Here is a 72089-nt window from a genome sequence, read left to right as displayed (position 1 = left end):
GGCCAATAAAAATGTTTTTGTATTTTACCTTGAGTTTTCCTTACTCTGAAATGATCTCCCACTGGTACCTCATGTGCAACTCACAACACCTCCTTTCTACACTCTACCGGCAATCCTATTTGATGAACTTCTGCCCATTTTTCATCCGTCTGCATATGTAAAGGTCTCCATTTTCTCATTAAGACATAATTTTTACGGTAATAACACTCCGGTATACACTCAGATTCCTCTTCCCTGTAAGCTTTCTGATACATCCGTTTTAATTCTAGATCTTTATGTTGTAACTGCACCAATTCTCCCAAACTAAAACTATCCGCCTCAATCTCCACCTGTTCTTGTTCTTTTTCAACCATCTGATCAAAAATTGTTTCTGATAATTACACTTCAATTTTATCTTCACTCTTTGATTTCTCTTCTTGTCTTAAGCTGTGGCTTTGCGACCTGTTACTACACAATCCAGAAAATTCCCAGGATATTCATCCTTCAACACTTCAGTTGTCTGATTTTCAAACTGGCTTATCAACCATAGTAGGCATCACTCCCACCTGTGATCCAGCTATATCATTACCCTATCATTACTACAACAGGGGCAGCACGGTAGCATGGTGGTTAGCATAAATGCTTCACAGCTCCAGGGTCCCAGGTTCGATTCCTGGCTGGGTCACTGTCTGTGCGGAGTCTGCACGTCCTCCCTGTGTGTGCGTGGGTTTCCTCCGGGTGCTCCGGTTTACGGGTATAGGGTGAATACATGGGTTTGAGCAGGGTGATCATGGCTCGGCACAACATCGAGGGCTGAAGGGCCTGTTCTGTGCTGTACTGTTCTATGTTCTATGTTCTACCCAAGATGAACTGTATTCCTTGCCCAGACAATTTCCCTATTCCTCCTACCACCACTTCACGACTCTTCACTGGACTTTCCACCTTACCTTATATAATGGAACACTACTCTTCACCCTGAATTCCACATATTACTACCTTTTCTGGCAACATTCTTCCCAAACTAAATAACTCCTCATCTCTTACCATTAAAGATTGACTAGCTCCTGTATCTCTTAAAATTGTGACTTCTTTACCTGCTCATTCTGGTACACATGAGTAAACTATACCCACACAAGTAAATTATTTAAAGAGATCTGACATTCCTCATCGATCACCTCTTGATCAGGCTGTACAATGTTTTGCACCTCCTTTTCTTCACTTGGGCTTTCCTTTACCACTTTAACAAATTCCACTGTCTTTTCCTGTTTTACCACATCAGCATTCCCAGATAGGGTGGACAGCGAGAGCCTTCTCCCGCGGATGGAGGTGGCTAGCACGAGGGGACATAGCCTTAAATTGAGGGGTAATAGATATAGGACAGAGGTCAGAGGTGGGTTTTTTACGCAAAGAGTGGTGAGGCCGTGGAATGCCCTACCTGCAACAGTAGTGAACACGCCAACATTGAGGGCATTTAAAAATTTATTGGATAAGCATATGGATGATAAGGGCATAGTGTAGGTTAGATGGCCTTTAGATTTTTTCCATGTCGGTGCAACATTGAGGGCCGAAGGGCCTGTACTGCGCTGTATCGTTCTATGTTCTTCTATGTTCTATGTTTTCTTCAACCGCCAACACTGTGAATTTAAATGGCCTAGTTTATTACAGTGCAAACATTTGAAATTTTTCATGTCACTTCCAACCTCCTGGATTTCCTTTTCAGTATGAGGTACACTCTCCTTATTATCTCCCATCAGATCTCCTTTACCTCTAGCACTTAAGTATTTCTCTTTTCCCAGTTTCTATCCCTCACAAGCAGAAGCTGATGTTGGAAACCAAGCTTTGATTTATGAAATAACTAACATAAGAACATAAGAACTAGGAGCAGGAGTTGGCCATCTGGCCCCTCAAGCCTGCTCCGCCATTCAATAAGATCACAGCTGATTTTTTGTGGACTCAGCTCCACTTTCCGACTCGAACACCACAACCCTTAATCCCTTTACTCTTCAAAAAACTATCTTTTTCTTAAAAACATTTAATGAAGGAGCCTCAACTGCTTCACTGGGCAAGGAATTCCATAGATTCACAACCCTTTGGGTGAAGAAGTTCCTCATAAACTCAGTCCTAAATCTATTTCCCCTTATTTTGAGGCTATGCCCCCTAGTTCTGCTTTCACCCGCCAGTGGAAACAACCTGCCCGCATCTATCCTATCTATTCCCTTCATAATTTTATATACTATAAGTTCCCACCTCATCCTGCTAAATTCCAATGAGTACAGTCCTAGTCTACTCAACCTCTCCTCGTAATCCAACTCCTTCAGCTCTGGGATTAAGCTAGTGAATCTCCTCTGCACACCCTCCAGCACCAATATGTCCTTTCTCAGGTAAGGAGAGCAAAACTGAACACAATACTCCAGGTGTGGCCTCACTAACACCTTATACAATTGCAGTATAACCTCCCTAGTCTTAAACTCCATCCCTCCAGCAATGAAGGACAAAATTCCATTTGCTTTCTTAATCACCTGTTGCACCTGTAAACCAACTTTTTGCAACCCATGCACTAGCACACGCAGGTCTCTCTGCAGAGCAGCATGTTATAATATTTTATCATTTAAATAATAATCCCTTTTACTGTTATTCCTACCAAAATGGATAACTTCACATTTGTCAACATTGTATTCCATCAGCCAGACCCTAGTCCATTCACTTCACCTGTCCAAATCCTTCTGCAGACTTCCAGTATCCTCTGCACTATTTGCTTTACCACTCATCTTAGTGTCGTCTGAAAACTTGGACACATTGCCCTTGGTCCCCAACTCCAAATCATCTATGTACGTTGTGAACAATTGTGGGCCCAACACGGATCCCTGAGGGACACCACTAGCTACTGATTGCCAACCAGAGAAACACCCATTAATCCCAACTCTTTGCTTTCTATTAATTAACCAATCCTCTATCCATGCTACTACTTTACCCTTAAGACCATGCATCTTTATCTCATGTAGCAACCTTTTGTGTGGCACCTTGTCAAAGGCTTTCTGGAAATCCAGATAAACCACATCCATTGGCTACCCGTTATCTACCGCACTGGTAACATCCTCAAAAAATTCCACTAAATTAGTTAAGCACGACCTGCCCTATATGAACCCATGCTGCGTCTGCCCAATGGGACAATTTCCATCCAGATGCCTCGCTATTTCTTCCTTGATGATAGATTCCAGCATTTTCCCTACTACCGAAGTTAAGCTCACTGGCCGATAATTTCCTGCTCTCTGCCTACCTCCTTTTTTAAACAGTGGTGTCACGTTTGCTAATTTCCAATCTGCCGGGACCACCCCAGAGTCTAGTGAATTTTGGTAAATCATCACTAGTGCATTTGCAATTTCCCTAGCCATCTTATTTAGCACTCTGGGATGCATTCCATCAGGGCCAGGAAACCTGTCTACCTTTAGCCCCATTAGCTTGCCCATCACTACCTCCATAGTGATAACAATCATCTCAAGGTCCTCACCTGTCATAGCCTCGTTTCTATCAGTCACTGGCATGTTATTTGTGTCTTCCACTGTGAAGACCGACCCAAAAAACCTGTTCGGTTCCTCAGCCATTTCCTCATCTCCCATTATTAAATCTCCCTTCTCATCATCTAAAGAACCAATATTCACCTCAGCCACGCTTTTTTGTTTTATATATTTGTAAAAGCTTTTACTATCGGTTTTTATGTTCTGAGCAAGTTGACTCTCATAATCTATCTTACTCTTCTTTATAGCTTTTTTAGTAGCTTTCTGTTGCCCCCCTAAAGATTTCCCAGTCCTCTACTGTCCCACTAATCTTTGCCACTTTGTATGCTTTTTCCTTCCATTTGATACTCTCCCTTATTTCCTTGGATATCCACAGTCGATTTTCCCTCTTTCTACCGTCCTTCCTTTTTGTTGGTACACATCTTTGCTGAGCACTGTGAAAAATAGCTTAGAAGGTTCTCCACTGTTTCTCAACTGTTTCACCTGTTCACTTTCGATTCATTTTTTTACTTCCCGTTTTATTCCTTTTGGTATTACTGGGCCTATTCACTGAGCTCCCCACAAGTCACTGTACGTGGTACTGTCGCCCTTTTTGATTTTTGACTATGGCTTCTCTGCCTTACACTATCCCCCTTACTGCCTTTTGTTTCTGTCCCTGTTTTACTACCTTCCGACTTCCTGCATTGGTTCCCAGCCCCCGCCTCATTAGTTTAAATACTCCCCAACCGCTCTAGCAAATAGCCCCCCTCGGACATCAGTTCCAGTCCTGCCTAGGTGTACCCCATCCAGTATGTGCAGGTCCCACCTCCCCCATAACCGGTCCCAATGCCCCAGGAATCTGAAACCCTCACCCTGACACCATCTCTTCAGCCACGTATTCATCCTATATATCCTGCCATTTCTACTCTGACTAGCACGTGGCACCGGTAGTAATCCTGAGATCACTACCTTCGAGGTCCGATTTCTTAACTTCCTTCCTAGTTCCCTGTATTCTGCTTTTAGGACCTCATCCCTTTTTTTACCTATGCCGTTTGTACCGATGTGCACCATGGCCACTGGCTGTTCACCCTCCCCCTCCAGAATGTCCTGTAGCAGCTCCGAGACAACCTTGACCCTAGCTCCAGGGAGGCAACATACCATCCTGGAGTCTCGTTTGCAGCCACAGAAACGCCTGTCTATTCCCCTTCCAATTGAATCCCCGCTAACTATTGCGCTGTCACACTTATCACCCCTCCCCTCTGCAGCAGAACCAACCCTGGTGCCATGACTTTGGCTGTTGCTGTTTTCCCCTGAGAGGCCATTCCCCTCAACAGTATCCAAAGTGGTATATCTGTTCTGCAGGGGAATGGCCACAGGAGATTCCTGCACTGCCTGCCTCACTCTCTTGCTCTGTCTGGTGGTCACCCATTCCCTTCCTGCCTGCGGAGTCTGAGCCTGCGGTGTTACTACCTCTCTATATGTGCTATCCACGATGCTCTCCGACTCGCGGATGTTCCACAGTGTCTCCAGCCGCCGCTCCAGCTCTGAAACTCGAGCTTCCAGGAGCTGCAACTGGAGACACTTCCTGCACACATGCTGACCCTGCGGACTGGAACTGTCCCCAGCCTGCCACATGGAGCAAGAGGAGCAGACCACGCCTTGGAGCTGTCCTGCCATGAATTATTCCTTTAAATTAAACCTTTGAAATTAAACTTTCGAAATATGTTTTTGTGTCAGATTAAATCCAATCCCTGTGTACTATTTAATTAGATTTTTTTTTTAAACTGAGTATTTATCCCTCTTGATCTGACAACAAATTAAAAATAGTTACTTAATTGAAATTAAAAAAGTTATTTAAATCAAATTTAAAATAGTATAATTACCTCTGCCCAACACTAAAACTCTAGTATGGCACTCTGTCCTCTCTCGCTCAATCTGCATTTGAAATTCTTGCATGCTGTGACCACTCCTTCCAGGAGGATCCTTAATGGCAAGACTATTTATCAACCCTTTATCAATCATTACATAATACTAAATCAAAAATAATCTGCTCCCTGGTTGACTCCCTAACATATTGCTCTGAGAAACAATCCCTCACACACTCTATAAAATCTCCCTCGAGGCTACCCTTGCAAATTTGATTAATCCAGTCACTGCACATATCAACATTACCCATGATTACGTTGTGCCTTCTTACAAACGCTCGTTCTGTCTTGGTTTATACTCTGCCCCACTTTGGAAGTGTTTCTCGGAGGCCTGTAGATTACTCCAACCAAGAAGGTTTTCTCGTTTATGATTTGCACCCAGATTGATACCACATCTTGGCCCTTCGTGCCAATATCATTTCTTAATGCAGCCTTTATGTCATCTTTAACCATTAGAGCAACTCCACCTCCTGTTCCATGCTGTCCATCCTTTCAGAATACTGAGTACAGGTGCTTTGAGGTAGTGGTGAGGGAACCATGGAACAGGAACCTTTCAGCCTCTCCCTGGATGTTAGCATTGCTGCTCCCTTATCCATCACTCTACCATTCCCTTGTGACTGTCTGTCAGCTTGGCAGCCCAGGGTCCCATGCTGCGATGGCACAGTCTAAAGCAAGGCCATCATAGCCCACAGCCTCTCGAAAGCATCACAAGAGGTTATTGAAACTGCAGATTGTCAGTAACCATCCAACTCACCAGCTGCTGCTACGGCATTGCATTTCAGTCAAGCAATGGAGTGGACAAGAGGTCTTATAGAATCATTACTATAGTTTCATATTTGTAGATCTGTTGGTTGGAACATTTTTTTGTTTGTTCTTTATCTACATCAAAAATGGGTGGCATGGTAGCACAGTGGTTAGCACTGTTTCTTCACAGCACCAGGGTCCGAGTTTATACTCCCGGCGTGGGTAACTGCCTGTGTGGAGTCTGCACGTTCTTCCTGTGTCTGCGTGGGTTTCCTCCGGGTGCTCCAGTTTCCTCCCACAAGTCCCGAAAGACGTGCTGTTAGGTGAATTGGACATTCTGAATTCTCCCTCAGTGTACCCGAACAGGCGCCGGAATGTGGCGACGAGGGGCTTTTCACAGTGACTTCATTGCAGTGTTAATGTAAGCCTACTTGTGAAAATAATAAAGACTATTATTATTAAAACAATGATAATTGGATTACAGTGGAATCGACTGTATTTTTACTGTAATCTCCATGGGGAACATAGAACATACAGTGCAGAAGAAGGCCATTCAGCCCATCGAGTCTGCACCAACCCACTTAAGCCCTCACTTCAACTTTATCCCATAACCCAAGAACCCCTCCTAACATTTTTGGTCACTCAGGGCAATTTATCATGGCCAATTCACCTAAGCAGCATGTCTTTGGACTGTGGGAGGAAACCGGAGCACCCGGAGGAAACCCACGCAGACATGGGGAGAACGTGCAAACTCAGCACAGTCAGTAATCCAGCAGGCAATCGAACCTGGGACCCTGGTGCTGTGAAGCCACAGTGCTAACCACTATGCTACTATGGTGCCTACAAAGTGGTTGAAGTATCGAGTGTTGGTGATGGGTTGCGTGATGGACCCTCGATCATGGAAGATACATCATGTGACAAGAGTATTTTAGGATCTGGTGCTGGGTCTCTCAAGATGCTCTCTGATTGGATGGTGGCTGGCCACCTTCCAGATACCCAGAGGATTTACAGCAACTTTCAGTTTCACAACTGGGGATTCCAGGATATGCCAGTCGCATATTCAATGGTTACTTGGGTAGCTGGACCTCATTAAACAAATGCCGAAGGATGTTAGAGGCGTCATGATCCATAGCTCTGCCGTTTGGGGTCCAATATCAATGGGACTGTAGACTGTCTTCGAATTGAGGCATTGGAATCGCTTTGGGAAGGGAGATTAATTTTCAGAATGTGATGCTTAAAGTTGAGAGTAGAAACCTTTCTAATTAAATTAGTGAATGTAAGTTGCAAGGTCACAGTGGTACAACCTGTAACTTAGACCTTTCGAAGTCCTGTCATTTGGCAGATTGCTTGGCACTGAATTTGTTGGCAGCTGTTCTTGAAGGAGTTGAAATTGGTTTCTTCAGAAACAAAACATCTGCCATTGGCTTTCGACATCTGGATGATTAGTCTGGCTGTAGTGGTCAATGGCACCCAAAGGTAAATGGGGGATATTTGCCTCAAATTTTCATGGAATACTTCCAACGCGGAATGTCGTTCATCCGGAGATCTGCCGATCGTCTGCTAAAGTCATGCGGGAGATTTGGGAAACTCTGCAGAAATGCTGCACCATAGATGTTAAGCACGGTTCCCTTTCCTGTGGTACTGTGCCCATAGCGAGCAACATGCAGCACAGCGAGCAACATGCAGCACAGCGAGCAACATGCAGCACAGCGAGCAACATGCAGCACAGCGTAACTACTTCCTCCATTGTCATTCTCAGGGTGTGCAAGCTCTGCTCCTCCCACTGTTAGAGATATGCTTGTATTGGCCTGTAATAGTTGGTAACTGCCAAGCACCTCGGAGGCAACCTGACCGACTTAAGCATCTCATCTTCCTGCTCCAGCAAACACAAATACAGGGTGATCCTAATGTATACATTCACTGTGAAGCTATTATTGAGTTTAGCATAACATCACTGTTAGTTCACCAATGGCTGCAAACTTAACGGAACTGCTGAGAGATAACAGGAGGAAAAAGAAAAAAATCGTTATAATTTAGTCATAGGCCGAATCCTTCAAACCATTTCTATCCTGTCTCCAGCTGCAGCAGCCCTGGTTTCAATGTCTCGGTCAAGTCTAATGTTCAATATTCTGTTGCTCAAATAGTTTACCTTCAGCCTTGAAACCTCTTGCTGTGTAATTGGTGGTGATGTCACGGGTGTCTATTGATGTATTCTTCAGAGAGCTTGAAAGTGAATATGAGATAAAGTTGTAGGAGCAACTGCTCATTTCATTTTGTTTTCTGAGTCACTATTAATTCTGCCACTCCTTTAATCACATTCCTCTGAGGGTTTTCTGTCATTTGGTTCAGTTCTTTTCTTTTTGACCATCTTGAATTCGTTTGATAGGCAGCAGGAATTATAACTTTGTTCTGCTTTCTTTGATTTAACCTGGCCGGTTCAAAGGAAGAGGTTTTTCTCACATTTTAAAGGCCCATTCCCTGAGGGTCAAACAAGCTGCATAAATGATGTTTTTCCCCCAAAGAGAATGTGTTATACATGACGCACATGGCTAATTTGTATTAACCGCAATTGACATGGATCCGTGTCATGGGCATCCGTGTGTGTGTGTGGGGGGGGGGGGGGGGGGGACAGGGGAAGGGTGAGGACAGGGACGGGGGGGGGGGGGGGAGGACAGGGGAAGGGGGAGGACAGGGACGGAGGGGGAGGACAGGGGGAAGGGAAAGGGGAGGACAGGGACGGGGGGAGGACAGGGGAAGGGGGAGGACAGGGACGGGGGGGGGGGGGGAGGACAGGGGGAGGGGAAAGGGGAGGACAGGGACGGGGGGGGAGGACAGGGGGAGGGGAAAGGGGAGGACAGGGACGGGGGGGAGGACAGGGGAAGGGGGAGGACAGGGACGGGGGGAGGACAGGGGAAGGGGGAAGATTTTACATTAGATGAGTGTCTGGAGAGGAGGTTAATCATTGAAGTTTTTTTTGGATTATTTCATCGCATATTAGATAAATAGAGGGGAAACTATCTCAGCATTATTGGGTGGAAATCCTTCATTTTATACATGTTAGGACAGGAGTCGGCCACTCAGTCTTCGAGTATTCAGTGAGATTATGGCTGATCTGATAGTAATTTCAAATCTACATCCCTCCGAAAGCTCTTAGTACGCACAACACAGGCATTTCCAACACCCAGAGCTGTGTACATACCTGAGCTATTAGCGAAGGATTCAACAATACAGATATTAGTTTGTGATTGTGACACAACCATCAGAAACAGATAAAGTTTGTCCCATTTTTGTCAGTGCCAGGCACATGCTATGAAGCACCAGACTGTTAATGATACCAGGCCCAAGGCTGAAGAAAAATGCTCACAGTGGTTAGCACTGCTGCTTCACAGCACCAGGGACCCGGGCGGCACAGTGGTTAACACTGCTGCTTCACAGTGCCCCCAGGGACCCGGGTTCAATACCGACATTGGGTGACTGTCTGTGTGGAGTTTGCACTTTCTCCCTGTGTCTGCGTGGGTTTCCTCCGGGTGCTCCGGTTTTCACCCACAGTCCAAAAGGTGTGCAGGTTAGGTGGATTGGCCGTGCTAAATTGTCCCTCAGTGTCCAAAGGCTAGGTGGGGTTTCGGTGTTATGGGGATAGGGCCTGGACCTCGGTGGGGTCCTCTTTGGGATGGGCCGAATTACTTCCTTCTGCACTGTAGGAATTTAAAATTCTTTACAATAGCATTGCTTCAGTGTCTGGGCAGATTGGGGGTTCTTGTGGGACAGTCCCAATGTGAATCACCATGGGGATTGGGGTTTTGTTGTTTATAATGCCTGGTTACTATCAATGCTCTGCACGTTTCTGCATTCACTCTCTTGCTTGTTCTATTGAGATTGGGATACTGAGTGGATGAGTACATTCAGGGCTTTGATCAGTAGATTTCAGGTGCAGGGGGAATCAAGGGATATAGGAAGTGGAATTAATGCAATTCAGCCTGATCTGACTATATTGAGAACTGTTTTGCTGACCTCCATGGCTGAGTCCGCTCCTATTTCTTGTCTGTTAAGCTAACTTTATCATCAGTGTTCATGCTGTGATTTGTTGCTGTCTTATTCTTTGTGATCTCTATTCCAGTCAAGCTAAACTAATATGCAACCAATTTATTTAACTGTAAATGTCCTTTGTTTTTTTTAAATCCAAGTGTTCCTCCCTTGGTGTTAATGTCTGTCTATTGTCTACACACTTTAGTACATTACCTCAAAATATTTCTCACATTTAGCACAGGGCTAAATTGCTGGCATTTAAAGCAGACCAAGGCAGGCCAGCAATTCCTGTACCAGCCTCCCCAAACAGGCACCGGAGTTGGCGACTAGGGGCTTTTCACAGTAACTTCATTGAAGCTTACTTGTGACAATAAGCGATTTTCATTTCTCGCATGGAATAAGTGAGATGGCTGACTGGCTGCTGAGATTCAGTACAACTTCCGAGGTCTCTGCACTGGTGGTTTTGGATCAAGAGATGACTCGGCAACACATGTAACTCGTAGCTGATAACACGGCTGCTTTCTGGTACAGACATTGTCATTTGAGTAAGGTGGGGTAAGGGTTTAAAAAGGGTGTCACCTGTTATTGAAAATATGGAAAGATGTGTCATTTGAAACATGGAAGTCTGGCAATATCTGGTCTGAGAGAGACATGAGAGGATACAGGGAAAGATCCCATGAAGGGTTAATAGCAACTGCAAAGAGCAGGATTATAAAATGCAGATTCCTTCTCCCAAACAAACAGGATTTTTGTATGAAGCTAAAAACTATGGTTCACACCTTCATTGAAATTTACCATCTTAGTAAGCATCTGGAAAAGCATGGATGAGGGTTTCAGGTGATAAATGTAAACCTTTCAATTTATAACCAATTGGATTTTAGCATACAGCTAAAAGCAATGTTTCACACCTTCACTGAAATTAACTATCTTAGTAAGCAGCTGGAAAGGAAAAGATGAGGTTCAGTTGAATTTGGTACCAATTCTAGGTGTGAAGTTCTGCCGATATCAGGTAAATTAAAGAAAATTGGAGACTATCAGTCTACGAGAAACATAATTTAGAGCCAAAATCAAAGTCAAAATTATGAACTGGAGACAGAATTGGAAAATAAAACTACAGAAATGACAGGAACCAAATCAAAATTCCCACCCCTATTGAAATCAAAGCATTTTTGAATAACATAAAGGAACTTTGAACATCACAAAGGAAACAATGTAATCAGAGACCTGAGAGGTGAGGTCATTTCAAAATGAATACTTAGTTGTATTAGAATGTTTAGATCAAAGATACTTTTTACAATCAAAGTGAAATAAAAGTTACTTTACAATAAAGTCATAAAAACTTAATAACTGTTAGAAAGAGAATATAAACCCAGAGACCAGAGCAGGAACTACCAGAGCTCAGAGAGAAGCAGAGAAGGAACAAGAGAAGCAGAGTCAGCTTACAGCCAGCTTGGTCATGGGAAAGATAAGACATAGCAGCCGAGCTAAAACAGCTAATACATCCAAGGAAGACTAGAATTTAAAGAGGAGACAGAGTCAGCTCAGAGATAGCCAACAGAGCCACCTCGGTACATGGGAAAGATAGGACATACCAACCAAGCTCATCTAAAGAAGACCAAATTTTAGAAAGAAGATTGTCAAGTTGGGCCTGAAGGTCCCTTCAACCAACCAGAAGGATCCAGAAGCAAGATCTTTTTACCTTTCTGTAAAGACAGTGATTATAGAAAAATATATATAATAAAATAACTTAAAAGTTTTAACCTGAAACAGTGGTTATTAGCCTACTTTACTTACTTAGCAACGCAGGACCCAGGGTATCAATGCTACTAAGGGGTAAGTAGGTAAAATTCTTCGGGGAAGGTATGGGTTATACCGGGGGATAACGTGAAAATATAGTTTGACCTGAATAGCACCCACCAAAGCCTGCATCGGAGTCAGGGAGTGAGAATCCCTGTTCACCATTTAGAATGTTGGCCCTTTTTGGTATAGGGGAATTCTAAGAATAGTGGTGAGTTTTCAACAACACACCCTGGGATAAAACAGTTTAATTAATTCACACCCCAGCTTTTCTCCAGATTAGGTACTGCAATAGTACTCCCACCAATCTTCGTTGAAGCAAACTTTTGGGTAGCAATGAGGTTGTTATGCAATCAATTCCTCAATACATTGAAGCTAAATAAAGGGGCTTATTGTACATTTCAGCTCACAGCTTCTACAACAGCAATGTAAAGTGCCACCACTGATTTTCCCATTTTTTCGCACTGACAGGCTCCAATATAGATAGATACTTCCTCGACTTTCGAACCCATAGACTACAATTAGTAAGAATAAACAACAACACCTCCTCCACAATAGTCCTCAATACCGGGGACCTGCAAGGCTGTGTACTTAGCCCCCTACTATACTCCCTGTACACGCATGACTGCGTGGCAAAATTTGGTTCCAACTACATCTATAAGTTTGCTGACAACACGACCATAGTGGGCTGGATCTCGAATAACGACGAGTCAGAACACAGGAAGGAGATAGAGACACTACCACCAAGAAAGCACAACAGCACCTATACTTCCTCAGGAAACTAAGGAAATTCAGCATGTCCACACTGACTCTTATCAACTTTTACAGATGCACCATAGACAGCATCCTATCTGGCTGCATCACAGCCTGGTATGACAACTGGCCCAAGACTGCAAGAAACTTCAGAGAGTCGTGAACGCAGCCCAGTCCATCACACAAACTGTCTCCCATCCATTGACTCGATCTACACCTCCCGCTACCTGGGGAAAGTGGGCAGCATAATCAAAGACCCCTCCCACCCGGCTTACTCACTATTCCAACTTCTTCCATCGGGCAGGAGATACAAAAGTCTGAGAACACACATGAACAGACTCAAAATCAGCTTCTTCCCAGCTGTTATCAGATTCCTAAATGACCCTCTTATGGACTGACCTGATTAAGGTTAGGGTTAGAGTTATGCTTCACCCAATACTTGCATCTATGTATTTACATTGTGGACCTTGTGTTGCCATTTTATGTATTTTCTTTTCTTTTCTTTTCATGTACTAAATGATTTGTTTGAGCTGCTCATAGAAAAATACTTTTCACTGTGCCTTGGTACACATGATAATAAACCAATCTATCCAGATGATGAGGAGTTGTAATGTTTCTAAGAGATCTGTCATTCTGCTATGCTCTCCCATGGGACAACATTGAGTTCACTTCTCTGAAGTTATAGTCAGCTTTTCTAGATGCTTTGGAAGCCTCATTAAAGTCAGCACTTGCAGCTAGCAAATTTTATAAGTAGGTTGAATATCCGAGCTCTACAATAGGTGTTAGACCTCTGGACAGCAAATCCCATCTACTTGTTCCTTCTTATTGAATGATATTAAGTGATTCACCTGGTGCTACTGATCAAACCCACTCACTAAAATCGCCCAGAGGTAGATTTACCTGTGCTGCTACTAGGTGGATTATATAATGTAGGATATTTATAATGTATTAGTTCCTTCAGTGCTTTGAGACCATGGGTCAGATACTTGAGGGATGTTGATAGGACATTTTCAAAGCTCAACAGCTTTTTGGGAGACAGGGCTCCAAACTTCCATACTCCTTGTTGCCCGAGACAAGGTATCGTTTCAGATGGATATGTTAGAGTCACTGCATTATACTGGAATGTGAAAATATGTTGCACTGTGATAAACGCGCAGTCAGCTGTGAACTGAAAATAATCCTGCACTTGGGTATTCAGTCTGATTTCTATATCAGCATTTTAAGGTCTCTGCATGTGTAATTAAGCAACACCGAGGACATTGAAATTTGCGCCGTTTGTCTTCCTTTGCTATTTGCCTTTTCAGCTGAGATTTTGAAGTAGGTCACACTACAAAGATGGGCAGAGCCTAAATGGCATTCCCACAGCCACTCCGATTACTCTCAATATGGAAAAGAAATCACCTCCGGCTGTTTTTAGCTCAATTATTGAGCACTTGCTTTGTGTTTCCAGAACTGTAAATGGTGGCCCGGGCAGCTACCATTGCAGATGGATACTACCTCAGGATTATATTTCTTTGCTATTATATTAGCATTGAATCTTGGTGAGTTTTCACTGAAACTGAAAATGCTTTAGAAGAAAACATGCAATTAAAACCATTAAACACAGAGAACATTGTCTTCATTTTTATACTAAAATTAAGTGCAAAGCAAGTAATAAGGAATAATACAAATAATACAGCATAATTTGAATATTTTTGGACACTGGGCCAGCAAATAGTCAATACAGATCCATGTCAACAAATACAATTAGCGTGGGAACAATACATGAAGATAAAGAACAGTTGGGGTTAAATTAATTTTGGCAAGTAGCGCAAAGCATGTGCTAAATTGGCAGAATGTTTTATACTACAGCATTACACCCTGTTGGAGCCCGAGATATATAATTTCAACACACATTTCCATCCAACATATAGCTGAAAAATCTTCATTACTCACTTACCTTCATAAAAGCACCCAATTAAGTGGATGTTAGAGCCACTAATAATAATAATAATACTAATAATAATAATTGCTTATTGTCACAAGTAGGCTTCAATGAAGTTGCTATGAAAAGCCACATTCCGGCGCCTGTTTGTGGGGGCCGGTACGGGAATTGAACCCGCGCTGCTAGCCTTGTTCTGCCTTAAAAGCTAGCTGTTTAGCCCACTGTGCTAAACCAGCCCCTATTATCCATGCTGCTTGACTGAGACTTTAGACGATAGTCACAAATGCACATTTATATAGCACTTTTTATGACCACCAGGTACCTCAAGATGCTTTGCAGACTATAAAATAACAGTGGTAACTCGAGTAATGCAGGAAATATGGCAGCCAATTTGCGCCCAGGAAACTCCGACAGACATCAATTTGACACTGACTAGATCATGTTTTTGTGGTGTCGATTGAGGGATGAATATTTACAAGGACACCACGGATAATGCCCCCTCTTCAAAATAATGCCGTTGGATGTGTTGGGCCAAAAGCAGAGTATTTTGCCATTGTATCTCAACGTTACCTTGTATTTTCTATGCGTTTCAAAAGAATACAATGCAGTCTAGAAACTATCAGAACTCAGGTAAAAATACTGAATGCATCAGTCGTATCAAAATGGATCAACTTTATCATAGTGCATGAAGGAAAGACAAGTTACCATAAACAGACAGTAAAGTCCATAATTAAAAATAGTCTGATTTAAATTTCTGCTACAAGGGAACATTAGCAATGCTGTCTCCTTTAACAAGATCAGAATAATGTAGCAAAACCGCAGGCAAAAATGCATAATGTACAAATCGGAGTATTTTATATAAACCTTCGCAGATTAACCCATTATTGGGGAACAGCCTGGTTCATTAGCAAGAATATTTAGCAAAATGACCAGCAATTCTGAAAGACACTGCTGACACCAACTCAGAAACAAATTAACTAAAATGCAGTAACATCAACGACCAAATGCATCCAGCTGTGATCGGAAGGCCCACATGACACCCAGCTTTAAAAGATGCAAAGGTGAATTGTCCTTCCCAGATCCTCTGAGTTTATGGACAAGACACTGCAATTTCAGGAATTTGAGATATTACCTCATAAGGCCGCGACTTTTAGTGCAACATAATTTCACTAAAACAAAAGCTACTTTAACGTGCAAGCCACAATGATGAGAGTTGAGTGAGTGGCTCGAAAATTGGTGTGGGAGAAATTGGGTTTTGCTTCATGGGGCACTGGTAGAACACTGGGGAAAGAGGGAGTTTTACTGTCTGGACAGCATTCAACTGAAATGTGCTGGTACCAGTATCCTAATGAATCATACAACTCCCTGTAGAGAGGGCTTAAATTAACGAATGGGGAGTGGTTCAGAGAAGTGGAGATTCGGAAATTACAGAGATAGACCAAGACACTAGTGCAGGGTAACGATATGAGTAATGACAACCCGTGTGACAAGAAGTGACAGAACAGATTTATATTCACTGGCATTTTGAAGAATGGGGGGATGGGGGGGGGGGGGAATCGCATAGAATCCTATAATATTCTAACAGGACTGGACAGGGTAGATGTCACAAGGATGTTCTCGATGGTGGGGAGTCCAGAACCAGAGGTCACAATATGAAGATTAGAGGTAGACCATTTAGGACGGAGATGAGGAGGAATTTCCTCACCCAGCGAGTGGTGAGCCTGTGGAATTCTCTACCACAGAAAGCCGTCGAGGCCAAAACATTGTATGTTTTAAAGGAGCTAGATATAGCACTTAAGGCAAAGGGAGGCAAAGGGAATCAAAGGATAAGGGGGGAAAGCGGAAACCAGTTAGAGTTGGATGATCATCCATGATCATAATGATTGGTGGACAATGCTCGAAGGTCCGGAGAGCCTCCTCCTGCTCCTATTTTCTATGTTTCTAGAGTGCCTCAGAAAATAGTCAAAGTAGACTAAAGAAAGTAAAAAGACATATTTAAATACTCTTTCTCCAAATGTTCATAACATTTATAAGAGGATGGGTAAATTGATAACACAAATAGAAATAAATGAGTATATAACAGCCATTACAGGTACGTGGTTGCAAGGTGACCAAGGCTGGGATCTGATTATCCAAGAGTACTTGCTATTTCAGCAGTAGAACAGTAAAGAAAAAAGTGAGATAGTTCGGTTAATACAGGATGTAGCCAGTACAACAGTGAGAAATGACCTTGGCTCAAAAGATAAAGCTGCAGAATCAGTTTGGGAGGGCTTTAGAAATAGCAAAGGAAAGGAGTCATGGTGGGAGTAGTTTATGGACTCTCTAACAGTAGCTATACAGGAGGACAGATTATGCACCAAGAAACGATGGGGCTTGCAGGAAAAGTACTGCAATAATCGTAGCTGTATCTAATCTTCATATAGATTGGACAAATCATATTGACAAAAGGTAGTATGCAGGATGTGTACATAGAGCAATATGTTCTGGAACCTAGCAGGATATTTTGAACCGATTACTGTATAACAAGACATTATTAATAAAGAGCTAATCATGAATAATCCTCTACGCAAATTCAGTTTGAGTGAGAAACGGGGTTCCATAGCGAGTGTCTTAAAGGCAATTACAAGGGTACGGAAACAACATTGGCTAAAGTGGACTGGGATATTTAAAGAAACAATTCATAATCCTCAACAAAGATATATTCCACTGAGGAAGAAATACTCTTCCAGAAGAATGCACCATTCATGGCTAACAAAGGAAGTTAAGAGTAGTATCAAATTAAAAGACAAGATATACAATGCTGCAACGATTAGTGGCAGACCAGAAGATCGGGAAAGTTTTCTGAAGTAGCAAAAAATTATTTAAGGAAGAAAATAGAGTGAGAAAACTAGGAAGAAATATAAAAACTGACTGCAAGCGTTTCTACACACCCACACACATAAAAATAAAGGAAAAGAATAGCTAAGTTGAGCATTGCCTGTCTAGAGGACAAGATTGGGAAATAAATAGTGGAAAGAGAGGAAGTGGCAGAGGCTTTGAGCAAGTGTTTTGCATCCATCTACACAGAAGATAAAAAATCCAAAAGTAGTAGAAAATCATGATGCAAAGTAGGGAAGAACACAGGAAAAAAATATAATAGGAATACGAATTGAACATAAACCAAATTCCCTGGACTTAATAAACTGCTTCCTCGGGTCTTGAAGTGACTGTTCAGATAGTTGCTGCATTGGTTATAATCTTTTAAAGTTCCCTAGATTCTGGAAGTGTCACAGTAGATAAGAAAACAGCAAATATAACACCTCTGTTCAATGAGGAAGACAAGAAACTATAGGGTCACTTAGCCTAACGTCTGTCAGGAAAATGGCAGAATCCATTAATAAGCTGGTAACAAAACATTTAGAAAATCATAATACAATCACAGTCAACATGGTTTTGTTAGAATTCTTTGAAGAATCAACAAGCCAGATGGACAAAGGAAACCGAGAAGACCTTGATTTCTAAAAGGCATTTGATAAGCTGCGACATAAACAATTATTACAATATTCATCAATTATTTGTATGAGGGAACCAAATATAAAATTTCCAAGTTTGCTGTTGGCATAAAGCTTGGTGGGAATGTGAGTGGTGAGGCGGATGTTAAGAGGCTTCAAGGTGATTCAGACAAGTTGAGTGGATGGCTGATTCAGCATGACATGGATAAATGTGAAGTTATCCACTTCCAACAGAGAAACAAAATGGCAGAGTATTACTTAAATGGTGATAGATTGGGAAATGTTGATGAGCAAAGGAAGTTGGGTGTTCTTGTGCACCAGTCACTGAAAGCAAGCATAGAGGTGCAGCAAGCAGTTAGGAAGGTTCATGGTTTTGTTACGATCCCAGTTGGTGTTATAACTGGACCAGAAGATCCCAGAATGGAACCTGGCTGTGGGCGGGTTTCTCCATCCCGCCAAGCCAGATTCCTGGTGCGGCACGCTGTTGGGATTCTCGTTATGCCGGCTGGTCAATGGGGTTTCCCATTGTGGGGCAGCCCTATGCCGTCGGGAAACCCCCGGGCTGCAGACAAAATGGTGAAGCCCGACGGCGGAGAATCCAGCCCCGTAACTTTTACTTTTTTTCATAAACGTGGAGGAACAGAGTCACTGGACTACTAATTAGTTTTAACAAGAAAAAACATTTAATAAACATGAAAAAGTTGGATTATGATACACACACCCCATTATCTTAACAATTACACACAGGTTTTAGGTTCAAAGATTGCAAAGTACATTTCAATCTATAATGGTCTCATTAACATAAAGTCCCTTTTAAGCATAGAAGATGACTGCGGTCAAATACACTCTCTACTCCGAACCTAACTTATCATCTGTAGATTTCCCCTCACAATCCCCCCAGCTGATGATCACGAGAGTTTCCCAATTTGGCTCACAAAAACACACTTTGAAATCTTCTCTCATAATAATGCTTTCCCTTGGTGGTTTGCATTCCAAAACCCAAACCAAGTTTTCCAAATGACACTTTTAAGCAAAGTTTCCACTGTACTTTCTAACAGTGAATCCAGTCCAGGATTTTACACCAATCCCTTTAGGATTTTTTTGTCTTGATTGCTGTGCAATCTGCTCATAGTTGCTTGAACTCTGATTCCGTTAACTCTGATTCCCAGACTATTAAAATGGCATCAGGGGGTTGATTTACCTTTGAAGGCTGCTGTCCCACTTTAAATCTGGTTACTCCAATTGTCCCTTTAACTCAGAACACTTTGTTTACGCTTCCGTGAATTCTTCTGAGCCATACCTTGGTCTCCGTTCACTTAAATGGATATTCCTCTAATTTATTAACCAGCTGACTTTAGATTTTCGGCATCTGTATTCTTAACCATTACGCCACAGTATAGCTTTTTTTCCCAGCAAGGCTGAGCACAATGTTCCCTCTTTAGCCACCAACTGCTTTGAGCAGAGTTGCGAGAACTGCCTTCTCTCTCACTGCCTATCTCCAACTTCAATCAAATTAGCTAAACTAAAACTTCTCTACCTCACAAAGGCCCAGTTGCTGAGCCACCACTGCTGATTTATTTATTTTTCATAGCATAGCCATTTCTAAGCATAATAGAAACACAGCTGGAACTTAACCAACTCTCTGACAAACACCTTTGTCCAGCATGAACCTAACAATATGCTTTACCCTTCTAGGCACGGAAACATTAAAGTAAAATGTCTACTGTTTACCAATACAAATAGAAATCCCTTAAAACTACCTGTTCTCTAGGGCAGCACGGTGGCCTAGTGGTTAGCACAGCTGCCTCACGGCGCTGAGGTCCCAGGTTCGATCCCGGCTCTGGGTCACTGTCCGTGTGGAGTTTGCACATTCTCCCCATGTCTGCGTGGATTTCGCCCCCACAACCCAAAAAAATGTGCACAGTAGGTGGATTGGCCACGCTAAATTGCCCCTTAATTGGAAAAATAATTGGGTAATCTAAAAAATTTTTTTTTTTTAAACTACCTGTTCTCCAAACAGAATGTTGGCCTTCATTGCGAGAGGATTTGAGTACAGGAGCAAGGATGCAGCTGTACAGGGCCTTAGTGTGATCACACCTGGGCATATTTGCCATGGAAGGAGTGCAGAGAAGATTCACCAGACTAATTCCTGGGATGATAGGATTGTTGTATGAGGGGAGATTGCATCGACTGGGTCTGTATTTACTGGAATTTAGAAGAATGAGAAGGGATCTAATTGAAATATATAAAATTCTGACAGGGCTGGTCAGAATGGATGTAGGGATGTTGTCTCCTCTGGCTGGGAGGGTCTAGAACAGGGGGTCACAGGGTATGGGGTAGGCCATTTAGGACTGAGATGCAGAGAACCTGCTTCACTCAGAGGATGGTGAACCAGTGGAATTCTCTACCACAGAGGCTATGGAGGACAAGTCACTGAATGTACTTAAGAACAAAATGTATAGATTTCTAGACTCAAGGTGTCAAGGGGTATGGGAGAGCGCAGGAGTATGGGGTTGAGATAGATGATGAGCCACGATCATACTGAATGGCCTGCTCCTATTTTCTATGTTACACAAGATGGCGTTGGTGGTGTATACTCACATGAAAAGAGAACTGCCTTACAGAAAACAGGCAGATAGATAATTTTCAGGTTGGCAGACTAAATAGCGGGGTGTCACAGGGCTCAGTGCTGGAGTCTCAACTATTTACAATCTATATCAGTAACTTTGTTGAGGGGATTGTCTATACTGTGGCCAAATTTGCCGATATTACGAATATAGGTAGGAAAGCAAGTTGTGAGCAGGATAGAAAGAGTCGGCAAAGAAATGTAAATGGGTGAAGTGAAAAGACAAAAATATATGTGCGAACATGTAAGCTGTCCACTTTGGCAGGCTGGAAAAATAGAAAAGAGTATTATTTAAATGGAGAGAGGTGTCAGAATGCTGCGGTAGAGGGATCTGGGTGTCCCAGTGCATGAATCACAGTCAGCATGCAGGAGCAGCAAGTCATTGGGAAGGGAGATGGAACATTAGTCTTTATTGTAACGGGGGTGGTGTATAAAAGTCTTGCTGCAACTGTACATGGGGTTGGCGACAGTACACTGTGCATATTGTTGGTCACCTTACATTGGAACCAACCAATTAGAAAGTTAATTAGGCTGGTTCCTGGAATGAGGAGATTGGCTTATGAGGAAAGGTTGAGCAGTTTGGGCCTATACTCACTGGAGTTTAGAAGAATGAGAGGTGGTCGTATTGAAACTAAAAGATTCTTGGGGGGGCAGGGGGGGGTGGACAGTATAGAGGCCGAGAGGATGTTTCCCCTGGTGAGGAATCGAGAACAAGGGGGGGACAATTTCAAACTAAGTGGTCTGCCATTTGTGACAGGAAGAGGAACTTCTCTCATAAGGTTGTTGATCGTTGGAAAGTTCTTCCAAGTGAGCCGTTGGGGCTGGGTCACACATTCAAGACCAGGTTAGACAGATGTTTGCCCAATAAGGGAGTCGAGGGTTCTGAGGAGTGGGCAGGAAAGTGGAATTAAGGTCACAGTCAAATCAGCTGTGCTCTTTGTGAACAGCAGGGAACACCCAAGGGGCTGAATGGCCTCCCCAGCTCCTATTTCTTACATTCTCATGGGATGCTGGCAAGAGATTTGAATATTAATTACAGGTAAAGGGGTAAACACGCCTTTCAGTAATGTCAGATCATTCATGCACAGGAATTGAAAAATGTAGAAGGAAAAACCCAAACAGAAATGAACTAACTTTACTGAGCATATATATTGCCACACCATTTTCTTTTTACATATAAATTGCTTTCATCTTTTTTGCACGGTACAATTTCATATCAGCATGCATTTTATTATAGAAAGAGCTGGAACAAAATGGGATTATTTAACTATTGTACAATGGGAGTATTCTGGAGATAACATTTCTACAAATGGGACATTTCTTAGGAATAGGCAGGGCTTCATAACAAGCCATACAAGAGCAGACATGGCCACACTCGAGGAACACACAGGACCGGTCCCTGGTCAGACAAATGGCACAAGCGTTTTGTGGGACCTCGTCCTCGGTCAGGTCAAGCTCTTGTAAACGTTGTTTCTTCACCGCTGACATTTCTCTCTGCAGCCTCGACTGTTCCTGTTCCATTTTGTACCATTTGTACTGTCGCCGCAATATGAACAATAATGTTGCACAAGTGATAATTCCGAACACCAAAGTCAGGATCTTCCACAGCTTTGCTTTGGATTCCTGCTTTCGAACGAGGGAATCAAAGTCCAGTCGGCTTAAGTAGTACTGCAGCCCCTGTTTCGGAGGCTGCAGCTTAATAACGTTACTGTCCAGTACAAGCTCCCCAACCCCAGTTATTATGTCCTTGTCTCTCAGCATTTCTTCAGTCTCTTGGATTCCCTTTGGCCGTTCCCCGCTGAGGTAATGGCCAATTATATCAGTAAATGTTTGGGCTGCAGGGTGAAACTTTTCAAACACAGTTTCGAGGTTTAGTTCGGATGACTCCAAGGGTTTTATTACCCTCACTGATACACCAGGGTTGTAGTCAGGAGGCACAAGGTCAAAGGGTACAGTGTTAGTCCTTTGATGGATAATCTTTTCACAGTCATTCCTGTTGAATGCAAAGTGAAATCTACAGATAAAGGATTACAAGCAGCAACTGCAGTATTACTGTGCACTGCACCAGTTTAACGCTCATTTAAGCCCACAAGACGTTTTATTCAATGTACTCCCAACTTGTCCCATGAAGAAAATACTGATTTCACCGTGTCATGTTTCTCTAAATTACTTTTCAGGCAAAGAAACCCGTACTGGCTCTTCATTCATTTTGGGCCTCTCCGATTGGCTCAATGATAAATAACGGGTTTGATTGGTGCAAGGAGTCCAGTCTGTGTCTGCAACAGTCTGATCAGAGGTGTAGACTAACGGCGAGATCTCCCTTGTTATTTCAAACACAGTTACTAAGGGATATACAGAGGCACCTTGCGTAATGCGCTTCCCATGGCAAATATTTCAGAATGAAAGGGAGACTGGGCACGGTTAAACAGGACCGAAACAGAGTTGGTGGCGAGAACAACACCGCTATTTAATGGCACTTTGAGCCTTGACGAGGACTCCCCACCAAGGCCACGCTTACATCAGGGCTCAGCAGTGCAGGAAGAGTATTCACAGCTCGGGGTGTCATTTTTAAATGCCAACCCAATCTTTCGACCCACCTCAGCTACCCCACTGCGGCCTCCAGACCCCCCACTGCACCCAACTTACCTCTGACAGGGTCCTCGAGCACCCCCTCACCCCACCTGTTAAGGGAAAAGTACCCAGTTCCCGATCCCTGGCACAGGCAACCTAGCACCTTGGCACTGCCAGCCCTACAGTGCCCCTGGCAGCGCCACCCAGGCACTCTGGCATTAAGGTGCCAGCTGGCAATGCCAAGGTGCCCAGCTGCCAGGACGAGTGTCAGGGTACTACTCTGCACAGAACCCGACCACCAAGGAACCTCCAATTGCCTGCAACACCCCCGACCCCAGGTGCCGTTACGCCTGGCCCACGTTTGTGTGGAAACCAATGCTAAACAGTGCCATGACGAGGTCTCCCGTTTGAATGTCGCAAATGACGCGGGAGGCCTCTTGTGAGATTTAACGGCCTTATTGCGTCAGGCACGGCGAGGCTGGTAAATCACGTCAGCTGTTTGCCAGTCCAGCATTGTCAATAACTGAGTAATGAAGTTCAACGTGGGGCCAATATTTACTTTTATTGAACAGCAAACCATAGGGCAAAATAAACCCATTAGCACAACTTCCACTGAGCTGGCTGCAGGCCTCGCGTTCCAATCAATGGAATCTTTTGGTGTCATTACTGGAACTGGAACAGCTTCTACAGGAAAAATTAAATGGCTGAGCCGGCAACTCTCCCCCCCCCCCCCCCCCCCCCCACCCCACCCCCCCCCCCCCCCCCCCCCCCGGCTCCGAGGGGCCAGCAGCCCCCCTCCCCTCCCCGAGGGCCGGCAGCCCACCTCCCCTCCCCGAGGGGTTGTGAAACTTACCAGATGTGGGTGGTTCGATTCCACACCATTTTATATTCCTTTAAAACAAGTCGTTGAATAACCCCTTTGCAGCCATCCACAAACTGGCTATTGAGGGTTTCTTTGATAGGGTTAACCGCACCTAAAGGACAAAAAACATCTATAATTACATTGCCAGCTAACTGCACATATTCTAGACACAGTTTTTGCAGCAATAGGCGAGTGTGTAAGAAATTACCATTGTTACCTGGCAAATCAGACTGCAACTTGTCAGACACGTGCGTGCACACTCAGGCACACACACACGCACGCACACTCAGGCACACACACACGCGCGCACACTCAGGCACACACACACGCGCGCACACTCAGGCACACACACACAGACAGACATGTGGAATGGCAGGAACTTGGGACAATTGTCCACTTGTTTTGAACTAAAGACAGTCGAATGAAGGCTGATGCATTCCGGAGTGAGATATATTAACAGCATGTTAGAGCACATCCCTGACTGTGAAAGATGATTTGATAAGTGTGAGGGCTCATTCCCTAACAAAATCATATGTTGCAAACTTTTTTTTGCTAATATTGTCTTTGTCTCCATGAATCCACTTGTATTTCTCAATCCTTATTTTGCTTTCTTGACATGATTTAAATCTAATTTAGATTTCCTGATGTGGATTTCCTGGTTTGGGCTCTGGGTACCTCAGTGAGGAATGTTCAGTCTGATTGGCTGAAGTATCTTGCTGTTCTTATCCCACAAGCTCTCTGTCGAGGACACAATGCTGGAACAGCCACAGGGCCATTGCAAGTCTCTGCTTTAAAGCTGTTTACAAATTGTGGGCAACTGTCAGCGAGATAGACGGAAAGTTCAGTTCCTTTGCCGTTGACGACAAAATCCAGCCCGTGTTGTTTCAGCCAATATTCTTTTAAATTACCATCAAGAATGGTACTTCAAATAACAAAGTATAGGAACAGGACTGAATAGCTGATACGAATATTTCACTGTTATTTACTGTGTCTTGTTCCCTCGGGTCAATGGGTCAATAATCAGATTCATACATAGATTTAAAATCATTAGCACGATATCTAAAGGGCAGAGGAGGTGATTTGTTTTTACTCCGTTATTGGCATCCGGAATTTTGTTTTATTAATTAATGGGATGTGGGCATCGCTGGGTCAGTATTTATTACCCATCCCCAAGGGCATTTAAGAGTCAACCACATTGCTCTGGGTCTGGAGTCACGTGTAGGCCAGACCGGGTAAGGACGGCAGATTTCCTTCCCTGAAGGGACACGAGTAAACCAGATGGGTTTTTACGACAATCGACAATGGATTCATGGTCATGAGACGCAGATGTTTACTGAATTCAAATTTTACCATCTGCCATGGCGGGATTGGAACCCAGAGCATTACCCTGGGTGTCTGGATTAGTGCAGCGCCAATACCACACTACATCACTGCCTCCCTGCAGTTCTATCCCAAAAGCTGGTGGAAGTTAATTCCATTAACAATTGTTAAAAGGGAGTCATTATGTACTTGAGGAATTTAAATAGTTACAGATGAAAAGCAGGGGAATGGGACTAAACGCCAGTGATCTTTCAAAAAGAGCTAGCACAGCACAATGGGCCAAATGGCCTCCAGCTATGTGGGTTTCTAAAATAATTGGGAGGATTCAACTGTCAACAAAGTTGAACCCTCAATAGAAACATATTAGTTTATTTGGTGCCTGAATAGACAAGTGCCCCGACATTTGCAGAAAAGTGCAGAGGATACTGGAAGTCTGCAGAGGGATTTGGATAGGTTAAGTGAATGGGCTCGGGTCTGGCAGATGGAATACAATGTTGACAAATGTGAGGTTATCCATTTGGTAGGAATAACAGCAAACGGGATTATTATTTAAACGATAAAATATTAAAGCATGCCGCTGTTCAGAGAGACTTGGGTGTGCTAGTGCATGAGTCACAGAAGGTTGGTTTACAAGTGCAACAGGTGATTAAGAAGGCAAATGGAATTTTGTCCTTCATTGCTAGAGGGATGGAGTTTAAGACTAGGGAGGTTATGTTGCAATTGTATAAGGTGTTAGTGCGGCCACACCTGGAGTATTGTGTTCAGTTTTGGTCTCCTTACTTGAGAAAGGACGTACTGGCGCTGGAGGGTGTGCAGAGGAGATTCACTAGGTTAATCCCAGAGCTGAAGGGGTTGGATTATGAGGAGAGGTTGAGTAGACTGGGACTGTACTCGTTGGAATTTAGAAGGATGAGGGGGGATCTTATAGAAACATTTAAAATTATGAAGGGAATAGATAGGATAGATGCGGGCAGGTTGTTTCCACTGGCGGGTGACAGCAGAACTAGGGGGCATAGCCTCAAAATAAGGGGAAGTAGATTTAGAACTGAGTTTAGGAGGAACTTCTTCACCCAAAGGGTTGTGAATCTATGGAATTCCTTGCCCAGTGAAGCAGTTGAGGCTCCTTCATTACATGTTTTTAAGGTAAAGATAGATAGTTTTTTGAAGAATAAAGGGATTAAGGGTTATGGTGTTCGGGCCGGAAAGTGGAGCTGAGTCCACAAAAGATCAGCCATGATCTCATTGAATGGCGGAGCAGGCTCGAGGGGCCAGATGGCCTACTCCTGCTCCTAGTTCTTATGTTCTTATGTTCTTATGTTCTTATTAAGATTTTTAACTGTTTGCACTTTTACTTGGTAATTTTATTGGGAGGACAAAGCTAACAGTAACCTACCTGCTGAGTGGACTAATCCTATCATTGCCACAATTTGAATCATGACATGAACAACATTGACAGCAGACAACCAGTAGATGGAGCACAAACCTTAGAACATTTTCCTTTGTTTAATTCACAGAATTGGTTTGACCACACGGAGTACTGGTGGACAGCTCTGTTCTCTATATTAGTAAAGACATGTGGAACTGGACAAGGATGATACCATAACGGAGAGAATATTGTTACCCAGAAAGGTTGAACGATATCGGGATTTCTGTTGAAAAGGAGAAGGCTGGAGGAGCTTTGAATGATTATCTGTTTGACAGGTTTGACATGGAAAATATGTTCCCACTTGTGGGCCATAGGTACAGGATAAGCCATGAATAAATCCAATAGGAATTCAGGAGAAATGTATTTACCGACAACAAGGAGTTTGAGGTGAAGCTGAATAACACAAGTAAGGGAATGGGGGGGAATGCTGGGTGGAAGGTTGTGTGGGACATACACACCAGTATGGATCAATAGGGCCGAATGGACTGGTTTCTGTGCTGCAAATACAACGTAGGACAGAAATAAAATCTTGCAACAGAAAAGGAGGCCATTTGGCCCATCATACACATGCCAGCTCTTTGGAAGAACTGTCCAATTAGTTCTACATCCTCAAATCTTCATCCACATCCCAGTATTTTCCTTCTCCTTTTCAAGTGTATATCAAATTCACTTGTGGAAATTGCTATTAAAACTTCTTCCCTCACCCTCTTAAGATTGTCTAGTGCAGCTCGTGACAGCTCTATGTAAAATATTTCTCCTCATCTTCCCTTTGATAACCGTGTTCTGTGGAATCTAGATGTGACAGGCCCAGTACTTAACAAAGCAACAACGAATCCTTTGTAGCCTTTACTTAATGCAATCTATTGGGAGTTACCTTGCTGTTCTTCGCTCAGCTCTGCTGCTGCACGGAATACGGCAGAGATTTTTATTTTACAAAAGGTACGAATGCTAAAATGATGAGATTGAAAATATGCAAAAAGTTCCAAACATTTAAAAAATCAAAGAATAGTGGTACAGGAAGTATAATCATGCCTGCCAACTAATTTCATTCCTCTAAACACCAGAGACATGGACCCGATTTACTCGGCTTCTCACCATTGGTCAATTTTCATATCCTGTGCCAACCTAGTGAACCTTTGCTGCATCGTCACTGATGCAAGTGTATCCTCCCTTAACTGTGGAGAATAAACTGTACAAAGTATTCCAAGTGTGGTTTCACCAAAGCGCCATGTAACTGTAGCAGGACTTTGCATCCCCTCCTCCACTCTCCCTGTCCTAGAGGCCAACATCTGCCTTCCTCATTGCTTGCTGTACTTGCATGCTGACTTTGTGTTCCTTGTACACCCAAGTCTCTGAATATTAACATTACAAGTTTCACACTTACATTCTGCTTTACTATTCTGTGAATAACCTCACTCTTCCCTACAGTATATTCCATCTGCAATCATACTGCCCACTCACGTAACCCGTCCACATTGCTTTGCAGTCCCTCTGCCCCTTCCCACATCATACCCATCCCACCTAGCCTGGTATCCTCAGCCAACTTATATACATTACCCACTCTCTTAAATTCAGTCTCTTCATTAATATAGACTGTAAATAGACGAGGCCCCAGCACGGATTCCTGTGGTCCTCCAGTAGTCAGTCTGCCAATTGGAAAAGGCCCCGTTCATATCCACTTTGATTCCTATCCAAGAACCAATCCTCTATCCACGTTAATAACGCCATGAGCCCTTATCTTGCCTATTCAACTTTTGTGTGGGATCTTTTCAAATGCATTTGGAAATCCAGATATACTACATCTACTGGCTCCACTTTACCTACCCTCCTTGCTACACTCAAAAACACATCGACAAACACTATTTCCTTTTTTGAAAACAATGTTGTCTTTTATTATATGATTGTGTGTGTGCGTGCGTATACGTGTTTCGGCCCACATCTGCCGTGAACCCAAATAATCATAGGTAAGTATAGCCCCCAGGGGAGGAGGGGGTGACAGGGACATGGCTGGGTAATACCCTGGCACTCACAGGGGCTCCCCTCTGGGGAACAGAGGACAGTAAGAAATCTTACAACACCAGGTTAAAGTCCAACAGGTTTGTTTCAAACACGAGCTTTCGGAGCGCAGCTCCTTCCTCAGGTGAATGGCGAAGTATGTTCCAGAAACATTTATATAGACAAAGTCAGAGATGCTGGACAATGCTTGGAATGCGAGCATTTGCAGGTAATCAAATCATTACAGATCCAGGGAGAGGGATAATCACAGGTTAAAGAGGTGTGAATGGCCACAGAAACCAAGGGGAAAGAGTGTTAATGGCAGTCCCCAGAGAGGACAAAAGGTGTGAGAGGCCAAACAGCAGAGAAACTATCAGAGGGTGAACTGTAGATGTGGGGGAGGGGAAGGCGGAAACAAAGAGGAGAAAGGTTAAGGAAAGGTGGATAGGATTGGGGGCGGTGGGGGGGGGGGGGGGAGAGATTAAAATATATTAAGAAAGAAAGGGTAAACTACAGTTAAAATGAAATGGGATGAAAACAAATGGGTCGAGGTGAGGTAGAGCTGATCATCTGAGGTTGTTGAATTGGATGTTCAGGCCGGAAGGCTGTAGCGTGCCTAACCGGAAGATGAGATGTTGTTTCCTCCAGTTAGTGTTGAGCTTCACTGGAACATTGCAGCAGGCCAAGAACAGACATGTGGGCATGGGAGCAGGGTCTTTTGTTAAAATGGCAAGCAACAGGAAGGTCAGGGTCCTGAATGTGCACAGACTGAAGATGCTGAGCAAAACGATCACCCAGTCTGCGTTTGGTCTCTCCGATATAGAGGAGACCACATTGGGAGCAGCGAATGCGGTGGACCAAATTGGAAGAGGTGCAAGTGAAAGACTGCTTAACCTGGAATGAGTGTTTTGGGCCTGGGATGTTAAGCATGGAAGAGGTAAAGGGGCAGATGTTACACCTTCTGCGATTGCATGGGAAGGTGCCATAGGTGATGGGAGAGTTACTGGGTTTGGTGGAGGAGTGGACTAGATTGTCTCGGAGGGAATGATCTCTGCGGAATGCTGACAGAGGGAGTGAAGGGAAGATGTGTTTGGTGGTGGCATCATGCTGGAGTTGGCGAAAATGGCGGAGGGTTATGCTTTGTTTACGGAGGCTGGTGGGATGAAATGTGAGAACGAAGGGGACTCTATCCTTGTTCTGGGAGGGAGTGGAGGGGGCCGAGTGTAGTGGCACGGGGGGGGGGGGGGGGGGGGGGGGGGGGGTGGACCGCACACTGTTGAGGGCCCTGTCCACAACTGTAGGTGGGAAATCACGGTTGAGGAAGAAGGAACACATTTTCGAAGCACCATTTTGGAAAGTGGCATCATCGGAACAAATGCAACAGAGGCGAAGGAGTTGAGAGAAAGGGATGGAGTCCTTACAGGGTGTAGGGTGTGAAGAGCTGTAGTCCAGATAGCTGTGGGAGTCAGTGGGCATGTAGTGGACAGTCTATTGCCGGATATTAGCACCCGGTTTCCCTGAATTTCTGTGGCTATGACTCATCATTCTCACTCCACAGTATAATTATTTCCCACTTTGTCTGTTAGCTTTGACAAAGAACCATCGGACTTGAAACGTTAGCTCTTTTCTCTCCCTACAGATGCTGCCGGACCTGCTGAGATTTTCCAGCATTTTCTCTTTCGTTTCGGATTCCAGCATCCGCAGTAATTTGCTTCAATTAGCATGGTAGCACAGTGGTTAGCACCATGGCTTCACAGCTCCAGGGTCCCAGGTTTGATTCCCGGCTTGGTTCACTGTCTGTGCAGAGTCTGCACATTCTCCCCATGTCTGCGTGGGTTTCCTCCGGGCGCTCCGGATTGCTCCCAAAAGTCCCGAAAGATGTGCTGTTAGGTGAATTGGCCATTCTGAATTCTCCCTTTGTGTACCTGAACAGGTGCCAGAGTGTGGCGACTAGGGGATTTTCACAGTAACTTCATGGAAGTGTTAAATGTAAGCCTACTTGTGACAATAAAGATTATTATTGTAACTCGCTGTCTGAAAGGGAGGCAGAAACCCTCAACTCATTTACAAGACGTGTGGGTGAGCACCGACGTTCAGTAACTTGCAGGACACAGACCAAATGCTCTGAAGCGGGATGAGGTTGGAGGATGTGTTTTTAGGCTGGCACACACATGATGGGCCAAATGGACTCTTTCTGTGCCGTAAACATTCCACGATCCCATGAAATGCAACGTTTTTCCTGATGGCTGACTGGGCTTAACTAGCCATCCTGTTTAATTGGGTCGTGTTATAATCTTTCACTGCTGCATTGGTCAACTGTTTGACTCTGTGTGCATCCAAAATACAGAACATCATTTGAAGAATTTCAATGCAGAACAATGATTTATCTCCTACCTTCAATTAATCCAATGAATGGAGTAAGAACCTACCTTCAATCACAGCATATGGAAGGCATTTTCCTGGGGCATGTGACAGAACACTCTTCAGACTTTGGTCTAAAGGAAACTTTGCTGTTTCCTAAAAATGCAAACAATCATAATCTTGATTATTGTCACCGGTCTGCTCACATTAACACTGAAGTGACTAAATGGAGATACTGTAAAGCCAGCTCCGTCCCTCTCCTCCCTGTCTCTGTGTCTGACTCTCTCAATCCAGCGGGAGGCCCCTAGGCCCCGCTGTGAGGCTCCGGGCCCCTGGGGAAAGGGGGGGGGGCCTGGGGAGAGGGGGGGGTGGCCTGGGGAGAGGGGGGGGGCGGCCTGGGGAGAGGGGGGGGGGGGGGGGCGGCCCTGGGGAGAGGGGGGGGGGGGGCGGCCTGGGGAGAGGGGGGGGGGCGGCCTGGGGAGAGGGGGGGGGCCGCCTGGGGAGAGGGGGGGGGCGGCCTGGGGAGAGGGGGGGGGCTGGGGAGAGGGGGGGGCAGGGGGCCTGGGGAGAGGGGGGGGCCTGGGAAGAGGGGGGGGCCTGGGAAGAGGGGGGGCCTGGGGAGAGGGGGGGGCCTGGGAGAGGGGGGGGGCTGGGGAGAGGGGGGGGCCTGGGGAGAGGGGGGGGGGCCTGGGGAGGGGAGAGGGGGGGGCCTGGGGAGGGGAGAGGGGGGGGGCCTGGGGAGGGGAGAGGGGGGGGGCCTGGGGAGGGGAGAGGGGGGGGGCCTGGGGAGGGGAGAGGGGGGGGGCCTGGGGAAGGGAGAGGGGGGGGGGCTGGGGAAGGGAGAGGGGGGGGGCCTGGGGAAGGGAGAGGGGGGGGGCCTGGGGAAGGGAGAGGGGGGGGCCTGGGGAAGGGAGAGGGGGGGGCCTGGGGAAGGGAGAGGGGGGGGGGGCCTGGGGAAGGAGAGGGGGGGGGGCCTGGGGAAGGGAGAGGGGGGGGGGGCCTGGGGAAGGGAGAGGGGGGGGGGGCCTGGGGAAGGGAGAGGGGGGGGGGGCCTGGGGAAGGGAGAGGGGGGGGGGGCCTGGGGAAGGGAGAGGGGGGGGGGGCCTGGGAAGGGAGAGGGGGGGGGGCCTGGGGAAGGGAGGAGGGGGGGGGGGGGCCTGGGGAAGGGAGAGGGGGGGGGGGGGCCTGGGGAAGGGAGAGGGGGGGGGGGGCCTGGGGAAGGGAGAGGGGGGGGGGGGCCTGGGGAAGGAGAGGGGGGGGGGGGGCCTGGGGAAGGGAGAGGGGGGGGGGGGGCCTGGGGAAGGGAGAGGGGGGGGGGGGCCTGGGGAAGGGAGAGGGGGGGGGGGGCCTGGGAAGGGAGAGGGGGGGGGGGCCTGGGGAAGGGAGAGGGGGGGGGGGCTGGGAAGGGAGAGGGGGGGGGGGCCTGGGGAAGGGAGAGGGGGGGGGGGCCTGGGGAAGGGAGAGGGGGGGGGGCCTGGGGAAGGGAGAGGGGGGGGGCCTGGGGAAGGGAGAGGGGGGGGCCTGGGGAAGGGAGAGGGGGGGCCCTGGGGAGAGGGGGGGGGGGGCCTGGGGAGAGGGGGGGGCCCTGGGGAGAGGGGGGGGCTGGGGAGAGGGGGGGGGGCTGGGAGAGGGGGGGGGCGCCTGGGGAGAGGGGGGGGCCTGGGAGAGGGGGAGAGGGGGAGAGGGGGAGAGGGGGGGGCCTGGGGAGAGGGGGAGAGGGGGGGGGGCCTGGGGAGAGGGGGAGAGGGGGGGGGCCTGGGGAGAGGGGGAGAGGGGGGGGCCTGGGAGAGGGGGGGCCTGGGGGGAGAGGGGGGGCCTGGGGGGAGAGGGGGGGGGGCTGGGGGGAGAGGGGGGGGGGCGGGGGGGAGAGGGGGGGGGCTGGGGGGAGAGGGGGGGGCTGGGGGGAGAGGGGGGGGGGGCCTGGGGGGAGAGGGGGGGGGGCCTGGGGAGAGAGGGGGGGGGGCCTGGGGAGAGAGGGGGGGGGGGCCTGGGCAGAGAGGGGGGGGGGGCCTGGGGAGAGAGGGGGGGGGGGCCCTGGGGAGAGAGGGGGGGGGGCCCTGGGGAGAGAGGGGGGGGCCTGGGGGAGAGGGGGGGGGGGCCTGGGGAGGGGGGGGGGGCCTGGGGAGAGAGGGGGGGGGGCCCCCTGGGAGAGGGGGGGGCCTGGGGAGAGGGGGGGGGCCTGGGGAGAGGGGGGGGGGCCCTGGGGAGAGGGGGGGGGGCTGGGGAGAGGGGGGGGGAGGGGGGGCCAGGGGGGGGGAACCGACCTGCAGCTGCCGGGCGGCGGCCCTCTTGCGGCGGTAAAGGGACCAACAGGCGGCGGTGAGGAGGGAGCCCGCGGCCGCGACAAAGCACAGCGGCTGCCCGGGAGTCTCCATGGCGACTGGCCCCGCCCCTAACCCCGGTCCCGCCCACAGGGAGCCCTGCCCCTAACCCCGGCCCCGCCCACAGGGAGCCCCGCCCCTAACCCCGGCCCCGCCCACAGGGAGTCCCGCCCCTAGCACAGCCCCGCCCACAGGGAACCCGCCCCTAGCCCTGCCCCGCCCACAGGGAGTCCCGCCCCTAACCCCGGCCCCACCCACAGGGAGTCCCGCCCCTAGCACAGCCCCGCCCACAGGGAGTCCCGCCCCTAGCACAGCCCCGCCCACAGGGAACCCGCCCCTAGCCCAGCCCCGCCACAGGGAACCCCGCCCCTAACCCCGGCCCCGCCCACAGGGAGCCCCGCCCATAACCCCGGCCCCGCCCACAAGGAGCCCCGCCCGTAACCCCGGCCCCGCCCACAGGGAGCCCCGGCCCCGCCCCTAACCCCGGCCCCGCCCACAGGGAGCCCCGCCCCTAACCCCGGCCCCGCCCACAGGGAGCCCCGCCCCTAACCCCGGTCACGCCCACAGGGAGTCCCGGCCCCGCCCCTAATCCCGGCCCCGACCACAGGGAGCCCCGCCCCTAGCCCAGCCCCACCCACAGGGGACCCCGCCCCCCCCCCCCACAGATTTAACAATTGTCTATCTCAGATTGGTTTGTGTGAGGTGAACATTCTCGGCTCTTCTCACTATTCTCACTGTACTCACTGTTCACCGTTTTCTCACTGTACTCACCATTATTACCATTCTCACTGTTCTCACTATTCTCACTGTCCTCACTAATACAGTATGCTGTGTACTCATCATTCTCACTATTCCCAATGTACTCACTATCCCCACTATTCTGACTATACTCACTGTACTCACTCTTCCAACTGTACTCACTATTCACACTGCTCACTATTCTCACAATTCCCACTGTTCTCACTATTCCCGCTGTACTCACAATTCTCATAGTTCTCACTATTCTCAATGTGCTCACTATTCTCACTGTTCTCACTATTCTCACTGTACTGACTGTTCTCACTACTCTCACTGTACTCACAGTTCTCAATATTCTCACTATTCTCACCATTTTAACTGTTATAACTACTCACTATTCTCATTAGTCACTGTTCTCACTATTCTTACTATTCTCGCTGTTCTCACTATTATCGCTGTACTCACTACTCACACTGTTCTCACAAATCCCATTATTCTCACTGTACTCACCATTATCTCTATTCTCACTGAACTTCTACTCACACTGTTCTCCCTAATCTCATTATTTGCACTGTGCTCACTATTCTCACTATTCCCACTGTACTAACTATTCCCATAGTTCTCAATATTCTCACTGTTCTCAATATTCTCACTGTACTCACTGTACTCGCTATTCCCACTGTACTCACTGTTACCACTATTCTCACTGTTATATTCTCACTGTTCTCACCATTTGCGCTGCACTCACTACTCAACTGTTCTCACAAATCCCATTATTCTTTTTTTTAATAAATTTAGATTACCCAATTATTTTTTCCAATTAAGGGGCAATTTAGCGTGGCCAATCCACCTACTCTGCACATTTTTGGGTTGTGGGGGCGAAACCCACGCAGACACGGGGAGAATGTGCAAACTCCACACGGACAGTGACCCAGAGCAGGGATCGAACCTGGGACCTCAGCGCCGTGAGGCGGTTGTGCTAACCACTAGGCCACCGTGCTGCCCTCAAATCCCATTATTCTCACTGTACTCACTGTTCTCACTATTCCCACTATTCTCACTGTACTCACCATTCTCACCGTTTTCACTATTCTCACTGTAGTCACTGTTCTCACTATTCTCACTGTTCTCACAATTCTCGCTGTACTCACTACCCACACCGTTCTCACAAATCCCTTTATTCTCACTGTACTCACCATTCTTACTGTATTCACTACTCACACTGTTCTCATTATTCTCACTGTACTCACCATTCTCACTATTCGCACTACTCACACTGTTCTCCTATTCTCATTATTCTCACTGTACTCACTATCCACGCGATTCTCACTGGACTCACTGTTCTCACTATCCCCACTGTACTCACTATTCTCACTATTCTCACAATTCCCCATATTCTCACTGTTCTCACTATTCCCACTGTACTTACTATTCTCACTGTAGTCACTGTTCTCACTATTTTCACTGTTCTCACTAATCTTGCTGTACTCACTATCCACACTGTTCTCACAAATCCCATTATTCTCACTGTACTCACCATTCTCACTATTCTCACTGTATTCAATGCACTCACTATCGCCACTGTTCTCACTGTACTCACTGTTCTCTCTATTCTCGCTGTATTCACTACTCACACTTTTCTCACAAATCCCATTATTCTCACTGTACCCACTGTTCTCACTATTCTCACTGTACTCACCATTCTCACTGTTCTCATTATTCTCACTGTACTCACTATTCTCACTGTAGTCACTGTTCTCACTATTTTCACTGTTCTCACTAATCTTGCTGTACTCACTACCCACACTGTTCTCACAAATCCCATTATTCTCACTGTACTCACTACTCACACTTTTCTCACTCTTCTCATTATTCTCACTGTACTCACTATTCTCACTTCTCACACTGTTCTCCCTATTCTCATTATTCTCACTGTACACACTATTCACGCTATTCTCACTGTACTCACTGTTCTCACTATCCCCACTGTTCTCACTACTCACTATTCTCACTGTACTCACTGTTCTCACTATTCTCACTGTTGTCACTGGACTCACTATTCTCACTGTATTCACTCTTCTGACTATTCCCACTATTCTCACTGCACTCTGTACTCACTGTTCTCATTGTACTCATTATTCTCACAGTTCTCACTATTCTCACTGTACTCACTATTCTCACTGTTGTCACTGGACTGACTATTCTCACTGTACTCACTCTTCTCACTATTCCCACTATTCTCACTGTACTCACTGTTCTCTCTGTACTCACTATTCTCATTGTACTCATTGTACTCACTGTTCCCACTATTCTCATTATTCTCACTGTTCTCACTATTCTTGCTGTACTCGCAATTCTCACTGTTCTCATTATTCCCACTGTGCTCACTATTGCAACAATTCTCACTGTACTGACTGTTCTCATATTCTCACTGTACTCACCATTCTCACTATTTTCACTGTACTTACCATTCTCACTATTCTCACTGTACTCACTGTTCTTACTATTCTTACTGTTCTCACTATTCTAGCTGTACTCACTACTCACACTGTTCTCACTATTCCCATTATTCTCACTGTACTCACCATTCTCACTATACTCACTCTCACACTGTTCTGACTATTTTAATTAATCTCACTGTACTTACTGCTCTCACTAGTCTCACTGTTCTCACTATTCGTGCTGTTCTCACTATTCTCACTTGTCTCACTGTACTCACTGTTCTCACTATTCTCACTGTGCTCACTATTCCAACTATTCTCACTGTACTGACTGTTCTCCCTATTCTCACTGCTCTCACTATTCCCACTGTACTCACTATTCCCATAGTTCTCAATATTCTCACTGTTCTCACTATTCTCACTGTACTCACTATTCTCACTGTACTCACTATTTTCACTGCGCTCACTATTCTCAGTGCTCAAAATTCTCTCTATTCTCACTGTTCCCACTGTACTCACTATTCTCACTGTACTCACTGTACACACTTCTCACTATTCTAACTGTTGTCACTGTTCTCACTGTACTCACTGATCTCACTATTATCACTGTACTTTCTACTCTCACTGTACTCTCTGTCCTCACTTTTTTCACTATTCTTACTGTAATCACTAATCTTACTATTCTCACTGTTCTTCCGTACCCACTATTCTCACTATTTTCACTGTTCTCACTTTGGGAAGTTAGCAAGGTCAAGAAGCTACTTTCAGACTAATACTGGGCTAAGCCTTCTGTAATGCTCAATCCGCAATTACTCAATTACCGTATAATCAGCTACCAGTCGGCAATAGCCGATTGATGGATTTGTACCTCAGTGACGCTGGACTGAAGATGTAATACAGAAACAAAAGAAATTTTGCATGACTGCATCGGCTCTCGCAAACTTCTACAGATGTGCCACAGAGCAGTGTTCTTCAAACTTTTTTTCCGGGGACCCATTTTCACCAACTGGCCAATCTTCGGTACCCAACCCGGGCGACATTTGCGACCCACGCCGACCGACATGCGCGACCCACCATTTTCTCTTACCTTGTTTGCTGCTGACAAAAATGGAGGAAATGGTTTTGGGTCCCTTTGGCCCTCGTACACGCTCCTCCAATGGAACCTGTTGGATGAAGGTGAAGCTTTCCGGTGTCGGAAAGTATGGAATCTCCAACTGTCCAAATTCCTGCATTTTTTTCCTGTAAAATTTCATCAAATAAACCCCCCCACCGAACTTGTATCAAAAAATAAAAATTAAATGAATAAAATAAATGAATAAAACCCCCCGAACTTGTCAAACAAAAAGCTGCGACCGTTTAAACAAAAAACGGCCGCATTGTGCATGCGTGCCCAATCATTGGCACGCACACGCATAGTTTTGCACATGCGCGCCGATGATCTGGCACGCATGCGCTGTGCGGCCGCCTTTTTTTTTACACGTTTGTGGCCATTTTGAAGGCTGCTTGCTGCCGGCGTTCTTAACAGCCCACTGCTGCGGCTGTTGCGCGCAGATATTCACGATCGGGAGCGCAGCGACGGATGTCTCTGCGACACTCCCAACACCCGCCCGCTACCCACCCGGTCGTGCCTCCGAGTTTGACAATGCATGCCATAGAGAGCATCCTATCTGGCTGCATCACAGCCTGGTATGGCAACTGCTCGGTCCAAGATCGCAAGAAATTCCAGACTGTGGTGAACTCAGCCCAACGCATCACCCAAGCTTGCCACCCGCACATTGATTCTGTCTACACCTCCCGCTGCCTCAGGAAGGCAGACAGCATTGTCAGAGACCCCCTCCCACCCAGGCATTGCCTTCTTCCAGACCCTTCCATCAGGCAGAAGGTACAGAACAAAGAAAAAAGAAGTCTGTTCAGACATAGGAACAGCTTCTTCCCCACAGCTACAAGACTCATCAACGACTCCCCCACAGACTGATCTGTTCGCTGTAAGAACACTATTCACGACGCCCTATTCTGCTCTTGCTCATGTATTTGCTTTGTTTGGCGATTATTCTTTTGTCTACTGTGCACGTACTGTGTACGTTCCCTTGGCCGCAGAGAAATACTTTTCACTGTACTTCGGTACATGTGACAATAAATCAATCAATCAATAGTATTTTTAAAGGATAGGCTTGCAGACCACGGAGGTATAAACAAGAGCTTTATTGGGAAGGATTTTTCACATAGGCTGCTAGATTAGACTGCTAGCATGCCCAAACTCCCGATGACATCATCAATACATCACGTGATCAAACTCTTAAAGTGACCTTGTTCCAACTAGGAGCAAACGTGAATACAAAACACTTTTCTCCTCCTTTACATTAGAGGCTCCTGCAATGGAACACAATATCACATTAACATTCAAAATTTACAATATGAGCAATTAACAATACAACAGTCAGTAAGTTAGATGTTTTGGAGGAGGCAGTGGCGTGACATTGTGGTATTGTCACATGTATTTGTCAAGATGCCCCTTAAACGTCACTATCGTCCCTGCTTCCACCACCTCCTCCGGCAGTGAGTTCCAGGCACCCGCTACCCTCTGTGTAAAAAACGTGCCTCGTACATCTCCTCTAAACATTGCCCCTCGCACCTTAAACCGATGTTACCTATAACTGACCCACCCACCCTGGGAAAATGCCTCTGACTATCCATTCTGTCCAAGCCTCTTACAATTTTGGATAAATAATTTTGAGATATAGGCTGCTCTCCGTTCCATTCAGCCGATTGGTTGGTGCATTTGCAGCTGCTTATTTTTTCTTTCCTCTGCAGTGTTTTCTGTGTAGTCTCTGCGGAAACCAGTGTTTTCCATGTACGGTCTGTGGAAACCAGTGTTTTCTGTGTACGCTCTGTGGAAACCAGTGTTTTCCGTGTACGCTCTGTGGAAACCAGTGTTTTCTGTGTACGCTCTGTGGAAACCAGTGTTTTCCGCGTACGCTCTGTGGAAACCAGTGTTTTCTGTGTACTCTCCGCTGAAACCAGTGTTTTCTGTGTACGCTCTGTGGAGACCAGTGTTTTCTGTGTACTCTCCGCTGAAACCAGTGTTTTCCGCGAACTCTCCGTGGAAACCAGTGTTTTCTGTGTACTTTCTGTGGAAACCAGTGTTTTCCATGTACGCTCTGTGAAAACCAGTGTTTTCTGTGTACTTTCTGTGAAACCAGTGTTTTCCGTGTACGCTCTGTGGAAACCGGAGTTTTCCGTGTACGCTCTGTGGAAACCAGTGTTTTCCGTGTACGCTCTGCGGAAACCAGTGTTTTCTGTGTACTCTCCATGGAAACCAGTGTTTTCTGTGTACTCTCCATGGAAACCAGTGTTTTCCGTGTACGCTCTGTGGAAACCAGTGTTTTCTGTGTACTCTCCATGGAAACCAGTGTTTTCCGTGTACGCTCTGCGGAAACCAGGGTTTTCTGTGTACTCTCTGCGGAAACCAGTGTTTTCCATGTACGCTCTGTGGAAACCAGTGTTTTCCATGTACGCTCTGTGGAAACCAGTGTTTTCCGTGTACGCTATGGAAAACCAGTGTTTTCTGTCTACGCTCTGCGGAAACCAGTGTTTTCTGTGTACGCTCTGTGGAAACCAGTGTTTTCTGTGTACTCTCTGTGGAAACCAGTGTTTTCTGTGTACTCTCCGCGGGAACCAGAGTTTTCCAAGTACACTCTGTGGAAACCAGTGTTTTCCGTGTGTGCTCCATGAAAGCCAATGTTTTTCATGTATGCTCTGTGAAAACCAGTGTTATCTGTGTACCTCCTGTAGAATCCAGTGTTTTCCGTGTACGCTCTGCAGAAACCAGTGTTTTCCGTGTACTCTCCGCGTAAACCAGTGTTTCTGTGTACGCTCTGCAGAAACCAGTGTTCTCTGTGTGTGTTTTGCGGAAACCAGTGTTTTCCGTGTACTCTCCACGGAAACCAGTGTTTTCCGTGTACGCTGTGTGGAAACCAGTGTTTTCTTTTGTATAAATAATTTTTATTGAAATTTTTACAAAATACAAAATATAAACATCTCAACTCTATTAACGTACAACCGCGGTAACACCCCATAAACAATGCCCCCCAGCTTCAAGAGCAACTTCAAACAAAAGGAAGAAACAAAAACAAAGAAAAAGAGAAAAGAAAAAAAAACAAAGCAGAGAGATAGCACCCTCCACAAACCCTTGTGCACAGTTCTCTCTCCCCCCAATCCTTACCCCCCCCCCCCCCCCCTCCCGTCCCCCACCCCCGGGTTGCTGCTGTGTTTTCTGTGTACGCTGCGCGGGAACCAGTGTTTTCCGTGTACGCTCTGTGACCCCGAGGGACAGAGCTTCACTGTGACCCCGAGGGACAGAGCTTCACTGTGACCCCGAGGGACAGAGCTTCATCCACTCTGACCCCGAGGGACAGAGATTCACTGTGACCCCGAGGTACAGAGCTACACTGTGACCCCGGGGTACAGAGATTCACGGTGACCCCGAGGTACAGAGCTACACTGTGACCCCGGGGTACAGAGATTCACGGTGACCCCGAGGTACAGAGCTTCACTGTGACCCTGAGGTACAGAGCTTCACTGTGACCCTGAGGGACAGAGCTTCACTGTGACCCTGAGGTACAGAGCTTCACTGTGACCCTGAGGGACAGAGCTTCACTGTGACCCTGAGGTACAGAGCTACACTGTGACCCCGAGGGACAGAGATTCACTGTGACCCCGAGGGACAGAGATTCACTGTGACCCCGAGGTACAGAGCTTCACTGTGACCCCGAGGTACAGAGCTACACTGTGACCCTGAGGGACAGAGCTACACTGTAACCCCGAGGGACAGAGCTTCACTGTGACCCCGAGGGACAGAGCTTCACTGTGACCCTGAGGGACAGAGCTACACTGTAACCCCGAGGGACAGAGCTACACTGTGACCCCGAGGGACAGAGATTCACTGTGACCCTGAGGGACAGAGATTCACTGTGACCCTGAGGGACAGAGATTCACTGTGACCCCGAGGGACAGAGATTCACTGTGACCCCGAGGGACAGAGCTTCATCCACTCTGACCCCGAGGGACAGAGATTCACTGTGACCCCGAGGTACAGAGATTCACTGTGACCCCGAGGGACAGAGCTACACTGTGACCCCGAGGTACAGAGATTCACTGTGACCCCGAGGGACAGTGCTACACTGTGACCCCGAGGGACAGAGCTACACTGTGACCCCGAGGTACAGAGATTCACTGTGACCCCGAGGTACAGAGATTCACTGTGACCCCGAGGGACAGAGATTCACTGTGACCCCGAGGGACAGAGATTCACTGTGACCCCGAGGGACAGTGCTACACTGTGACCCCGAGGGACAGAGCTACACTGTGACCCCGAGGTACAGAGATTCACTGTGACCCCGAGGTACAGAGATTCACTGTGACCCCGAGGGACAGAGATTCACTGTGACCCCGAGGGACAGAGCCTCACTGTGACCCCGAGGGACAGAGATTCACTGTGACCCCGAGGTACAGAGCCTCACTGTGACCCCGAGGGACAGAGCTTCACTGTGACCCCGACGTACAGAGCTACACTGTGACCCCGAGGGACAGAGATTCACTGTGACCCCGAGGGACAGAGCCTCACTGTGACCCCGAGGGACAGAGCTTCACTGTGACCCCGAGGGACAGAGCTACACTGTGACCCCGAGGGACAGAGCTTCATCCACTCTGACCCCGAGGGACAGAGATTCACTGTGACCCCGGGGGACAGAGCTTCACTGTGACCCCGAGGTACAGAGCTACACTGTGACCCCGAGGTACAGAGCTTCACTGTGACCCCGAGGGACAGAGCTACACTGTGACCCCGAGGTACAGAGCCTCACTGTGACCCCGAGGTACAGAGATTCACTGTGACCCCGAGGTACAGAGATTCACTGTGACCCTGAGGGACAGAGATTCACTGTGACCCCGAGGGACAGAGCTACACTGTGACCCCGAGGGACAGAGCTTCACGGTGACCCCGAGGGACAGAGATTCACTGTGACCCCGAGGTACAGAGATTCACGGTGACCCCGAGGGACAGAGATTCACTGTGACCCCGAGGTACAGAGCTACACTGTGACCCCGAGGGACAGAGATTCACTGTGACCCCGAGGGACAGAGATTCACTGTGACCCTGAGGGACAGTGCTACACTGTGACCCCGAGGGACAGAGCCTCACTGTGACCCCGAGGTACAGAGATTCACGGTGACCCCGAGGGACAGAGCTTCACTGTGACCCCGAGGGACAGAGATTCACTGTGACCCCGAGGGACAGAGCTACACTGTGACCCTGAGGGACAGAGCTTCACTGTGACCCCGAGGGACAGAGCTACACTGTGACCCCGAGGGACAGAGCTTCACTGTGACCCCGAGGGACAGAGATTCACTGTGACCCCGAGGGACAGAGCTTCACTGTGACCCCGAGGGACAGAGCCTCACTGTGACCCCGAGGTACAGAGCTACACTGTGACCCCGAGGGACAGAGCTTCATCCACTCTGACCCCGAGGGACAGAGATTCACTGTGACCCCGAGGTACAGAGCTACACTGTGACCCCGGGGTACAGAGATTCACGGTGACCCCGAGGTACAGAGCTTCACTGTGACCCTGAGGTACAGAGCTACACTGTGACCCCGAGGGACAGAGATTCACTGTGACCCCGAGGGACAGAGATTCACTGTGACCCCGAGGTACAGAGCTTCACTGTGACCCCGAGGTACAGAGCTACACTGTGACCCTGAGGGACAGAGCTACACTGTAACCCCGAGGGACAGAGCTTCACTGTGACCCCGAGGGACAGAGCTACACTGTGACCCCGAGGGACAGAGCTTCACTGTGACCCCGAGGGACAGAGCTACACTGTGACCCCGAGGGACAGAGATTCACTGTGACCCTGAGGGACAGAGATTCACTGTGACCCTGAGGGACAGAGATTCACTGTGACCCCGAGGGACAGAGATTCACTGTGACCCCGAGGGACAGAGCTTCATCCACTCTGACCCCGAGGGACAGAGATTCACTGTGACCCCGAGGTACAGAGATTCACTGTGACCCCGAGGGACAGAGCTACACTGTGACCCCGAGGTACAGAGATTCACTGTGACCCCGAGGGACAGAGCTTCATCCACTCTGACCCCGAGGGACAGAGATTCACTGTGACCCCGAGGTACAGAGATTCACTGTGACCCCGAGGGACAGAGCTACACTGTGACCCCGAGGGACAGAGCTACACTGTGACCCCGAGGTACAGAGATTCACTGTGACCCCGAGGTACAGAGATTCACTGTGACCCCGAGGGACAGAGATTCACTGTGACCCCGAGGGACAGAGATTCACTGTGACCCCGAGGGACAGTGCTACACTGTGACCCCGAGGGACAGAGCTACACTGTGACCCCGAGGTACAGAGATTCACTGTGACCCCGAGGGACAGAGCTACACTGTGACCCCGAGGTACAGAGATTCACTGTGACCCCGAGGGACAGAGCTTCATCCACTCTGACCCCGAGGGACAGAGATTCACTGTGACCCCGAGGTACAGAGATTCACTGTGACCCCGAGGGACAGAGCTACACTGTGACCCCGAGGGACAGAGCTACACTGTGACCCCGAGGTACAGAGATTCACTGTGACCCCGAGGTACAGAGATTCACTGTGACCCCGAGGGACAGAGATTCACTGTGACCCCGAGGGACAGAGCCTCACTGTGACCCCGAGGAACAGAGCTTCACTGTGACCCCTGGGGACAGAGCTTCACTGTGACCCCGAGGGACAGAGATTCACTGTGACCCTGAGGGACAGAGATTCACTGTGACCCCGAGGGACAGAGATTCACTGTGACCCCGAGGGACAGAGCTTCATCCACTCTGACCCCGAGGGACAGAGATTCACTGTGACCCCGAGGTACAGAGATTCACTGTGACCCCGAGGGGCAGAGCTACACTGTGACCCCGAGGTACAGAGATTCACTGTGACCCCGAGGGACAGTGCTACACTGTGACCCCGAGGGACAGAGCTACACTGTGACCCCGAGGTACAGAGATTCACTGTGACCCCGAGGTACAGAGATTCACTGTGACCCCGAGGGACAGAGATTCACTGTGACCCCGAGGTACAGAGATTCACTGTGACCCCGAGGGACAGAGATTCACTGTGACCCCGAGGTACAGAGATTCACTGTGACCCCGAGGGACAGTGCTACACTGTGACCCCGAGGGACAGAGCTACACTGTGACCCCGAGGTACAGAGATTCACTGTGACCCCGAGGTACAGAGCTTCACTGTGACCCTGAGGTACAGAGCTACACTCTGACCCCGAGGTACAGAGCTTCACTGTGACCCCGACGTACAGAGATTCACTGTGACCCCGAGGGACAGAGATTCACTGTGACCCCGAGGGACAGAGATTCACTGTGACCCCGAGGTACAGAGATTCACTGTGACCCCGAGGTACAGAGATTCACTGTGACCCCGAGGGACAGAGATTCACTGTGACCCCGAGGGACAGAGATTCACTGTGACCCCGAGGGACAGTGCTACACTGTGACCCCGAGGGACAGAGCTACACTGTGACCCCGAGGTACAGAGATTCACTGTGACCCCGAGGGACAGAGCTACACTGTGACCCCGAGGTACAGAGATTCACTGTGACCCCGAGGGACAGAGCTTCATCCACTCTGACCCCGAGGGACAGAGATTCACTGTGACCCCGAGGTACAGAGATTCACTGTGACCCCGAGGGACAGAGCTACACTGTGACCCCGAGGGACAGAGCTACACTGTGACCCCGAGGTACAGAGATTCACTGTGACCCCGAGGTACAGAGATTCACTGTGACCCCGAGGGACAGAGATTCACTGTGACCCCGAGGGACAGAGCCTCACTGTGACCCCGAGGAACAGAGCTTCACTGTGACCCCTGGGGACAGAGCTTCACTGTGACCCCGAGGGACAGAGATTCACTGTGACCCTGAGGGACAGAGATTCACTGTGACCCCGAGGGACAGAGATTCACTGTGACCCCGAGGGACAGAGCTTCATCCACTCTGACCCCGAGGGACAGAGATTCACTGTGACCCCGAGGTACAGAGATTCACTGTGACCCCGAGGGGCAGAGCTACACTGTGACCCCGAGGTACAGAGATTCACTGTGACCCCGAGGGACAGTGCTACACTGTGACCCCGAGGGACAGAGCTACACTGTGACCCCGAGGTACAGAGATTCACTGTGACCCCGAGGTACAGAGATTCACTGTGACCCCGAGGGACAGAGATTCACTGTGACCCCGAGGTACAGAGATTCACTGTGACCCCGAGGGACAGAGATTCACTGTGACCCCGAGGTACAGAGATTCACTGTGACCCCGAGGGACAGTGCTACACTGTGACCCCGAGGGACAGAGCTACACTGTGACCCCGAGGTACAGAGATTCACTGTGACCCCGAGGTACAGAGCTTCACTGTGACCCTGAGGTACAGAGCTACACTCTGACCCCGAGGTACAGAGCTTCACTGTGACCCCGACGTACAGAGATTCACTGTGACCCCGAGGGACAGAGATTCACTGTGACCCCGAGGGACAGAGATTCACTGTGACCCCGAGGTACAGAGCTTCATCCACTCTGACCCCGAGGGACAGAGCTTCACTGTTAACCCGGGGGACAGAGCTTCATCCACTCTGACCCCGAGGTACAGAGCTTCATCAGCTGCAAAAGCACTTTTCTTCTGTTTTAAATATATGCCTGGCTCTTCAAACCTCCTGAGGACCTCCTCCATGTTTGCCCCATGTTCTTCCAGAGACGCACCTGTTACTAACACATCATCGAAGTTTACCAGCACTTTGGGGATTCCTTGTTACAGATCCTCCATAATTCGCTGTAAAATAGCACAGGCTAACGAAACACCAAATGACAATCGAGCGCACTGATAAACCCTTGTGGGTATTAATTGTAACTAACATTCTGGAATCTTTCTCTGCCTCCAGCTGTTGAAAGGCATGACTTAGGACTAGCTGAGTATATTTGAGGCCCCTGCTGATGTTGCATGCAGGGTCTCTCTCCTTAATGACTGGCATTATTTCAGTTTACTGTTAGTTTGTCACACCGCAGATGCTCACAGTGAGGTCTGGTTTCAGGACCCACTTGTCTCTGGAATACCTCCTGATATTTACGGAGAGGTTGTTGGAATTTCCCACCTTGGACACTAACTATGTCCAGCCAGTTCAGTTTTATTTGTTTTAGCCAGTCCGAGCCCATGAAACTGTCCCTCAGTCACCCTGATGAGTAGCGGAGCTGACTGGTTCCTATGAGATACAGGTACAGAGTTTGTCCTCAATTTTATTCTTGTGTCTCACGGTACTTTGGGGCCTCACGGGGCCTCACGGTAGCATGGTGGTTAACATCAATGCTTCACAGCTCCAGGGTCCCAGGTTCGATTCCTGGCTGGGTCACTGTCTGTGTGGAGTCTGCACGTCCTCCCCGTGTGTGCGTGGGTTTCCTCCGGGTGCTCTGGTTTCCTCCCACAGTCCAAAGATGTGCGGGTTAGGTGGATTGGCCATGATAAATTGCCCGTAGTGTAAGATTAATGGGGGGATTGTTGGGTTACAGGTATACGGGTTACGTGGGTTTAAGTAGGGTGACCATTGCTCGGCACAACATCGAGGGCCGAAGGGCCTGTTCTGTGCTGTACATCTCCTTTCTGGAGATGTAGGAATGCTCTTTCACCTATGACGGTGGCTGCAGTACCAGTGTTGACCTCCATATTTAGCAAGCGGCCATTGACCGTTAAGACAATTTCAAAGGGAGGTAGCTTGTTGAGTTGGACCTGGTTGAGTGTATAAGCCTCAGGTCCCTCCTTTAGCTCCTCCACCATCTTATTTAGAGGGATTATTTAGAGGGATTGTTTTTATCGTTTGTAGTTTCACTCTACAGTTTACTTGAAGCTGCCCTTTTTTCCAGCATTTGAAGCAGATAAAATTCTTGCATTTCTCTTGGGAGTGGTTTCCCCCCCAGGCTAAAAGCCCGTCTCAGACCCTGATGCTGAACCATTCTTCTCAGACTCCATTGTGCCCGGACTCGGGCTGTTCCCAGTCGCAGCCAATATCCGCCAGAAGTGGTTCATCTCATTCTGCACACCTTCCAACTCACTAAGCTCAGCACACTCAGTCACTTTGGCCATCTCCACTGCTCTTTCCATGAAATATTGGTTTCAGCAAGCAGTTTCTTTTGGATATTGAGGCTGTTGATCCCACAAACCAAACGATCCCTCAAAATGTCCCCTAACGCAAGCCCGAACTCGCACTGCTCAGCCAGCTGTCGGGGTCTGACCATGAAGCCAGAGACACTCTCTCCTGGCTCCCCAATAACAGAGTGGAATTTTGGCATTTGCAAGATAATGGAATATTCGGGGGGGGGGGGTTGATAATGATCCTTAACTAAATTGACCGACTCAAAGTTTTTTGTGTCTGGAGCTTCGGATGATGTCAAACTCCTCACTGGACTGTAAGATTGTGAACAGCATTGCCATTATCTTGCCTCAGTCATTATTTTGTTTGCCATGGAACAAGCAATGCAGTCTTTCAATGCACTGCCTCAAATCTCGATTTTGGGGTTGAATGGTTTCATTTTCCCAAAGTGCGGCATCTCTAACGGAGTTTGTACCTTCTTCTTTTGGACTTGGAGTAATCACTCTCCTCCGGTTAGTCCTCGTCGCCAGTGTAACAACTCACGACGACTCAAGGTGGCAAGTAATGAACGAAATGATTTATTAACAAACGAGGAGTATGTTTTAGCAGCCCAACTATGCAAGTCCACTCCCAGCAACACCCTGACTCCAAATGACACCCTCCAGTCCCACCCACCAGGCCCAGGTTTGTGAGCTCGCACTCCAATGGCTCTAGCCTGGGCACGTGGCCTGCGAAGAATCATCCATTAAGGGGGCCTCACTTTGGTACATATTTAATCACAAATTTCTGTTATCACTTCTTATTCTGTTTCTCCAAGGGCTTTCAGAGGTTCTCTCATCATTTCATCTTCACTGAACTTTTCCTTGACTCAGTAATGTAAAGCGTTGTTTGTCTATTATTTGAGGACTCCCTCAGTTTGGATCAATATACTATTCACTTTTATATTCTGTCCGTCTTTTTCTGCTGCGTCCCTTTCAAACAATATTCCACCAGCTTTGTGCCCATTATCTGTTCTTATCCCTTTCAAGCTGACAAAGATTTCACTTTCTGATATTTACCTCTCATTTTGTTACTTTCTTTCCAGCTCCAATACTTCATCCCACGTCTCTGACACCATTTCTCTTTACCCTGTCTACATGTTTCTTTATTTACTTTTCAATTTCATCGTGTTTAGGTGCGTTCCTTTTCTTTCATCTTTCTTTCACCTTGCCAGGATCTCGTTTCTCATCCAACCTTGTCTCTTTCTCTTTTCTGTCTCAGTACGATTTCCTTTGCAGCATGTTCTCTATTATCTTTCATGTCTTTCCATTTGCTTTCAATTTCTGGTTCTGAAACCTCTGTTTATTCGGATTCTTCAATCCTGAGACAATCATACTTCTTTTTGACTTTTAAGAGTGAATGCCTCCCATTTTCTCATCCTTCAACATGTCAAGACTGAAATGGTTGAACATCTATTTATTTTTTGTATTTTCAGTTTCAACTTAATTTTTTGCCATAACGAGACAATGATCTGAGTTTATATCCCCCTGGGATACATTGAAAAATGTTGTTTCAGCATCACATCATCTATTTGATTTCTATACACATCGCCTAGTCTTTCCGGTTGTTTAAAGAAGGTTTTTGTCCCCATTAGATCATTTTCTTGTAAAAATTATATCATCCTCTCTACTCTTTCATTTCTCAACCTGAGGCCATATTGACTGACTTGCGATCTCAATATTCTCCACCAGTTTTAGCACTTTGCTCACTCATTACAATTACCACTTCAGTTGATTTGATTTGATCATAACACATCAAGATGTCACCAAAAAATGCCTCTATTTCCTGCTCAGATATAAACTGCATGAAAACGAAATCAAAAGGCTTTCCTTCAATTTTAATCATGATCACTCATCCGGAGATTGGCCAGTAACCTTGAACTAATCTCTTATATCTTTTATTTTACTGGGATTCTGACACTCTTTCTGTGTTTCTCACCCGCACGGTAGCACAGCGGTTAGCACTGTTGCTTCACATCGCCAGAGTCACAGGTTCGACTCCCGGCTTCGGTCACTGTCTGCGCGGAGTCTACACGTTCACCCCGTGCTTGCGTAGGTTTCCTCCGGGTGCTCTGGTTTCCTCCCACAAGTCCCAAAAGATGTGCTGTTTAAGGGCAGCACGGTGGCGCAGTGGTTAGCATTGCTACCTCATGGCACCGAGGTCCGAGGTTCGATCCCAGCTTTGGGTCACTGTCCGTGTGGAGTTTGCACATTCTCCTCAAGTTTGCGTGGGTTTTGCCCCCACAACACAAAAGATGTGCAGGGTAGGTGAATTGGTCATGCTTTCAAGTGTCAGTTGAAAGGAATTCAACTGACCACGGCATGTTCCTGTGAGGAAGAAGGATAAATATGGCAAATTTCAGGAACCTTGGATAACAAGGGATATTGTAGGCCTCGTCAAAAAGAAAAAGGAGGCATTTGTCAGGGCTAAAAGGCTGGGAACAGATGAAGCCTGTGAGGAATATAAGGAAAGTAGGAAGGAACTTAAGCAAGGAGTCAGGAGGGCTAGAAGGGGTCATGGAAAGTCATTGGCAAATAGGATTATGGAAAATCACAAGGCTTTTTACACGTACATAAAAAGCAAGAGGGTAGCCAGGAAAAGGGTTGGCCCACTGAAGGATCGGCAAGGGAATCTATGTGTGGAGTCAGAGGAAATGGGTGAGGTACTAAATGAATACTTTGCATCAGTATTCACCAAAGAGAAGGAATTGGTGGATATTGAGTCTGGAGAAGGATGTGTAGATAGTCTGGGTCACATTGAGATCCAAAAAGACCAGGTGTTGGGCGTCTTGAAAAATATTAAGGTAGATAAGTCCCCAGGGCCTGATGGGATCTATCCCAGAATACTGAAGGAGGCTAGAGAGGAAATTGCTGAGGCCTTGACAGAAATCTTTGGATCCTCACTGTCTTCAGGTGATGTCCCGGAGGACTGGAGAATAGCAAATGTTGTTCCTTTGTTTAAGAAGGGTAACAAGGATAATCCAGAGAACTACAGGCCGATGAGCCTTACGTCGGTGGTAGGGAAATTACTGGAGAGAATTCTTCGAGACAGGATCTACTCCCATTTGGAAGTAAATGGACGTATTAGTGAGAGGCAGTATGGTTTTGTGAAGGGGAGGTCGTGTCTCGCTAACTTGATAGAGTTTTTCGAAGAGGTCACAAAGATGATTGATGCAGGTAGGGCAGTGGATGTTGTCTATATGGACTTCAGTAAGGCCTTTGACAAGGTCCCTCATGGTAGACTGGTACAAAAGGTGAAGTCACACGGGATCGGGGGTGAGCTGGCAAGGTGGATACAGAACTGGCTAGGTCATAGAAGGCAGAGAGTAGCAATGGAAGGGTGCTTTTCTATTTGGAGGGCTGTGACTACTGGTGTTCCACAGGGATCAGTACTGGGACCTTTGCTGTTCGTAGTATATATAAATTATTTGGAGGAAAATGTAACTGGCCTGATTAGTAAGTTTGCAGACGACACAAAGGTTGGTGAAATTGCGGATAGCGATGAGGACTGTCAGAGGATACAGCAGGATTTAGATCATTTGGAGACTTGGGCGGAGAGATGGCAGATGGAGTTTAATCCGGACAAATGTGAGTTAATGCATTTTGGAAGGTCTAATGCAGGTAGGGAATATACAGTGAATGGTAGAACCCTCAAGAGTATTGACAGTCAGAGAGATCTAGGTGTACAGGCCCACAGGTCACTGAAAGGGGCAACACATGTGGAGAAGGTAGTCAAGAAGGCATACGGCATGCTTGCCTTCATTGGCCGGGGCATTGAGTATAAGAATTGACAATCATGTTGCAGCTGTATAGAACCTTAGTTAGGCCACACTTGGAGTATAGTGTTCAATTCTGGTCGCCACACTACCAGAAGGACGTGGAGGCTTTAGAGAGGGTGCAGAAGAGATTTACCAGGATATTGCCTGGTATGGAGGGCATTAGCTATGAGGAGCGGTTGAATAAACTCGGTTTGTTCTCACTGGAACAACGGAGGTTGAGGGGCGACCTGATAGAGGTCTACAAAATTATGAGGGGCATAGACAGAGTGGATCGTCAGAGGCTTTTTCCCAGGGTAGAGGGGTCAATTACTAGGGTGCATAGGTTTAAGGTGCGAGGGGCAAGGTTTAGAGGAGATGTACGAGGTAAGCTTTTACACAGAGGGTAGTGGGTGCCTGGAACTCGCTGCCGGAGGAGGTGGTGGAAGCAGGGACGATAGTTACATTTAAAGGGCATCTTGACAAATACATGAATGGGATGGGAATAGAGGGATACGGACCCAGGAAGTGTGGAAGATTGTAGTTTAGTCGGGCAGCATCGTCGGCACGGGCTTGGAGGGCCGAAGGGCCTGTTCCTGTGCTGTACTTTTCTTTGTTCTTTGTTCTTTGTACATTGCCCCTTAATTGGAAAAAAAGAATTGGGTGCTCTAAGTTTATATATTTTTTTTAAAGATGTGCTGTTAGGTGAATTGGACATTCTGAATTCACCCTCAGCATACCCAAACAGGCGCCGGAATGTGGCGACTAGGGGTTTTTCATGGTAACTTAATTGCAGTGTTAATGTAAGCCTGCTTGTGACAATAATAAAGATTATTATGTCATTCTTCTTTACCAGATTCGAACCGTATTACTTCTGCAAGTCCAAGTGAGTCAATACAGTGTCTATCTTGTACAGTTATCAAGCTTCCCTACCTGATCTAAAAGTTGAAGATTCGGGCACACAGAAGATTCTGTTGGAAGTAGTGACAGGGAGAGAAGTCATTGCCCAATGAAGTAACCAACACACATATGACAAAGTTAACCTAAGCTGGCAAGAGAGGTTTGCTTCTGAACCTATCCATTCAGTGGAAGAGGAAGCTTCTGGAGAATTGGAACATGGAATATAGGAATAGGGACATGTCAATTTCACATTGACAACAATGGTTTGCAATTACACTTTCAACATCAATGTTACTTCTAAAAGCTGTTAAACCAAAAATGATCAGTTTCTTCTCCCTTAATTTCCAAAATATTTTTGAACAACCATTTTGTAGACTAAATAAAAGACTCCAACACACAACCAGCCCGAATATATGTACATGTTGCTCGATGCTCCACAGGGGAGTTAAAAAGCAACATTTAACACTGAGCCACATGAGGATATATTAGGGCAGGTAACTAAAAACTTGGTCAAAGAGATCAATTTTAAACAATAACATAAGGGAAGAGAAGGATGGAGAAAGAGGGAGGTTAAGGGAGAAATTTCCAGAAGGTACAGTTGCCAATGAGGGTAGCACGGTAGCACAGTGGTTAGCACTGATGCTTCAGAGCTTCAGGGTCCCAGATTTGATTCCCAGCTTGGGGTGACTGTGCGGAGTCTGCACATTCTCCCCACGTCTGTGTGGGTTTCCTCCGTGTGCTCCGGTTTCCTCCCACAAAGTCCCAAAAGACGTCCTATTAGATAATTGGACATTCTGAATTCTCCCTCTGTGTACCCGAACAGGTGCCGGAATGTGGCGACTAGGGGCTTTTCACAGTAACTTCATTGCAGTGTTAATGTGACAATGTGACAGTGTAATTTGTGACAATAATATAGATTATTATTATTATACAATGTTCAAATCAGGAATGTTCAGGAGGCTAGAATTAGAGATGCTCAGAGATCTTGGAAGAGTGATGGGAAACGGGCTAGTGAGTGGGCCACATGACTGTCCCTCCGTCATCTCAGGCCGCCGCAAGATTGTTCACTAACTATGACCCTTGAATTAGATTGAATATATTTAATACACGTTGGACATTTCATAATGTGTCAGAGAAAATGCTTAATCATTCTTCCGTTAATAAAACTGTTGTCAACATCAAGTGGGGAAACAAAATAAATATTTATGCTTGATTGGACACAGAGGGAGTGCACAGCTCTCAGTGCAGTGAGCAATCAGCTCGCACCTCACTTCACTCGCTCTCGCTTTATATGCAAATTGCTTCAGTCAAACCGATAGGAAAACAACTACATGATGGAAACAAGCCGAATGTGGCACTTCAGGGTGTGGGAAACGGTCAACAAAATGTCTGGTGGCCACATTCAGAACCCAGGTGGGCTGCATGTGGTGCCTGGGTGGCTGGTTGCCCATCACTGTTTTGGAGTGCTGTGGGGCAGATACAGAGACAGGGAGACAGGAGGCCACAGCGGAACCTGAAAGCAATAATGAAAATATGAAATCAAGTTGTTCCTTGACTGGCAGCTGAAGGGAGCAAGCGCAGGGTCAGCAGTATTGGGTCAGGGGGAAGGAACATGAGCTCAAATGTATGTAGATGGACTAAGCCTCAATGACAACAGTCAAGGTCAGAGATAACAGAGGTGTGGGCGAGGCTTTGGCAGCAAGTGAGCAGGTGCTGGGATACATTCTGAGGTGGAAATAAATAAATACAAACGATTAGCAGGTGTACAATATTACCGGCAATATTTTATTCTGGTAAAGTCTTGTTTACAATATCTCATTTGGAAAGAGCTCAAGGTTGAAACCTCTGATTCCCGTACCAGCCTCCCCGAACAGGCGCCGGAATGTGGCGACTAGGGGCGTTTCACAGTAACTTCACTGAAGCCCACTTGTGACAATAAGCGATATTCATTCATTCATCATGTTAACCTTGACCAGGAATGACCCAATCCAGGCAGCAAAGAATCTGATTAGAAACCTGGTCCCGATTTGCAACCTCACATTAAACTGATCCCACCTGGAAGGAATATATTGAGCATCAACAGTGGAATTTCTAGTTTTTAATTAACTCTAGTCAGACACCCCCCCCCCCCCCCCCCCCGCCCCCCTCCACCACCCACTTCATGAAACATGAACATCGAGATTATCACCTCAAATCACAATTGTGAAATAGAGTTGATTTAAATAGATTTTGGCCTTTCTACGAGTTTGTACTGTAAATTCTATGAAACAGCTATGAAAAGCTGCCTTTCATTATTACATTGTCGGTAAAAGTTCTTTTGAAAAGAAGTGGTCCAACTTTTCGCAGCCCCTGTGCGGTCTGCCTGTGATGAACGGGAGTGAGGGTGAGGAGCAGAGACCCGCAGCTCTGCCATCCCCACACTGGCACAGGAAACTGGCATTGGCGTCATTGCCCAGTGAGTGGCTGCAATCCGGGAGGCGGGATTCTGCCTCATTCTGTCACAGGCTCTGTGCAGCTCGCCATCAGCTCGGCAAAGCAGCTCCACATCCCAGACCCTCCACATCCCAGTCTCTGGGTAAGCAGCTCCACATCCCAGACCCTCCACATCCCAGTCTCCGGCAAAGCAGCTTCCACCTCCCAGACCCTCCACATCCCAGTCTCCGGCAAAGCAACTTCCACATCCCAGTCTCCGGCAAAGCAGCTTCCACCTCCCAGACCCTCCACATCCCAGTCTCCGGCAAAGCAGCTTCCACATCCCAGTCTCTGGGTAAGCAGCTTCCACATCCCAGACCCTCCACATCCCAGTCTCCGGCAAAGCAGCTTCCACATCCCAGTCTCTGGGTAAGCAGCTTCCACATCCCAGACCCTCCACATCCCAGTCTCCGGCAAAGCAGCTCCACATCCCAGACCCTCCACATCCCAGTCTCCGGCAAAGCAGCTCCACATCCCAGACCCTCCCGATCCCAGACCCCCCGATCCCAGACCCTCCCGATCCCAGACCCTCCCGATCCCAGCACCATGTTACCCTGGAGAAGGAGTAAGTTTGTTTTGGTGGAAGAGGAGAGGAATTGGAAAGCAAAGAGTTTGTCTGGGGGTCTGAGCTATTCCTCGCTGCTGTCCTCGCTGCTGCGGGCTTGCCCGGAGCTGTGGGCCGAATGCTCGCTCGACAGACTGGGCAATATGTTCAGGAGCAAACGGCAGAAGCTGGAGCTGACCAGGGAGGATCCCAGTTATACTGTCTGGTACCTGGGCAACGCCGTCACCTTCGCTGCCAAAGGGGACGGCTGCACGGACGAGGCTGTGGGCAGGATTTGGGCAAAGTGTGAACAGGGCACAGCGGGCACTAAGATGAAACTGACCATTGGTCCCCATGGCATCCGGATGAACCAGGCGGAACACAAATGCAGACAAACTGGGCACCTGTACCTCTTGCACAGGATCACTTACTGCGGGGCGGACAGTCACCATCCCAAAGTACTGACCTGGGTTTACCGGCACCAGGTGAGGAACAAGGCGGTGGTACTGCGGTGCCACGCGGTGCTGGTACCCAAGGTAGGCAGAGCCAGGGCCATGGCATTGCTGCTGGAGGAGACTGCCACCTCGGCCTTCAATCACTTCAAGAGACTCAAGAGGCAGGACGACGCCCGCCACCGGCAGCAGCAGCGACTGGGTCCGTGCATTGTACCCCTCACCCCCATGCGGAGGGTCCTGAACAGCCAGTGTCCCTACCGACCCCCGGCGGAGAGGGGCAGGAGCGCGCCCCCCCTCAGCTCCATCGCTGAGGATGTGCTGGGGGAGGAGGAGGAAGAGGAGAGGGGCTGCGGCCAAATGTTTAACAGCAACCGCTCCGAGCCTGACATCTGCCAAATCTCCCAGCAGATCAGCTCCTGCAGCATTGGGAAGAAGCTAACATCCCTGAGGCACAAGGCTAACATGTGCAGACTGTTACCAGGAGAGAGCACTGAGGGTGAGCTGCTGGAACAATGTGTGTGTGTGTGTCCCTAAATCCACACTGCACCGCCCACCCTGACTGTCAATCCGCTGTATGCTCTCCCCTCAACACACAGTCTGTCTAATCTCCAGCCTGCGCCCACTCAACATGTCCCAGAGTTTAACACTCAACCAGCATCGCCACCCATCCCATTTCCAAATGCTGCCTCTGCAATCTCGGAATCAATCATCCTGCTCGCTTTCCCCGAAATCTGGGACATCCCTTCGCAACAACCGATTTATCAACATCAAACATTCCAACTGGACAAAGCTGGCAACATTCTGTACAAACGGAGCTAACACCGGACCCAGTCAGAGAGACATTTAGTAGTTCCACAAACTGAGAGCTTCTATTGAAAGTGATAATCACTCAGGAGTATATTGTATATATAAATATATGTGTGTGTGTCTGTATGAGTGTGTGAGTGTGCCTGTGTGTGTGTTGAAATGTGTGTGTGTCCGTGTGTGTGTCTGTCTGCGTGTGCGTTCATGTGTGTGTGTGTGAATGTGTGTTGATGTGAGTGTGTTTGTTGATGTGTGTGTATGTGTGTGTGTGTATGAGTGTGTGTGTGTCTGTTGATGTGAGTGTGTGAGTATGTGCGTGTGTGGATGTGTGTTGTGAGTGTGAGTGTGTATTTCTGTGTGTGTATTTGTGTGTGTGTGTATGAATGTGTATTTGTGTGTGTGTATGAGTGTGTATTTGTGTGTGTGTGTGAATTTGTGTGTGTATGAGTGTGTATTTGTGTGTGTGTTTGTGTGTGTGTGTGTATTTGTGTGTGTGTGTATATGTGAGTGTGTGTGTATTTGTGTGTGTGTGTATATGTGAGTGTGTGTGTATGTGTGTGTGTGTATTAGTGTGTGTGTATGTATGTGTGTGTGTGTGTATGTGTGTGTGTGTATTTGTTTGTGTGTGTCAATCAGAGTTGATGCTGTTACAGGTTGGAGTAAATAGCCGCGTTGTGACCGTGTACAAAGCGAATCTCTGATCAGGAAGCTGTTGCGGAACAGACCCTCCACAACATTAAACTGAAACCGCCCTTCCTCTGCCCAGAGTGTCCCCGGAGTATGTCACTGAAAAACCACAGCCTGTGCAGGGTCGGGAAATGTTGGTGGCGTTTTATCCCAGCACCTTCTGTTCTACACAGTATTTATTACAAAGGAAGGGTCAGCTAATCATCAGCGAATATTCATTTAGGATATTTATTGCGAGTAAAGACATTCCTACATTGCGGTGGAGTCAGCACATCACAAATATTACACAAATGTGACAATCACCATGTTTATATAGAAGCCACATGTAAAAATAAACAGGATAGAGAGCTCTGTTTCAGGGTTTATTAAGTATCTGCCAGGACACTAAGAACCACGTATTTGTGCTCCGAGTGTAAGTTATTGTAGCGAAATCCCTGTCCCGGGAGGACTGCCACCATTATGATTTCTGTTAATATTCAACTCTCTCTCTGTCTCTCTCACACTCCCTCTCTCACACACACACTCTCTCTATCTCTGCCTCTCTCTGTCTCTCTCTCTCTCACACTCTCTATTTCTACCTCTCTCTCTGTCTGTCTCTCACACTCTCTATCTCCGCCTCTCTCTCTCTCTCTCTGTCTCACGCTCTCTCTATCTCTGCCTCTCTCTGTCTCTCTTACTGTCTCTCGGTCTCTGTCTCTGTGTGTGGCTCTCTCTCTGTCTTTCTCTCTCTCTGTTTCTCACTCTCGCCCTGTCTCCCACACACACAGACACACACAGCTACGCACACACACAAACAGACACAGATTAACAATCTTTCCCTGGTTACTTCCATGCCATTTCACTCAGAAATCGCTCTGGGTCAGTTCCCCTCCATCCATATCTAAGTATTTGCTGCATATGGAATATTTTTTTAAATTTTGCATGCCTTTGCACATCAAAACTAAATTAACAGATCAGAAAGCTCTCTCGGTTTTAATTCTGAGCCGGTGCAAATGTAGATGTGAAAATTACAGATCTCTTCAGAATTTTAAGGAGTGTTTTAACTCCAAAATCTGGTATGTGGACAAATAAGATTTATGAATAAAATGATTTATTGGATTATCTCTGGAATCTGTGATCGGATTGTTGATTGGAAAACAGTTTAATGCTTCATTTGCAGAATCTCATTCTTTGGGAATGTTTAATTGACGGAATACTTTACCTTTTCCCATCCAGGGAAATACACTGATTCCGTTTCTCATTTGCTTCCTGAACACACACACAGGTTGACAGCAGCTCTCATTCACCCAGAAGCGAATGAAAGGTCACTGAGTTCGAACATCTCCCCCCACAGACACTGTCAGACCCGCCGAGTATTTCCAGCACTTTGTGAATATTGAGCTCCTAATATCAACTTCAGCTGTTTATTCCTGGGATCGTCACCTGAATAATTTAAGACAATGAGCACAATCCTGAAGGAACTCCCCTCGACACGATTTGTAAAATGTTGCCTCTGCTCCAGGATTGATCTCCACAATTTCCCGATGATGTTCTGGATGTTCTGTCTGGTCTGAGCAAATGATTTAATTTCTCTCACCTATCTCTGTGGAATCTCCTTGTGGTTGGGAGAGTTTACTCTGTCTATAGCCGGATGCTCCATCTGATCTCGGGTTGTGCTGGAGGAGCCGATCCCAGTCCCTGTGGCTGCTGATCCACTGCATGGGGCTTCACCATCACTGGCCGGGGGGGGGGGGGGGGGGGGGGAATCCAATTGGGGCATTTGTGTCGTCACCCACACAATCAATTTGATTGAATTGTCTGTCGGGTGTGCCACAGGAACTGTAATTATTTGGAGTAGGATTGCGAACACGTGGGAACATTAATAACACAAATCCTGATTATCTACGCTTACATCTTTCACATGAGGCTGTATTTATAAATCGCTTCATTTGGCATCAGTGAACATGTTGGTGTCGATCAGAGCAAGGTGGACTGACATTTAAAAATCTCACTGCTCCAATCAGATTGATCCCGACATGAATTTACATTGGGCGCTGATTTCAGAGACCCCCCCCCCCCCCCCCCCCACCCCTCCACCCCCCTGGAGCACATTTCAGAACATTAGGATAAACCAGTCACCAGGAAAGTATTGGGGATTTTCAATATTCCCACTGGATGTTAATCTTTCTCATCTTCAGGTGAAGCAGAATGAAGCTGCGAAGCGGGACACTGACAGATAACTGGCGAGATCTTAAAGTTCCCTCCACTTGGAAACAACCCGCACAGGTTTAAAGTGACCCACTTAATTTACAAAATACAATTTCAAACTCCTCCCCAAATCTGGATTAATACACAGTATTTGCAAAGCAGCTGCCCAATAAAATTCCACAATCTCCATAAGGTTCGTATAAAAAACAAACAGATTTTAGATATTTTATTCCACTATTTACCCGTTAATGTCTGATCATTAAACACGGCCCCTAACAGACTTCAAAAGGGCCAGGTCTGCTTCCATGGGGATATACATGGAGCCCAGTTAAAGGGGAAGCATTCAGAATGTATGGAACATGCTACAGGACTAGACCATTCAGCCCATTAGACTCATAGAAAAGTTACAGCACAGAAGGAGGCCATTCGGCCCATCTTCTCCATGCCAGCCCGAGGACACCCAGGTGCCCTTCCTAATTCCACCTTCCTGTACCCAGTCCATTGAGCGGGGGCAGCACGGCAGCATAGTGGTTAGCACAGCTGTTTCACAGTTCCAGGGTCCCAGGTTCGGTTCCCTGTTGGGTCACTGTCTGTGCGGAGTCTGCACATTCTCCCCGTGTCTGCGTGGGTTTCCTCCGGGTGCTCCGGTTTCCTCCCACAATCCAAAGATGTGCAGGTTAGGTGGATTGGCCACACTTAATTGCCCCGTAGTATCTGAAGGTTAGGTGAGGTTGCTGGGTTACGGGGATAGGGTGGAAGTGTTGGCTCAGATAGGGTGTTCTTTCAGAGGCTGGTGTAGACTCGATGGGCAGAATGGCCTCCTTCTGCACTGTAAATTCTATGTTACATCATGGCTGTTCATCTTAAATCTATGGTTCCTTAACCTTCAACACCTTTATCCAACAAAAATCGAAGCAAAAAGGCTTTTGAAAATTTGAAATGTTCAGTTGATGCCCAACCTCGACAACCTTTTGCAGAAGAGGCGAGCTTCCATGACTGTTGTGACTCTAGTTTGGGGCTGACCAAGGCAGTGACCAGGCAGGGCTAGAAGCAGAACGCGAAGCAAGGCTGCTGAGTGATTGAACTTTGATTTCCCTCACAAAATGGTGGAAATGCCAATGGGTCAGATAGCATTTATGGGGAGAGAGTCAATATTTCAGGTGTGTGAGTCTTCATCTTTTAAATTGGATCAACTGTCTCACACCAATGGAATAGGCTTTAAATCAGAATCTGTTTCCAGTAGATTGTAACAATGAATTTAGCTGTGTCCAAATGGAGTTCCTGAAATAAAAATCAGGGAACCAGGAAAGGATTGATAGGCTGGGTCACTTTTCACAGGAAAAGCGGCTGAGTGGGTGATGCAGAGACCTTTAAAATCCTCAGATGGTGAAGTTCAGTTTGTTCAGAATTGAAAAGATGTCTGCAAGGTAAGATACAATTAGTATCAACTCTCATCACCAAATAAATCAGCCAGAGGGAACGATTTATCCAGGAGGAAAGCGTGGATTTCATACATCCGTTTGTAAACTCTGACAAGCACTTCCCTTGACAGCCAAAGTAGCTGTGTGTGTAACGATAAATGTGTGTGCTCAGCCCCAATACTGTATCAGAACACAGAGCCTCACAAAGCCTGATATTGAGTGTGCTGCATTTAATGAAAGTCACAACTTTCACAATTCCTCTCAACACCACTTCAAGATCGGATGGAATTGGATCCTTTCAATGCCAATGCCTCATGGTCAATAAAACAATGATTCCAAACCAATGTCCTGACCAGCTGCCTTCTTAAATCCTTATTATGACTCCGCTGTTTTTCCCAGTCACTTTGGCTGCTCCATCACTTGTGATTCCTCTGTGATGAACCCAGTTGAGTCCCCACTTTCCAACATGTAACTATTCAATCCTTCAAAAATCTCTGCGCCAGTCGTGTGGGTTGGTAATGGCAAGCAGCACAGCAAATCCAGAAAACATTGAGGATTGTTGCCAAACATACCTAATGTAAACTAGCAAGGTTGCATAATCCGAAACGTCGGTACTTTCATTCAGTTGTATTGAGAACTCCTGTGTTGACTTTAAATGAGAAATAAGCTGGGCTTCTAAATTCTCAGCAATATCATAAATTTGGTGGGTCACTGTGTTATCACTAAGTGAGATGCATTTCAGTTTTTCAGCTGATCTCTCATCTAGGACTATGTCTATTGTGTATTGCAGCAGGAAGAATTGATCTCTCTGCTACAGTGAGGGACATTTTCTCTTTAGCTACACGGTGAGCTACCATGTAATAGGCTAATTGTGCTTTGTCATTCAACGTGACATTTCTGCTCAGGACTTCAGATGACAATTTAAGATCTTGCTGCATCCTTTGAAAAAAAGCAAGAGGTTTATCCTCGAGCTCACCATGCTTAGTCTTCAAATACCTTTGAAGTTTTGAGAGTTTAAAACTCTCATTTGCCAATACGTCCCTGAATATAACACACATGGGTTTTGCATCCTGATTTCTATTGGCACAATTAATAAAGCCATCCCTCAAGAAATCACCTTTATATTGCTTTGTTTCTGATTTCAGTTTCTTCTTTATTGGTTGTTCACAAGAGGCCCTGAAGCTCACACCTCCGCTACTTTGTCCTGCCGTAGACTCTCCTGGCAGCTCTGCCCAACAGATTCAGTTGTGAGATCCAGGCCTGTTTGTGTTTCTGACCCTCTCTTGCTTATTACAAAATGATCCATCTTCAGTTCTTCAGGCAGTCCCATTGCTTGTATGCTGGCAGCTACAAAATGGAGGAATATCTCCTCCGCAATTTCATACCCAAAGCAAGAGTGTACAGGCCGCGTGATGTCAGTGTACGTGCCAGGCATGTGACCTGCTCTCTGCCACTGCTTCTGATTGGAAGACTCCATCGCTCGTATATAAAGGCTGGTTACGGGACACATCCAGCTGCTGCTTATGAATATGTTAGATACGATACAGCGCATATATAAATCTCAATGCAGAATCCTGCATTCTGATAGGACAGCAGATCAGTTAGCCATTATCCAACCTTGACAAATAAGGCTACATTTTTACGATGTTTTGGAATGAGGTGGACTAAAGCGCTGACGTTGCATTTATTTTCATGCTGATAGTTCCCTTCGGTGGAATGAGAAAGCTTACAAATGTTTACAGAATTAGATTGCAAATGAAACAACTGTGACCTGTCAGATTTTCACCAAGTGATCCCAAACAGAGGTGTGGGTAATGGCTTCAATGTGTCTATCACAAACCCCATACAAATCAACTGAATCCAGATGGAAAAGGCTGGAGGCCGCATTTCATTCATTTCTAATTTATTGGCAGGGCCGTAACGATTTTCACTGAAACAGTTGCCTGCTTACGGGAAGATTAAGATTTTATTTGGCATTTAGTTGGCCATTGACATGGGAAATCAGGATCTCTGTGGCATTTTGCCATAGCTTAGGGAAAGGATATTTAATTTCACAAGAGCTGATCTCCACAAATAAACCAATATGCAAAAGGACTAACATGTACCATCGCTTGAAACTCCAGACTAGCCACAGGACATCAAGACTGTGCTTTGAATTGTCCTTAGGCAATACAGAAGTTGCTGGAAAAGGAGACGTGTCAAAGCTTTTCAACTTGCACGTATCGGGACACTTGGCGAGAAAACAAATATAAAGGAAAAGAACAATTTATACCGTATGAGAAAAAAAGTGCTGATAGGGCGGCACGGTGGCACAGTGGTTAGCGCTGCTGCCTCATGGCAACGAGGACCCAGGTTTGATCCCAGCCTTGGGTGACTGTGTGGAATTTGCACATTCTCCCCATATCTGCATGGGTTTCCTCTGGGTTTCCTCTCATAGTCCGAAGATGTGCAGATTAGATTAGGCCATGCTAAAAATTGCCCCTTAGTGTCCAGAGATGTGCAAGTTAGGTTGGGTTATGGGGATAGGGTGGGGGAGTGGGCCTAGTTAGGGTGTTCTTTCAGATGGTTGGTGCAGACTCGATGGGTTGAATGGGCTTCTGCACTATAGGGATTCTGTGTATTCTACGGATAATTGTGGAGGTGTTGCTAACAGAGAATGTACCGGATGACTGATAGTTAATGGCCAAGCATTGTTTGAAATTTAACCCAGGCAGTTTGACCCTGATTGCTCAAGGATGTGCCCTGAGGAATGAGTCTGAAACAGGTGCAATGTGTGCATATGTTCTTTCTGTCCACAAAGAATAGGGCCTTGCATATTAATATGTGCAGCTTCCAGTACACATAAATGTCTCACATGTCAGCCCGAGTGACAATCTAAAATTGGTTTTCAGAGTAGTATTTAGCACACTGAGGATTATTTGGCAAATGTTGTCCAATCGTGCAATCAGATTAAATATTGGACACTGAATAAAGTTATGAAATGAAATAATTACATGCAGGTGTGAACTTAAATAATGCAAATCTATCATCCACATAACGGGAATAAGCAAGGGGTAGGAAGTGAGGTGTCATTATTGCTGGTTTTCTTGGAAAGAGTCCTGATAAGTTCAAGGTGCAAAGCTTCAACATGTCTCCTTTTTCAGTGATACTGAGCTTTCAGATCAACAACACCTCTGATGGGTCCCAGCCCCTGCACCGCACACCCCGCACACCGCACCCCACAGCACCCTGCACCCTGCACGCTGCACCTCGCACCCTGCACCCCGCACCCTGAACCCTGCACCCCGCACAGCACCCTACACCCCGCACAGCACCCTGCACCATGCACCCTGCACCCCGCACCCTGCACCCTGCACCCTGCACCCTGCACCCCGCACCCTGCACCCCACACCCTGCACCCTGCACCCCGCACCCTGCACCCTGCACCCCGCACAGCACCCTGCACCCTGCACCCTGCACCCTGCACCCTGCACCCTGCACCCTGCACCCTGCACCCCAGCACCCCGCACCCTGCACCCCGCACACCGCACCCCGCGCCCCACAGCACCCCGCACACCACACCCCACAGCACCCTGCACCCTGCACCCCGCACAGCACCCTGCACCCTGCAACATGCACCCTGAACCCTGCATGCTGCACCCCGCACCCTACACCCCGCACGCCGCACCCCGCGTCCCACAGCACCCCGCACACCACACCCCACACCCTGCACCCTGCACCCTGCACCCCGCACCCTGCATCCTGCACCCTGCACCCCGCACCCTGCACCCCGCACACTGCACCCCGCACACTGCACCCTGCACCCCGCACCCTGCACCCCGCACCCTGCACCCTGCACCCTGCACCCCGCACACTGCACCCCGCACACTGCACCCCGCACACTGCACCCTGCACCCCGCACCCTGCACCCCGCACCCTGCACCCCGCACCCTGCACCCTGCACCCCGCACCCTGCACCCCGCACCCTGCACCCTGCACCCCGCACCCTGCACCCCGCACCCTGCACCCTGCACCCTGCACCCGCACCCTGCACCCTGCACCCTGAACCCCGCACCCTGCACCCCACACCCTGCACCCTGCACCCCGCACCCTGCACCCTGCACCCCGCACCCTGCACCCTGCACCCTGAACCCCGCACCCTGCACCCCGCACCCTGCACCCTGCACCCTGCACCCTGCACCCTGCACCCCACATCCTGCACCCTGCACCCTGCACCCTGCACCCTGCACCCTGCACCCCGCACCCCGCACCCTGCACCCCGCACCCCGCACCCTGCACCCTGCACCCCGCACCCTGCACCCCGCACCCTGCACCCCGCACCCCGCACTCAGCACCCTGCACCCTGTACCCCGCAGCCCGCACCCTGCACCCCCACCCAGCACCCTGCACCCCACACCCCGCACCCCGCACCCTGCACCCCGCACCCCGCACCCTGCACCCTGCACCCTGCACCCCGCACCCCGCACCCTGCACCCTGCACCCTGCACCCCGCACTCTGCACCCTGCACCCTGCACACTGCACCCCACATCCTGCACCCCGCACCCTGCATCCTGCACACTGCACCCCACATCCTGCACCCTGCACCCTGCACCCTGCACACTGCACCCCACATCCTGCACCCTGCACCCTGCATCCTGCACCCTGCACCCTGCACACTGCACCCCACATCCTGCACCCTGCATCCTGCACACTGCACCCCGCACCCCGCACCCCACACCCCGCACCCCGCACCCTGCACCCTGCACCCTGCACCCCACACCCTGCACCCCGCACCCTGCATCCTGCACCGTGCACCCTGCATCCTGCACCCTGCACCCTGCATTCTGCACCCTGCACCCTGCACCCCGCACCACGCACCCCGCACTCAGCACCCTGCACCCTGTACCCCGCAGCCCGCACCCTGCACCCCGCACCCCACACCCCGCACCCCGCACCCTGCACCCTGCACCCTGCACCCCACACCCTGCACCCCGCACCCTGCATCCTGCACCCTGCACCCTGCACCCCGCACCACGCACCCCGCACTCAGCACCCTGCACCCTGTACCCCGCAGCCCGCACCCTGCACCCCCACCCAGCACCCTGCACCCTGCACCCTGCACCCCGCACCCCGCACCCTGCACCCCGCACCCAGCACCCAGCACCCTGCACCCTGCACCCCTGTAGCACCCTCAAAAACCCCCACACACACCAATCTCAGTGAATTAAAGCATCACCCTTGGCAACCAGAATGATGGGCATAGACAGCACAATCACCACAAATAGATGTGCAGATCCAAGACGTGGTGACTCATGAGCTTTATTTTATTCTTTCCTGAAATATGAGCGTTGTTGGCAAGGCCACCAGTTATAACCAATGGCGATGCCGATGGGTGCAATGATGTCGCTACGGGACTGAGAGATGTTTATGCAGCCTCACAATATTGACACATTCAAATATACTCTCAGGATTTAAACAAAAAACAAATATCTCCTGTTATAATGATCATGGCCCCGACCCCAACAGTTGCTAGGATACTGGGCAGAAATCCCAATATTTTTTAATTTGTAAGACAGTGAGAAAGACTTCGCTCCAGGAGTGATTCCAGCTAATCTCGTGGTCTAGTCAAACAAATGTTATTCATTTTTTTTCTTTTTTTAAAAGTTTAGAATGCCCAATTCATTTTTTCCAATTAAGGGGCAATATAGCCCGGAAAAAACGTTATCACTAACGCAGGATTAAACTAACTTTAAAATTATACAAGAAATAGTTTTCAATTATCAGACAAACAATATTTAACAATGAAATTAAACAATTTGGGCGATATTCTCCGTTTACCGACGGCAAAATCGCATTTGGTAATTGGGCGGAGAATTCCTTCTGACGCTGACGTTTTTGGATGCTCCTCCCCCTCCAAAATGGCATCCTTGGGCTGACATCCCGATGGCGTAGATCACTTATGGCCTGAGGGTTCGTCAACATCGCGTGGCGGCTGCAGACTGTGTCCAGCGGCGCTACAGTTGGGGGAAGTCGTTCCGCTGGCCGGGGGAGGCTTTGGCGGGGACTGGGTGGGGGGGGGGGGGGGGACTGGTGAGGGTGGGTTACAGGGGTCATGTTGTACAGCGTGACCAATGCAGGTTGCCGCCATGCGCATGCACGGCCATGGTCCCGGCAATTCTCCGGCCATTTCTGTCGGGAACGCCGGGGGATTTACATGGTGCAGCTGCTACCCCCCCCCCCCCCCCCCCCATTGTAAAACTAGACACTTCCTCCGGACGTGGCCTCAAAATCGGAGAATCCAGTCCATAGTTCCTAACTGCTATCATGTTATCTCCAATCAAAATCCACTTTAACTAGAGTTAGCAAACACAGAATTACCCACCAAATATTGGATAGAAGTCTTCTGAGACTTCATGAAGTGAAACACCTGGCATCCTTTCAAAATAATGCAGAATCGCTGACTGTATTCTTCAGAAACTCTTTCTCAACCCGCCTTCCAAAACTAAAACTGGAAACTCCACACCTGACTGCTTCAGTGCCTAACTCCTCCCATTAATTCATAATCCCTATCCCACTAACTGGGTTATGACCACATTATACTTCAGGGGTTGTGGTCAGCCTGAGTAGAGTAAATGGCAGAACACTTAAGAGTATTGACAGTCAGAGAGACCTTGGTGTACAGGTCACAGGTCACTGAAAGTGGCAACACAGGTGGAGAAGGTAGTCAAGAAGGCAGACAGCATGCTTGCCTTCATTGGCTGGGGCGTTGAGTATAAGAATTGACAAATCATGTTGCAGCCGTATAGAACCTTAGTTAGGCCGCACTTGGAATATAGGGCGCAATTCTCCCCCCCCCCCCCCCCCCCCCCCCCCATGCCGGGTGGGAGAATCGTGAGGGCACTGGGCGAGTCTCGCCACGCCGCCTCGGCACCCGCATGCGATGCTCCCACCCACCGCAAACAGGCGCGGTGAGATTTATGGCTGGCCGCTGGGAGAATCGCTACTCGCCGTTTGTAACCGGTGAACGGCGATTCTCGGGCCTGAATGGGCCGAGCGGCCTGCCCAATACAACTTGTTCCCACCGCCGTCGACCACACCTGGTCGCTGCCCCGGCATGAACAGCGCAGGAACACTGGGGGGCCGCCTGTGGGGGGGGGGGGGGGATCCAGCACCGGGGGGGTGCTCAAAAGGGGTCTGGCCCACGATCGGTGCCCACCGATCGACAGGCCGGCCTCTCTGAAGGAGGCACTCCGTTCCACCGCTGCCCCGCATGGTCAATCCGTCATTTCTTGCGGGGCGCCCGCGGGGAGGACGGCAACCGTGCATGCACGAGTTGGCGCCGGCCAATCTGCGCATGCGTGGGTGACGTCATTTGTGCGGCGACGGCCGCGTAATTTACGCAGCGCCACTTTTACGCGGCGCCAAGGCTTGGCACGCGTAAATGACGCGGCGCCGCTCCTAGCCCCCCAGGGGTGGGAGAATAAAGGGGTGAGGAGCGGCCTCGGATGCCGGAGTGAAACACTCCGGTTTTCAGTCGGGCGTCGGCACTTCGGGCGCCATTTTCCGCTCCCGCGTGGCATCGGGAAGGCCGTTGTGAACTCGGCCGAGTTTCACGACAGCGTTGGAGGCCGCTCCTTGCCCCTATTCACCACCCCCCCCCCAAGGGGGCTAGGAGCAGCGTTGTGAGAAACTCGGGCCTTGACGCTTGCATCAAAGCGGCGTGCCGAGAATGACGCGATGGCGGCGCCTAAGTGACGTCAGCCGCGCATGCGCGGTTGCCGTCTTCCTCTCCGCTGCCCCACATGACATGGCGGCTTGATCTTGCGGGGCGGCGGAGGGGAAAGAGTGCGTCTCTTAGAGACGCCGGCCCGACGATCGGTGGGCACCGATAGCGGGCCAGTCACCTCCCGAGCACGGCCATGGTGCTCGTTCTTCTCTCCGCCCCCCACAGGCCCCAAACTTACCTTTCACGCTATGTTCACGCCGGCAGCGACCAGGTGTGGTTGCCGCCGGCGTGAACAGGTCGGGAACGTCCGGCCGCTCAGCCCATCCAGGCCGGAGAATCGCCGGTCGCCGTGAAAAACGGCGACCTGCGATTCCGCGACACGCCATTTTGGGGGCGGGGGGGGGGGTGGGAGAATCGCGGGGGATGCCAGGGTGGCGTGTCGTGATTTGCCCGGCCCTCCCGCGATTCTCCCACCAGGCGTGGGGAGTGGAGAATCGCGCCCTTAGTCTCCCGTTGGGAGAATCTCACCCAAAGTGTTCAATTCTGGTCGCCATACTACCAGAAGGATGTGAAAGCTTTGGAGAGGGTGCAGAAAGTAATATGGGTGGGGACTTCAATGTCCATCACCAAGAGTGGCTTGGTAATGCCACCACAGGCTGAACTGGCCGTGTCTGGAGGGATGTAAGTGCAGGGTCATCTTGCAGCAGGTGCTGAGAGAACCAACCTGGGATAATACCCACTTGGCCTTGTCTTCCCCAATCTACCTGTGTCGGTGCAACTATCTCGGGGAGTATCGGCAGAAAAACACACTTCTTGTGCAGGTGTGTCCCATCCACACGCTAATGGTTCTGTCCAGTATGTTGTGCAGGATGGCCATTGTGCTCAATGGGGTAGAGTCAGAACAGTCCTAGCGACTCAAACTGCCCGTCCATGAGGTGCTTGGGCCACCACCCACCAGCAGTAAACTTGTGTTCAACCACAATCGATAATTCAATGGCCAGGTATCACTCCCTCACCCCCCATTCCCATCAAGCCAGGATCAGCCCTGGTTTAGTGAGGCACACACGAGGGCATACAAGTCTTTTGGTGTCTCAATGTCACGTTTGATTCAGCATTTAGCTTCTGACTTTATATTAATCTCGAAGGCCACTTATCTCCTCCTCCGCAGCATTTCGTGACTTCACTCCATCGCAGCTCATCTGCCTTACCAAATCCGTCCTGTCTCGTCACCCACACTGACCCTCTGTTAAATTCAAGTCACACTAAACTGCACTGTCCCTGTCTTAACTCACAGCAGGTCTTGTTCATCCATCACCTCTGTGATCACTGATCTACATTTGCTCCTGCTCAGCATCACCATGATTTTAAAATTCTCAACTTTGTTTTCAAAACTGTCCATAGCCTCACCCCTGCCCCCTTCTCTGTAATCTCCTCCCCCCCCCCCCCCCTTCTCTGTAATCTCCTCCAACTCAGGGGCTGTTTAGCAACAGGGGCTGTTTAGCACACTGGGCTAAATCACTGGCTTTGAAAGCAGACCAAGCAGGCCAGCAGCACGTTTCGATTCCCGTACCAGCCTCCCCGAACAGGCGCCGGAATGTGGCGACTAGGGGCTTTTCACAGTAACATCATTGAAGCCTACTCGTGACAATAAGCGATTTTCATTTCATTTTCAATCCTCCAAGATAACTACACTCCCCTAATTCTGGTCTCTCGTGCTATTACAATCCCCGATCAGACCCCAACAGTGGCTCGGATATGGGACAGAAACCACAATATTTTATTTTCATTTTGTCAGACTGTGAGGAAAGGAGACCTCGCTCCCGGAGTGATTTCACAAAGAAATAGGGATATGGTAAATTTAAACAAACCTTGGGCGAAATTCTCCGCCCCCCACGACGGGTGGGAGAATAGCGGGAGGGCCTTCCCGACATTTTTGCCGCCCTCCCGCTATTCTCCCCCCCCCCCCCCCCCCCCCCCCCCCCCCCCCCCCGCCGAAGTCCCGACCCGAATCGCTGCCGCCATTTTTTTACGGCCGGCAGCGATTCTCAGCTGTTAGATGGGCCGAAGTCCCAGCCCTTTCCGCCGTTTTTACGAACGGCAAACACACCTGGTCTTGCCGTTCGTAAAAACGGCGTCACAAACTCGCTATTAATAACCATGGCACCGATTGGCACGGCCGTACCACGGCCGTGCCAAGGGTGCCATGGGCCCGCGATCGGTGCCCACCGATCGCGGGCAGCGGGCCCGATGCCCGCGCACTACTTGTCCTTCCGCCGCCCCACAGTATCCATTCGCGGGGCGGCTGAGGGGCAACCCGGCCCGCGCATGCGTGGGTTTTGCGCAAAAACGCGATGACGTCACCCGCGCATGCGCGGGTTGGAGTCTTCCAAACTGCGCATGCGCGGCTGACGTCATATGACGCGTCAGCCGGCGCTAACTCCGGCAAGCGGGCTTAACGATTTTCGTTAAGCCCGTCTTGCCGGAGCCTACGGCGTCGGGCTGCTAGCCCCGACCGGGGACCAGAATCGGTCCCCGGTCGGGAAGGGGCGTGCTGCCGTAAAACCCGGGCGGGTTTTACGGCAGCTTTACGATTTCTCCCGTTTTGGGAGAATCTCGCCCCTTATTACTCACACCGTGATAAAATATCTTTAACATCAAACCAGAAAAGTGCTTACAATTACCCCTGAGACAATACTAATTAGTACAGTGACACAATCCTTAACTGTTATCTTTATTCCCCCTCAAACAATAAAATCATCTCGAATCTCAATCCACTTTTAAATACAGTTAGCAGACCCAGACATACTTGCTGAAGAGATATTCTTTGAGACTGTTTTAAGATGTGGAGATGCCGGCGTTGGTTTGGGGTGGGCACAGTAAGATGTCTTACAACACCAGGTTAAAGTCCAACAGGTTTGTTTTGAATCATTAGCTTTCAGAGCACTGCTCCTTCCTCAGGTGTTGATATTAACCTGGTGTAAGACTTCTTACTGGTTTAAGAGATAGGCCGGAATGCTATCAGAACAATGCAGGATCTCTAGCTAAAGTCTTCAGAAACTATCTTCATGGTTTGACTTCCATTTCTCAACTGAACAACAACTGCTTCTTTGCTAGAATGGCCGGTCC

The 72089-nt window shown here is 48.3% G+C and overlaps 2 protein-coding genes across 2 annotated transcripts; one reads left to right on the top strand and one right to left on the bottom strand.

Annotated features, from left to right (window-relative positions):
• Window positions 1-21876: 21876 nt before the first annotated feature.
• Window positions 21877-33675, bottom strand: mul1b (mitochondrial E3 ubiquitin protein ligase 1b). The gene is made up of 4 exons (XM_038821431.1): window positions 33559-33675; window positions 31363-31450; window positions 24184-24304; window positions 21877-22752 (listed from the first exon to the last, which is right to left on the bottom strand). Exons 1-4 carry the CDS (start codon window positions 33667-33669, stop codon window positions 22023-22025), a joined length of 1050 nt encoding a protein of 349 aa, XP_038677359.1. The 5' UTR covers window positions 33670-33675; the 3' UTR covers window positions 21877-22022.
• A 21493-nt stretch (window positions 33676-55168) lies between these two features.
• Window positions 55169-57178, top strand: fam43b (family with sequence similarity 43 member B). Its single transcript, XM_038821430.1, has 2 exons — window positions 55169-55514; window positions 55560-57178. The coding sequence occupies exon 2, from the start codon at window positions 55706-55708 to the stop codon at window positions 56690-56692; it is 987 nt and encodes a 328-aa protein (XP_038677358.1). The 5' UTR covers window positions 55169-55514; window positions 55560-55705; the 3' UTR covers window positions 56693-57178.
• Window positions 57179-72089: the final 14911 nt, after the last annotated feature.

The sequence above is a fragment of the Scyliorhinus canicula genome, chromosome 16, assembly GCF_902713615.1.
Source record: "Scyliorhinus canicula chromosome 16, sScyCan1.1, whole genome shotgun sequence".
NCBI lineage: Eukaryota > Metazoa > Chordata > Chondrichthyes > Carcharhiniformes > Scyliorhinidae > Scyliorhinus > Scyliorhinus canicula.
This window is presented reverse-complemented; position numbering and strand designations above follow the sequence as displayed.

Excerpts from the sequence above, each read along its gene's own strand:
- mul1b (XM_038821431.1), bottom strand. The coding sequence starts at position 33,669 with ATGGAGACTCCCGGGCAGCCGCTGTGCTTTGTCGCGGCCGCGGGCTCC. Across the intron at positions 31,451-33,558 it reads CCGCCGCCCGGCAGCTGCAG|GAAACAGCAAAGTTTCCTTT; the intron begins GTCGGTTCCCCC and ends TTGCATTTTTAG. Across the intron at positions 22,753-24,183 it reads AATCGAACCACCCACATCTG|GAATGACTGTGAAAAGATTA; the intron begins GTAAGTTTCACA and ends TGCATTCAACAG.
- fam43b (XM_038821430.1), top strand. The coding sequence starts at position 55,706 with ATGTTACCCTGGAGAAGGAGTAAGTTTGTTTTGGTGGAAGAGGAGAGG.